Source organism: Lactuca serriola, chromosome 1 (assembly GCF_051521515.1).
Source record: "Lactuca serriola cultivar US96UC23 chromosome 1, Lser_US96UC23_V15, whole genome shotgun sequence".
In the NCBI taxonomy this organism is placed as follows: domain Eukaryota; kingdom Viridiplantae; phylum Streptophyta; class Magnoliopsida; order Asterales; family Asteraceae; genus Lactuca; species Lactuca serriola.
The window spans coordinates 80,107,934-80,179,786 of NC_136408.1; the positions used below are offsets into that span (position 1 = coordinate 80,107,934).

General features: G+C 40.0%; 6 protein-coding genes and 1 long non-coding RNA gene across 8 annotated transcripts; 1 reads left to right on the forward strand and 6 right to left on the reverse strand.

Annotated features, from left to right (window-relative positions):
- Positions 1-2,061: 2,061 nt before the first annotated feature.
- LOC145057653 (uncharacterized) lies at positions 2,062-2,559 on the reverse strand. The gene has a single exon (XM_079005523.1). The coding sequence runs from the start codon at positions 2,557-2,559 to the stop codon at positions 2,062-2,064; it is 498 nt and encodes a 165-aa protein (XP_078861649.1).
- A 7,569-nt stretch (positions 2,560-10,128) lies between these two features.
- On the reverse strand, positions 10,129-10,593 carry LOC145057671 (uncharacterized). Its single transcript, XM_079005543.1, has one exon. It carries the CDS (start codon positions 10,591-10,593, stop codon positions 10,129-10,131), a length of 465 nt encoding a protein of 154 aa, XP_078861669.1.
- Positions 10,594-18,164: 7,571 nt separating this feature from the next.
- Positions 18,165-18,629, reverse strand: LOC145057688 (uncharacterized). The gene has a single exon (XM_079005565.1). The coding sequence runs from the start codon at positions 18,627-18,629 to the stop codon at positions 18,165-18,167; it is 465 nt and encodes a 154-aa protein (XP_078861691.1).
- Positions 18,630-25,020: 6,391 nt separating this feature from the next.
- LOC145093322 (high-affinity nitrate transporter 2.1-like) lies at positions 25,021-27,076 on the reverse strand. Its single transcript, XM_079031428.1, has 3 exons — positions 26,208-27,076; positions 26,019-26,134; positions 25,021-25,928 (listed from the first exon to the last, which is right to left on the reverse strand). Exons 1-3 carry the CDS (start codon positions 27,015-27,017, stop codon positions 25,262-25,264), a joined length of 1,593 nt encoding a protein of 530 aa, XP_078887554.1. The 5' UTR covers positions 27,018-27,076; the 3' UTR covers positions 25,021-25,261.
- Positions 27,077-28,272: 1,196 nt separating this feature from the next.
- On the forward strand, positions 28,273-31,310 carry LOC145057707 (uncharacterized). Its single transcript, XM_079005585.1, has 5 exons — positions 28,273-28,497; positions 28,561-29,220; positions 30,180-30,430; positions 30,525-30,813; positions 30,900-31,310. The coding sequence occupies exons 1-5, from the start codon at positions 28,273-28,275 to the stop codon at positions 31,308-31,310; spliced, it is 1,836 nt and encodes a 611-aa protein (XP_078861711.1).
- A 1,558-nt stretch (positions 31,311-32,868) lies between these two features.
- Positions 32,869-34,325, reverse strand: LOC145069613 (uncharacterized). Of its 2 annotated transcripts, XR_013689577.1 has the most exons (4): positions 34,152-34,322; positions 33,576-33,718; positions 33,297-33,377; positions 32,869-33,159 (listed from the first exon to the last, which is right to left on the reverse strand). It is a non-coding gene; the product is annotated as an uncharacterized LOC145069613 (long non-coding RNA). The 2 variants fall into 2 exon arrangements; XR_013689575.1 differs by having other exon boundaries at positions 33,297-33,718; positions 34,152-34,325.
- Positions 34,326-42,369: 8,044 nt separating this feature from the next.
- Positions 42,370-44,284, reverse strand: LOC145093330 (high-affinity nitrate transporter 2.1-like). Its single transcript, XM_079031437.1, has 3 exons — positions 43,421-44,284; positions 43,214-43,329; positions 42,370-43,123 (listed from the first exon to the last, which is right to left on the reverse strand). Exons 1-3 carry the CDS (start codon positions 44,228-44,230, stop codon positions 42,457-42,459), a joined length of 1,593 nt encoding a protein of 530 aa, XP_078887563.1. The 5' UTR covers positions 44,231-44,284; the 3' UTR covers positions 42,370-42,456.
- Between the last annotated feature and the right edge of the window lie 27,569 nt (positions 44,285-71,853).

The window sequence follows — 71,853 nt, forward strand, 5'->3', positions numbered from 1 at the left end:
TCCTTGTCGGGCAGATCGTCCCAACACTCCTACTCCTTCAGTCCCTCCAGCGGGCTCGTCGGCGCCTGGGGGAGATCCGTTGTTTGCCCGCCCAATTTCCTCTGTTATGCCAACGGGCGGTGTTTCTTCCTCTTCCCCGGAGGACTATGAGGACAGCAAAAAGGGTATTATTGTTGACGTTCGGCGGGTGCAGGCGAAACGGAAGGCTATGCAGGCGATGGGTGAGCCGGTGACTGGCGCTCCTCCTGCCCCCAAGAGGGTGCATACTAGGCGCAACTTTTCTCGCCTGCTGAGTTCGATGAGTTCCACGCCAATAAACTCCACCTCTGCTGGCGTGGCGGTGATTCCCGATGATGACGTGCAACAGTCTGAGGGGGTCAATAGGGCGACTGAACAGCCCGTTATTCCGGATTTCTCTTCCATTCCTTCTCCAACTATTCTGTGTGCTCCATCCAAGCTTTCCTCGGCGAAGGAATTCGGCCCTCCTGGGCTGGTTACGGCTTCCAATGACAGTGGACCTGGTGGCGATGTTTCTGAGCCTACAGTCTTTGTGCCATCTTGGAATCTTCATGATGGTTCTCGTTTGTCTGTTCGTGCCAACGCTCTGGAATTCTCGCGTCATGCCTTCCCCCCAGCTGCTGTTGAGGATATGGGAGCGATGGGTAATCCTGCCCTTGCTTCCAATATGGCTTATGCTGCTGCACAGGCGATGTTTTATCTTGTTGCAGGTTCTCAGCGTATCCACACCTTGGGTGAGGTGGAGACTACACATGCCACCTGTAGATCACGTGTGGCAAGCTTGGAGCGCCGTCTGAATGAGCTTGGTGATGATCTTTGCTCCTCCGAAAAGAAATGTGAATTGCTGGCGTCTGAGAAGAATGTTCTTGATGAGGCTAGGGCTGCATTAGAGGCCAAGGTTGATTCTCTCACTCAAACGAATGAAGGCTTAATGATCCAGGTTGAAAGTCTCGAGCGTGACGTCATTGACCGTGACAAGCTTGTGTCGTCGCTGCAAGCAGATGTGTGAGCTGTTCGTCGAGATTTGGATTGGCTGCTGCAAATTGGTGTTGTGCGTATTGTTGATAAGCTGATAGAGCATCCTAACTTTACCAATGCTATCAGTCTTATCCGCCATGCTGCATATGTGGCCGGGGTTGAATCTGCCCAGAAGGCTTTAAGTGGCGGTGAAAGTGGGGAGGTGGGTGCTAGTTCGTTGTCTGTCGGGCTTGTGGTTAGCGTAAGTGATGCTCTCTTATCCTTTGCTAGTATGGATCACGCAGGTCTGTTGGGTCTGGGAGAGATGGGTATTGATGGTTTGCAAGAGTTGTGTTCTTTTGGTTCAGAGGGCACTCCTGAGGATGCTGCGAGTCGTGAAATGGTGCTTGTGAATGACATTGGTGTGGGAGGAAATGGTAAGGATTGTGGTGCTAGTGGTGATGGTCGAGCAGGTGCTGGAGGTGGCGATGTTGATGAGGTGGCAGATGATAGGGAAGTTTCTGATGGGTTGGCTGGGAAAGTGAGTGTGGATGATGTTGTGGTTGGTGATAAGTTTGCTGGTGATGGTTCGAAGCCGTAATATTTCCTTGTTTTGTTTGGTCTATGTGCTTTGCTTTTAATGGTTGGATTGCCCAGAACAATGTTTTTTCTTTTATGTGTATGTGTTTGATATGCACTAAGCATTATCTATTATCTCCTTTTGTGTTTTGTGCTTGGCTTATTCGTTTATTGTCTATTGCTCAAGATGTGCCAAATATTTTGCTTTGTTTGTTATTATTGACATGCTAAGTGTTCACATTGAGTGCACTTAGCACTCATCATTTAGTCGTTGGATATCATTACACTAAGTATGAGAAATCATCAATTGCATTACTATTTAACCGCGGGTTTTTTTAAATACACTGAGTATTAAGCTCATGTTGCTTATGCATGAAATTTTATATATGTCGAGTACTAAACTCATGCCTTTAAATATAGGAATACACTTAGTATCAATTCTCATGTCACTTAGCATGGATAAATGTACTCTAAGTACCTCTAAGGTGCAACATATTCAATGGGATATCAACCAACTAGGGTTACATCATTCCTCTTCCTTAAAAAGAAATATTTCTTTAGGTTCCTAGCATTCCATGTTCTTGGAATGGGTCTTCCTTCCATCGTCTCTAATACATATGCCCCGTTCCTGTTTGCCTCTGTGACCCTATATGGGCCTTCCCATGTTGGGCCTAGCTTTCCCTGGGGCTGTGCCCGACTGGCCTCATTTTTCCTCAAAACATACTCGCCCACTTTGAAGGCATTCTCCTTTACCCTTTGGTTGTAATACCTTTCTGTTGCATGTTTATATTCAGCTTGGCGTAATCCCGACTCTTCGCGCTTTTCCTCTAGGATATCTAAGTTTATCCTCAGGCCTTGTACGTTGCTTTCCTCATCTTGGTTGGCCACCCTTAGCGTATTCACTGCCACTTCCATGGGGAGCATGGCTTCAGTCCCATATGTCAAGCTGAAAGGGGTTTCCCTTGTGCTTTTCCGTGGTGTAGTCCTGTATGACCATAGCACCATTGGTATCTCCTCTGCCCAATTCCCTTTTGCTTTGCCCAACCTCTTTTTGATCCCATTGACAATGGTTCGGTTGGACACCTCTGTTTGACCGTTCGCTTAGGGGTGTGCCACCGATGTGAAGCGCTGGCTTATCCCTTTGGCAGTGCACCATTCTCTGAATGGGTTCTCAGCGAATTGCAAACCATTGTCACTGATGAGAACCTTAGGTGTTCCAAATCTTGTCATGATGTTTTTCCACACAAATATCATGTGCCTCCCAGATATGCATGCCAATGGCTCAGCTTCAATCCACTTTATGAAGTAATCCACGACTACCACCATATACTTCAGCTTCCCTGGTGCTTCTGGGAATGGACCCACTATGTCTATGCCCCATTGGTAGAAAGACCACGGGCTGGATATGTTGCTTAGCGGCGCCGGGGGTTCCGCCTGGACTGGGGCGTAAGATTGACACTCCCCACATTTCTTGGTTACTTCTACTGCGTCTTGATGTATCGTTGGCCAGTATACCCCCATTCGTAGCACCTTTCCTGTCAAAGCCCTCGCTCCTTCGTGTGCGCCTACCTGCCCTGAGTGTGCTTCCTGCAATGTCTCTCTTCCCTTGGCTTGATCTAAACATTTTAGCCATGGAGACGTGAACCCCTTCTTGTACAACTCCCCGTTCACCATTGCGTATGAGGGCGCCTTTATACGTATTTTTCTGGCTTCGTCATGGTCGTCCGACAACACCCCTCTCTGGAGGTATTCCCGGAACGGTGTCATCCATGTGGGTCCTACGGGGGTCAGGATATTCACCTGCTGTTCATTAATGCTTCTCTCCCGGAGCACCTCCACTAAAGCTTTCTTTGACAGGTGGTCGAAACAAGTGGACGCTAGCTTGCTCAAGGCGTCTGCCCTCTTATTCTCACTTCTAGGTATCTGCTTGATTGTGAATTGGCCTAATGATTCTACCAGTTGCTTTACCATCTTTACATACCTTCCCATTCTTTGGTCTCTCACCTCAAAACTCCCATTTACTTGGTTCGCTGCTAACCTTGAGTCGGTTAGCGCTGTTACAGCTTTCGCACTCATCTGTTTGGCAAGTCGCAATCCTGCGAGCAGTGCCTCATATTCTGCCTCGTTGTTCGATGTATGGAAGTTGAAACGGAGGGCGTAGGTTACCTCTTCTCCTTCTGGGCTAGTCAGGATCAGACCCGCCCCTGAGCCCTCCCTGCTGGACGCTCCGTCCGTGTACAGGGTCCATGAACCATCGCCGGTAGGGGCCTCTTCAACTACCCACACCTTTTCTTATGACGGATTCCCCCCGTCAGGAATTTCTAGTAAGAAATCAGCCAATGCCTGTCCTTTGATACTTGTTCTTGGGCGGTAGTTTATGTCGTGCTCTCCCAGCTCAATTGCCCACTTGGCCAGCCGACCCGACGTCTCCGGCTTAAGAAAGATCTGTTTAATGGGGTAGCTTGTGAGTACCTCGATTTGATGTGCCTGGAAGTATCGCCTTAATCGTCTCGCAGCGTAGATGAGTGCTAGCACCAATTTTTCCAGCGTGGGATAATTGAGTTCTGGTCCTTGCAGTGCTCTGCTAACAAAGTATATTGGTCTCTGCTCTCCTTCCCTTTCCACAGCCAATATCGATGATATCGCTTCACCTGACGTCGATAGATACACTTGTAATGTTTCTCCCGGGATGGGGGTTGCCAGGGTCGGCAGCTTGTGCAGTGCCTCCTTGATTCTCTGGAGCGCCTTCTCAGGCTCATTCGTCCATTGGAAATTGTTTTTTCGATGCATCCCTTTAAGGTGTGGAACAGTGGCATAACCTTGTCAGCAGATTTTGAGATGAACCTACTTAGAGCTGTGAGCTTCCCGTTCAGACCTTGTGCATCTCTAAGAGAATTTGGGGTTGGCATCTCGATGAACTCGTCGACCTTGGTCGGGCTGGGCTGGACGCCTTGTCTAGTAACATAGTAACCCAAGAATTGCCCCTCTTCCACTCCAAACGTGCATTTGGCTGGGTTTAGTTTCATCTTGGTTACCTCTAATGTTTTGAAAATCTCTTCGATGTCTTGCAGCATTTTTTCTTCATTTGGGCTCTTGATCACCATATCGTCTACATATACCTCAATATTCCTTCCAATCTGCTTGGCGAATATCGAGTCAACTAGTCATTAGTATGTCACCCCTGCGTTCTTTAACCCGAAAGGCATCTTGGTGTAGCAGAACGTGTCATTGTCTATATAGAAGGCTGTTTTCTCTTCGTCTTCTTTGCTCATCAATATCTGGTGATACCCTTTGTATGCGTCCAAGAAGCATTTTAGCTTGTATCCCTGTAGCGACTCTACCTTCTGATCGATTTCCAGGAGTGGGTAGCAGTCTTTAGGGCATGTCTTGTTTAGATCAGAAAAGTCGATGCACATGCGCCACGACCCGTCCTGCTTACGGACCATAACTGGGTTTGCGATCCATGTTGGGAACGTCGCCTCCCTTACTATTCCGTCCTCCGTCAACTTAGCCACTTCTGCATTGATTTCCCCGTTACGGTCTCCTCCTTGTACCCTTTTCTTCTGCTTAACCTCTTTTACCCCTGGTTTGATCATCAGCTTATGTTCGATGACCTTCCTTTCTACCCCCACCATATCCGTGGGGGTCCAAGCAAATACATGTTTGTAGCGTTTGAGCAGGTCAACCAGTGCTCTTCTTGTGTGGCTTGGGAGGTCGCTTCCAACATCGATCGGTTGATCGGGATATCCCTCATTGATTACCTCCTTTCCTTTTGCCAGACTACCCCTGGGCCTCTTGGGCCCTTTGGTTATTTCTGTTGGCTCCATAATCGTATAGCACCGCAATTCTCTGGGCAGAGTGGCTAGAATCGTGGCTTCGCCCTTTAGAGTGTCGAATTTCATGATCTCATGCATGGTTGAAGGTACGGCCCCTAGCTTCAGGAGGGCGGTCCTTCCCAATATGATGTTGTGTTCCGCCGAGTGCCGAATGACCACAAAGTCTATCAGGGCAGTTTTCTTTTGCTGCTTGTCGTGGCTAGTGATTGTTAAGGGGAGGTGAATCGTGCCCAACGGCCACAGGCTGTGGCCGGTGAAGCCCACCAGCCTGCCCATCGTAGGTCGCAAATTGTCTTTCCAGCGATCCGGGAGGAGCCGGAAACAATGCTCATATATGATGTCTGCTGAGCTCCCGGTGTCGACATAGACCCTATGGATAGTCACGTCCTTGATGGATGCCTGTATTATCAGTGGGTTGTCGCCCTTCCAACCGTCTGGCCGAGGATCCTGTATGGAGAACATGAGCGCGCGTGCTGGCGGTTTAACAATGATTTGCTCTCCCCGCTGTTCCCCCTACTTCTTTTGCTGCGTATCATGAATATCTCCTTGGGCTGAACTCCTTCGCGGGATGGACCCTTGGCGTTCTCAGCATCGAATTTGGCGCGTAGGCTTCGCGCCACCTCCACTAGGTCTCCCTTAAGTTGTTTCTCCTCCATCTCCTTCTTTAGCACCGAACAGCTAGCTGTATCATGGGTTTTGCTTTTGTGGTATTCACAGTACCGACTCTTGGGAGAATTGGCTGGCTGCTGTTTCTCGGACACTGCATATACTTCTGGGCGGCAACCCCGTCTGTCGTCTTTAATAAATGGTCGAAAACGTGGTGATGGTCTTCTTGCTTAGCCATAGTGTCTTCCTCCCCCTCGGAAGTCCGTGTGGGTCGGGTGGCGATGTCTAGTCACCATAGCCTTCAAGTAGGCCTGCTTGGCTGCCTCAGCCTCTTTCTTCCGTAGGTATCGCTCCACTCCTTCTTTCAACTCAGCTCATGTTAGAGGCTTCTTTCCCATGAGTTTTTGCGAGAGGGGCCTAGGCAGGAGTCCCCATGTGAAAGCACCAGCAATGAGCCCTTCGTCATGCCCCGGTACATCCAGCGTAGCGTTTATGAACCTTGTAAAATATTCTCGAACAGTCTCCCCCTCCCTTTGTTTGCAGCCTATAATTGAATGGGAATCGCCTTTGTATTTACGTAGCTACATGAAGTTGGTGAGGAAGAGGTATTTGAGCTGAGCGAAGTTTGAAATGCTGCCCGGGTGTAGCGTTTTGAACCATGTGCCGGCGTTGCCATCGAGCGTCGTCGGGAAGTATGTGCACCAAAACTTCTCGTTAAGTTTTAACGACGTCATCGTCCATTCATACGTATCAATGTGGCTATCTGGGTCGGTGGTTCCATTGTACATTTTAAGCGTTGGGAGCTTCGCGGTGTTTGGTATTTCGTAATCCAGCAGCTCTTTAACGAACGGAGATGTTACACTCCGGGAAAAACCATCCTGGTTTAGAGCAGTTGACGTCCCTTGCTGGTACTGCGAACTCATTCCATGCTGTAGGGGCGTAAGGTAGGTTGGGCTTGGTCCATAAAAAGGGGTATGGTTGGAATGGTAACTGAAGGGGATGGCTAGTGGAGAGAGGGTGCATGGATGTAACAGGGTTGAACATTATCGGCTGTTTTAAGCTGTTGTTCGGGTGAATAGTCGGTCCAGTCCATGCTCCTACTGTTGGGTACACGGGTGGTGAGTTGTTCATCATGATTTGCGCCAATGGTGGTAATAGCGTTGCAGAATTCTGTCCACCATTCGTCTGGAACGATGTGGGTGTTACGAACGACGGTGAAAGGCTGAAAATGTGGCTCGATGGAGGTGCAGTTGAGTGGACTGTCCGCGTCTGTTGCAGCGGCGGCGCAAAGAACGATGGCGTCTGAAGCTGTGTGGGCGAAAGTAGCTCCACCGGAGTTGCTCTTTGCTGAGAAGACAGCGGTTGCAAAATATTTCCGGCGGCTGTTGTAGAACTTCCTTCGCCCAAAACTGGCCTATTGGTCGCTATAGGCGGTGGCGTTTCGTCCAACGTCGCCATGGGATGTATGGGACTAACTGGTCGTCCCTTGCTACCGTTGGACGCCATTGATGCTTGATTTCGTGCTTTTGTTTGTGTTTTTCGTCTCACAAACGTATGGCGCCAAATGATGGAACCTTGCTCTTGATGAGACCTCGCTTCTAACTCTAAGGTGGGACTCTCTTGGTTGCCTGGGTGTATCTGCAAAGTCACAAAGAACAAGGGTTGTCAGCCGCTTCTCGGGAGGAGTTCCCGGGAGAACGCTCCGATGGTCAAGTTAGGATGGCTCTAGGGTTTGTTTTGTTCTCTTTAGATCGGTTGGGGAGCTTACCTCGCTAGTATGAGAATGCGTCCTTTTATACCTAGCGCTCTTGCCTGGTCTGTACCAGACATGATCGCTTTTTGGGGAGACAGGATCAGAGGGGCTGATTGGAGGGTCATGCGCCTTCCACTGTCAGAGCACTCTCATTGGCTTTGACGGTAATGCTCTGATCCCACTTTTTGTCTCCTGGCCGTACTTTTGTCTTGGAACGAAGAGTGTCATTTGGCGGGCGCGAGCCTTTCGCCTGGGCGTTCCGCTCCCGGGGGCGCCAGCGGGCGCTGAGCCTGCTGGGCTGGATCTAGCTGGTGTGCCCGGCTCTAGGGCTTGGATGCAACTCTGCTGTGCTGCCCTAGCCACGTATATATATATATATATATATATATATATATATATATATATATATATATATATATATATATATATATATATATATATAGGACGGTTCCCTTGAGATTAAAAAAATTAGAGATCTTGAGATTAAACCTCAGCCACGTATTTCTTACTTACCGCTCTAACGTTTCAGCGTACCGGCAGCAACGGACTATGCCTAATCATAAATGATTATATGGCAGAGAGGTATAATCATATATGATTATACATGTTTATACATATATGTTTAATCATAAATGATTATACATATATGTCTGTTCACAGACTGAGTAATCATATATGATTACGACAGTTGGTGGCAGAAATAGTGGTTGTGACAGAGATAGCGGTGGTATAAGTAACGGAGGTGACAGTGGTGGAGTCGGCTGGTGTCATAGGTGGTGGCGGTGGCGGTTATGGTGGTGGGGATGGTGGCGGAGGATAAAGGAATGGGCGGCGCTGTGCCATCTTGGAATCTTCATGATGGTTCTCGTTTGTCTGTTCGTGCCAACGCTCTGGAATTCTCGCGTCATGCCTTCCCCCCAGCTGCTGTTTAGGATATGGGAGCGATGGGTAATCCTGCCCTTGCTTCCAATATGGCTTATGCTGCTGCACAGGCGATGTTTTATCTTGTTGCAGGTTCTCAGCGTATCCACACCTTGGGTGAGGTGGAGACTACACATGCCACCTGTAGATCACGTGTGGCAAGCTTGGAGCGCCGTCTGAATGAGCTTGGTGATGATCTTTGCTCCTCCGAAAAGAAATGTGAATTGCTGGCGTCTGAGAAGAATGTTCTTGATGAGGCTAGGGCTGCATTAGAGGCCAAGGTTGATTCTCTCACTCAAACGAATGAAGGCTTAATGATCCAGGTTGAAAGTCTCGAGCGTGACGTCATTGACCGTGACAAGCTTGTGTCGTCGCTGCAAGCAGATGTGTGAGCTGTTCGTCGAGATTTGGATTGGCTGCTGCAAATTGGTGTTGTGCGTATCGTTGATAAGCTGATAGAGCATCCTGACTTTACCAATGCTATCAGTCTTATCCGCCATGCTGCATATGTGGCCGGGGTTGAATCTGCCCAGAAGGCTTTAAGTGGCGGTGAAAGTGGGGAGGTGGGTGCTAGTTCGTTGTCTGTCGGGCCTGTGGTTAGCGTAAGTGATGCTCTCTTATCCTTTGCTAGTATGGATCACGCAGGTCTGTTGGGTCTGGGAGAGATGGGTATTGATGGTTTGCAAGAGTTGTGTTCTTTTGGTTCAGAGGGCACTCCTGAGGATGCTGCGAGTCGTGAAATGGTGCTTGTGAATGACATTGGTGTGGGAGGAAATGGTAAGGATTGTGGTGCTAGTGGTGATGGTCGAGCAGGTGCTGGAGGTGGCGATGTTGATGAGGTGGCAGATGATAGGGAAGTTTCTGATGGGTTGGCTGGGAAAGTGAGTGTGGATGATGTTGTGGTTGGTGATAAGTTTGCTGGTGATGGTTCGAAGCCGTAATATTTCCTTGTTTTGTTTGGTCTATGTGCTTTGCTTTTAATGGTTGGATTGCCCAGAACAATGTTTTTTCTTTTATGTGTATGTGTTTGATATGCACTAAGCATTATCTATTATCTCCTTTTGTGTTTTGTGCTTGGCTTATTCGTTTATTGTCTATTGCTCAAGATGTGCCAAATATTTTGCTTTGTTTGTTATTATTGACATGCTAAGTGTTCACATTGAGTGCACTTAGCACTCATCATTTAATCGTTGGATATCATTACACTAAGTATGAGAAATCATCAATTGCATTACTATTTAACCGCGAGTTTTTTTAAATACACTGAGTATTAAGCTCATGTTGCTTATGCATGAAATTTTATATATGTCGAGTACTAAACTCATGCCTTTAAATATAGGAATACACTTAGTATCAATTCTCATGTCACTTAGCATGGATAAATGTACTCTAAGTACCTCTAAGGTGCAACATATTCAATGGGATATCAACCAACTAGGGTTACATCTTTCCTCTTCCTTAAAAGAAATATTTCTTTAGGTTCCTAGCATTCCATGTTCTTGGAATGGGTCTTCCTTCCATCGTCTCTAATACATATGCCTCGTTCCTGTTTGCCTCTGTGACCCTATATGGGCCTTCCCATGTTGGGCCTAGCTTTCCCTGGGGCTGTGCCCGACTGGCCTCATTTTTCCTCAAAACATACTCGCCCACTTTGAAGGCATTCTCCTTTACCCTTTGGTTGTAATACCTTTCTGTTGCATGTTTATATTCAGCTTGGCGTAATCCCGACTCTTCGCGCTTTTCCTCTAGGATATCTAAGTTTATCCTCAGGCCTTGTACGTTGCTTTCCTCATCTTGGTTGGCCACCCTTAGCGTATTCACTGCCACTTCCATGGGGAGCATGGCTTCAGTCCCATATGTCAAGCTGAAAGGGGTTTCCCTTGTGCTTTTCCGTGGTGTAGTCCTGTATGACCATAGCACCATTGGTATCTCCTCTGCCCAATTCCCTTTTGCTTTGCCCAACCTCTTTTTGATCCCATTGACAATGGTTCGGTTGGACACCTCTGTTTGACCGTTCGCTTAGGGGTGTGCCACCGATGTGAAGCGCTGGCTTATCCCTTTGGCAGTGCACCATTCTCTGAATGGGTTCTCAGCGAATTGCAAACCATTGTCACTGATGAGAACCTTAGGTGTTCCAAATCTTGTCATGATGTTTTTCCACACAAATATCATGTGCCTCCCAGATATGCATGCCAATGGCTCAGCTTCAATCCACTTTATGAAGTAATCCACGACTACCACCATATACTTCAGCTTCCCTGGTGCTTCTGGGAATGGACCCACTATGTCTATGCCCCATTGGTAGAAAGACCACGGGCTGGATATGTTGCTTAGCGGCGCCGGGGGTTCCGCCTGGACTGGGGCGTAAGATTGACACTCCCCACATTTCTTGGTTACTTCTACTGCGTCTTGATGTATCGTTGGCCAGTATACCCCCATTCGTAGCACCTTTCCTGTCAAAGCCCTCGCTCCTTCGTGTGCGCCTACCTGCCCTGAGTGTGCTTCCTGCAATGTCTCTCTTCCCTTGGCTTGATCTAAACATTTTAGCCATGGAGACGTGAACCCCTTCTTGTACAACTCCCCGTTCACCATTGCGTATGAGGGCGCCTTTATACGTATTTTTCTGGCTTCGTCATGGTCGTCCGACAACACCCCTCTCTGGAGGTATTCCCGGAACGGTGTCATCCATGTGGGTCCTACGGGGGTCAGGATATTCACCTGCTGTTCATTAATGCTTCTCTCCCGGAGCACCTCCACTAAAGCTTTCTTTGACAGGTGGTCGAAACAAGTGGACGCTAGCTTGCTCAAGGCGTCTGCCCTCTTATTCTCACTTCTAGGTATCTGCTTGATTGTGAATTGGCCTAATGATTCTACCAGTTGCTTTACCATCTTTACATACCTTCCCATTCTTTGGTCTCTCACCTCAAAACTCCCATTTACTTGGTTCGCTGCTAACCTTGAGTCGGTTAGCGCTGTTACAGCTTTCGCACTCATCTGTTTGGCAAGTCGCAATCCTGCGAGCAGTGCCTCATATTCTGCCTCGTTGTTCGATGTATGGAAGTTGAAACGGAGGGCGTAGGTTACCTCTTCTCCTTTTGGGCTAGTCAGGATCAGACCCGCCCCTGAGCCCTCCCTGCTGGACGCTCCGTCCGTGTACAGGGTCCATGAACCATCGCCGGTAGGGGCCTCTTCAACTACCCACACCTTTTCTTATGACGGATTCCCCCCGTCAGGAATTTCTAGTAAGAAATCAGCCAATGCCTGTCCTTTGATACTTGTTCTTGGGCGGTAGTTTATGTCGTGCTCTCCCAGCTCAATTGCCCACTTGGCCAGCCGACCCGACGTCTCCGGCTTAAGAAAGATCTGTTTAATGGGGTAGCTTGTGAGTACCTCGATTTGATGTGCCTGGAAGTATCGCCTTAATCGTCTCGCAGCGTAGATGAGTGCTAGCACCAATTTTTCCAGCGTGGGATAATTGAGTTCTGGTCCTTGCAGTGCTCTGCTAACAAAGTATATTGGTCTCTGCTCTCCTTCCCTTTCCACAGCCAATATCGATGATATCGCTTCACCTGACGTCGATAGATACACTTGTAATGTTTCTCCCGGGATGGGGGTTGCCAGGGTCGGCAGCTTGTGCAGTGCCTCCTTGATTCTCTGGAGCGCCTTCTCAGGCTCATTCGTCCATTGGAAATTGTTTTTTCGATGCATCCCTTTAAGGTGTGGAACAGTGGCATAACCTTGTCAGCAGATTTTGAGATGAACCTACTTAGAGCTGTGAGCTTCCCGTTCAGACCTTGTGCATCTCTAAGAGAATTTGGGGTTGGCATCTCGATGAACTCGTCGACCTTGGTCGGGCTGGGCTGGACGCCTTGTCTAGTAACATAGTAACCCAAGAATTGCCCCTCTTCCACTCCAAACGTGCATTTGGCTGGGTTTAGTTTCATCTTGGTTACCTCTAATGTTTTGAAAATCTCTTCGATGTCTTGCAGCATTTTTTCTTCATTTGGGCTCTTGATCACCATATCGTCTACATATACCTCAATATTCCTTCCAATCTGCTTGGCGAATATCGAGTCAACTAGTCATTAGTATGTCACCCCTGCGTTCTTTAACCCGAAAGGCATCTTGGTGTAGCAGAACGTGTCATTGTCTGTATAGAAGGCTGTTTTCTCTTCGTCTTCTTTGCTCATCAATATCTGGTGATACCCTTTGTATGCGTCCAAGAAGCATTTTAGCTTGTATCCCTGTAGCGACTCTACCTTCTGATCGATTTCCGGGAGTGGGTAGCAGTCTTTAGGGCATGTCTTGTTTAGATCAGAAAGGTCGATGCACATGCGCCACGACCCGTCCTGCTTACGGACCATAACTGGGTTTGCGATCCATGTTGGGAACGTCGCCTCCCTTACTATTCCGTCCTCCGTCAACTTAGCCACTTCTGCATTGATTGCCCCGTTACGGTCTCCTCCTTGTACCCTTTTCTTCTGCTTAACCTCTTTTACCCTTGGTTTGATCATCAGCTTATGTTCGATGACCTTCCTTTCTACCCCCACCATATCCGTGGGGGTCCAAGCAAATACATGTTTGTAGCGTTTGAGCAGGTCAACCAGTGCTCTTCTTGTGTGGCTTGGGAGGTCGCTTCCAACATCGATCGGCTGATCGGGATATCCCTCATTGATTACCTCCTTTCCTTTTGCCAGACTACCCCTGGGCCTCTTGGGCCCTTTGGTTATTTCTGTTGGCTCCATAATCGTATAGCACCGCAATTCTCTGGGCAGAGTGGCTAGAATCGTGGCTTCGCCCTTTAGAGTGTCGAATTTCATGATCTCATGCATGGTTGAAGGTACGGCCCCTAGCTTCAGGAGGGCGGTCCTTCCCAATATGATGTTGTGTTCCGCCGAGTGCCGAATGACCACAAAGTCTATCAGGGCAGTTTTCTTTTGCTGCTTGTCGTGGCTAGTGATTGTTAAGGGGAGGTGAATCGTGCCCAACGGCCACAGGCTGTGGCCGGTGAATCCCACCAGCCTACCCATCGTAGGTCGCAAATTGTCTTTCCAGCGATCCGGGAGGAGCCGGAAACAATGCTCATATATGATGTCTGCTGAGCTCCCGGTGTCGACATAGACCCTATGGATAGTCACGTCCTTGATGGATGCCTGTATTATCAGTGGGTTGTCGCCCTTCCAACCGTCTGGCCGAGGATCCTGTATGGAGAACATGAGCGCGCGTGCTGGCGGTTTAACAATGATTTGCTCTCCCCGCTGTCCCCCCTACTTCTTTTGCTGCGTATCATGAATATCTCCTTGGGCTGAACTCCTTCGCGGGATGGACCCTTGGCGTTCTCAGCATCGAATTTGGCGCGTAGGCTTCGCGCCACCTCCACTAGGTCTCCCTTAAGTTGTTTCTCCTCCATCTCCTTCTTTAGCACCGAACAGCTAGCTGTATCATGGGTTTTGCTTTTGTGGTATTCACAGTACCGACTCTTGGGCGAATTGGCTGGCTGCTGTTTCTCGGACACTGCATATACTTCTGGGCGGCAACCCCGTCTGTCGTCTTTAATAAATGGTCGAAAACGTGGTGATGGTCTTCTTGCTTAGCCATAGTGTCTTCCTCCCCCTCGGAAGTCCGTGTGGGTCGGGTGGCGATGTCTAGTCACCATAGCCTTCAAGTAGGCCTGCTTGGCTGCCTCAGCCTCTTTCTTCCGTAGGTATCGCTCCACTCCTTCTTTCAACTCAGCTCATGTTAGAGGCTTCTTTCCCATGAGTTTTTGCGAGAGGGGCCTAGGCAGGAGTCCCCATGTGAAAGCACCAGCAATGAGCCCTTCGTCATGCCCCGGTACATCCAGCGTAGCGTTTATGAACCTTGTAAAATATTCTCGAACAGTCTCCCCCTCCCTTTGTTTGCAGCCTATAATTGAATGGGAATCGCCTTTGTATTTACCTAGCTACATGAAGTTGGTGAGGAAGAGGTATTTGAGCTGAGCGAAGTTTGAAATGCTGCCCGGGTGTAGCGTTTTGAACCATGTGCCGGCGTTGCCATCGAGCGTCGTCGGGAAGTATGTGCACCAAAACTTCTCGTTAAGTTTTAACGACGTCATCGTCCATTCATACGTATCAATGTGGCTATCTGGGTCGGTGGTTCCATTGTACATTTTAAGCGTTGGGAGCTTCGCGGTGTTTGGTATTTCGTAATCCAGCAGCTCTTTAACGAACGGAGATGTTACACTCCGGGAAAAACCATCCTGGTTTAGAGCAGTTGACGTCCCTTGCTGGTACTGCGAACTCATTCCATGCTGTAGGGGCGTAAGGTAGGTTGGGCTTGGTCCATAAAAAGGGGTATGGTTGGAATGGTAACTGAAGGGGATGGCTAGTGGAGAGAGGGTGCATGGATGTAACAGGGTTGAACATTATCGGCTGTTTTAAGCTGTTGTTCGGGTGAATAGTCGGTCCAGTCCATGCTCCTACTGTTGGGTACACGGGTGGTGAGTTGTTCATCATGATTTGCGCCAATGGTGGTAATAGCGTTGCAGAATTCTGTCCACCATTCGTCTGGAACGATGTGGGTGTTACGAACGACGGTGAAAGGCTGAAAATGTGGCTCGATGGAGGTGCAGTTGAGTGGACTGTCCGCGTCTGTTGCAGCGGCGGCGCAAAGAACGATGGCGTCTGAAGCTGTGTGGGCGAAAGTAGCTCCACCGGAGTTGCTCTTTGCTGAGAAGACAGCGGTTGCAAAATATTTCCGGCGGCTGTTGTAGAACTTCCTTCGCCCAAAACTGGCCTATTGGTCGCTATAGGCGGTGGCGTTTCGTCCAACGTCGCCATGGGATGTATGGGACTAACTGGTCGTCCCTTGCTACCGTTGGACGCCATTGATGCTTGATTTCGTGCTTTTGTTTGTGTTTTTCGTCTCACAAACGTATGGCGCCAAATGATGGAACCTTGCTCTTGATGAGACCTCGCTTCTAACTCTAAGGTGGGACTCTCTTGGTTGCCTGGGTGTATCTGCAAAGTCACAAAGAACAAGGGTTGTCAGCCGCTTCTCGGGAGGAGTTCCCGGGAGAACGCTCCGATGGTCAAGTTAGGATGGCTCTAGGGTTTGTTTTGTTCTCTTTAGATCGGTTGGGGAGCTTACCTCGCTAGTATGAGAATGCGTCCTTTTATACCTAGCGCTCTTGCCTGGTCTGTACCAGACATGATCGCTTTTTGGGGAGACAGGATCAGAGGGGCTGATTGGAGGGTCATGCGCCTTCCACTGTCAGAGCACTCTCATTGGCTTTGACGGTAATGCTCTGATCCCACTTTTTGTCTCCTGGCCGTACTTTTGTCTTGGAACGAAGAGTGTCATTTGGCGGGCGCGAGCCTTTCGCCTGGGCGTTCCGCTCCCGGGGGCGCCAGCGGGCGCTGAGCCTGCTGGGCTGGATCTAGCTGGTGTGCCCGGCTCTAGGGCTTGGATGCAACTCTGCTGTGCTGCCCTAGCCACGTATATATATATATATATATATATATATATATATATATATATATATATATATATATATATATATATATATATATATATATAGGACGGTTCCCTTGAGATTAAAAAAATTAGAGATCTTGAGATTAAACCTCAGCCACGTATTTCTTACTTACCGCTCTAACGTTTCAGCGTACCGGCAGCAACGGACTATGCCTAATCATAAATGATTATATGGCAGAGAGGTATAATCATATATGATTATACATGTTTATACATATATGTTTAATCATAAATGATTATACATATATGTCTGTTCACAGACTGAGTAATCATATATGATTACGACAGTTGGTGGCAGAAATAGTGGTTGTGACAGAGATAGCGGTGGTATAAGTAACGGAGGTGACAGTGGTGGAGTCGGCTGGTGTCATAGGTGGTGGCGGTGGCGGTTATGGTGGTGGGGATGGTGGCGGAGGATAAAGGAATGGGCGGCGCTGTGCCATCTTGGAATCTTCATGATGGTTCTCGTTTGTCTGTTCGTGCCAACGCTCTGGAATTCTCGCGTCATGCCTTCCCCCCAGCTGCTGTTTAGGATATGGGAGCGATGGGTAATCCTGCCCTTGCTTCCAATATGGCTTATGCTGCTGCACAGGCGATGTTTTATCTTGTTGCAGGTTCTCAGCGTATCCACACCTTGGGTGAGGTGGAGACTACACATGCCACCTGTAGATCACGTGTGGCAAGCTTGGAGCGCCGTCTGAATGAGCTTGGTGATGATCTTTGCTCCTCCGAAAAGAAATGTGAATTGCTGGCGTCTGAGAAGAATGTTCTTGATGAGGCTAGGGCTGCATTAGAGGCCAAGGTTGATTCTCTCACTCAAACGAATGAAGGCTTAATGATCCAGGTTGAAAGTCTCGAGCGTGACGTCATTGACCGTGACAAGCTTGTGTCGTCGCTGCAAGCAGATGTGTGAGCTGTTCGTCGAGATTTGGATTGGCTGCTGCAAATTGGTGTTGTGCGTATCGTTGATAAGCTGACAGAGCATCCTGACTTTACCAATGCTATCAGTCTTATCCGCCATGCTGCATATGTGGCCGGGGTTGAATCTGCCCAGAAGGCTTTAAGTGGCGGTGAAAGTGGGGAGGTGGGTGCTAGTTCGTTGTCTGTCGGGCCTGTGGTTAGCGTAAGTGATGCTCTCTTATCCTTTGCTAGTATGGATCACGCAGGTCTGTTGGGTCTGGGAGAGATGGGTATTGATGGTTTGCAAGAGTTGTGTTCTTTTGGTTCAGAGGGCACTCCTGAGGATGCTGCGAGTCGTGAAATGGTGCTTGTGAATGACATTGGTGTGGGAGGAAATGGTAAGGATTGTGGTGCTAGTGGTGATGGTCGAGCAGGTGCTGGAGGTGGCGATGTTGATGAGGTGGCAGATGATAGGGAAGTTTCTGATGGGTTGGCTGGGAAAGTGAGTGTGGATGATGTTGTGGTTGGTGATAAGTTTGCTGGTGATGGTTCGAAGCCGTAATATTTCCTTGTTTTGTTTGGTCTATGTGCTTTGCTTTTAATGGTTGGATTGCCCAGAACAATGTTTTTTCTTTTATGTGTATGTGTTTGATATGCACTAAGCATTATCTATTAGCTCCTTTTGTGTTTTGTGCTTGGCTTATTCGTTTATTGTCTATTGCTCAAGATGTGCCAAATATTTTGCTTTGTTTGTTATTATTGACATGCTAAGTGTTCACATTGAGTGCACTTAGCACTCATCATTTAATCGTTGGATATCATTACACTAAGTATGAGAAATCATCAATTGCATTACTATTTAACCGCGAGTTTTTTTCAATACACTGAGTATTAAGCTCATGTTGCTTATGCATGAAATTTTATATATGTCGAGTACTAAACTCATGCCTTTAAATATAGGAATACACTTAGTATCAATTCTCATGTCACTTAGCATGGATAAATGTACTCTAAGTACCTCTAAGGTGCAACATATTCAATGGGATATCAACCAACTAGGGTTACATCTTTCCTCTTCCTTAAAAGAAATATTTCTTTAGGTTCCTAGCATTCCATGTTCTTGGAATGGGTCTTCCTTCCATCGTCTCTAATACATATGCCTCGTTCCTGTTTGCCTCTGTGACCCTATATGGGCCTTCCCATGTTGGGCCTAGCTTTCCCTGGGGCTGTGCCCGACTGGCCTCATTTTTCCTCAAAACATACTCGCCCACTTTGAAGGCATTCTCCTTTACCCTTTGGTTGTAATACCTTTCTGTTGCATGTTTATATTCAGCTTGGCGTAATCCCGACTCTTCGCGCTTTTCCTCTAGGATATCTAAGTTTATCCTCAGGCCTTGTACGTTGCTTTCCTCATCTTGGTTGGCCACCCTTAGCGTATTCACTGCCACTTCCATGGGGAGCATGGCTTCAGTCCCATATGTCAAGCTGAAAGGGGTTTCCCTTGTGCTTTTCCGTGGTGTAGTCCTGTATGACCATAGCACCATTGGTATCTCCTCTGCCCAATTCCCTTTTGCTTTACCCAACCTCTTTTTGATCCCATTGACAATGGTTCGGTTGGACACCTCTGTTTGACCGTTCGCTTAGGGGTGTGCCACCGATGTGAAGCGCTGGCTTATCCCTTTGGCAGTGCACCATTCTCTGAATGGGTTCTCAGCGAATTGCAAACCATTGTCACTGATGAGAACCTTAGGTGTTCCAAATCTTGTCATGATGTTTTTCCACACAAATATCATGTGCCTCCCAGATATGCATGCCAATGGCTCAGCTTCAATCCACTTTATGAAGTAATCCACGACTACCACCATATACTTCAGCTTCCCTGGTGCTTCTGGGAATGGACCCACTATGTCTATGCCCCATTGGTAGAAAGACCACGGGCTGGATATGTTGCTTAGCGGCGCCGGGGGTTCCGCCTGGACTGGGGCGTAAGATTGACACTCCCCACATTTCTTGGTTACTTCTACTGCGTCTTGATGTATCGTTGGCCAGTATACCCCCATTCGTAGCACCTTTCCTGTCAAAGCCCTCGCTCCTTCGTGTGCGCCTACCTGCCCTGAGTGTGCTTCCTGCAATGTCTCTCTTCCCTTGGCTTGATCTAAACATTTTAGCCATGGAGACGTGAACCCCTTCTTGTACAACTCCCCGTTCACCATTGCGTATGAGGGCGCCTTTATACGTATTTTTCTGGCTTCGTCATGGTCGTCCGACAACACCCCTCTCTGGAGGTATTCCCGGAACGGTGTCATCCATGTGGGTCCTACGGGGGTCAGGATATTCACCTGCTGTTCATTAATGCTTCTCTCCCGGAGCACCTCCACTAAAGCTTTCTTTGACAGGTGGTCGAAACAAGTGGACGCTAGCTTGCTCAAGGCGTCTGCCCTCTTATTCTCACTTCTAGGTATCTGCTTGATTGTGAATTGGCCTAATGATTCTACCAGTTGCTTTACCATCTTTACATACCTTCCCATTCTTTGGTCTCTCACCTCAAAACTCCCATTTACTTGGTTCGCTGCTAACCTTGAGTCGGTTAGCGCTGTTACAGCTTTCGCACTCATCTGTTTGGCAAGTCGCAATCCTGCGAGCAGTGCCTCATATTCTGCCTCGTTGTTCGATGTATGGAAGTTGAAACGGAGGGCGTAGGTTACCTCTTCTCCTTTTGGGCTAGTCAGGATCAGACCCGCCCCTGAGCCCTCCCTGCTGGACGCTCCGTCCGTGTACAGGGTCCATGAACCATCGCCGGTAGGGGCCTCTTCAACTACCCACACCTTTTCTTATGACGGATTCCCCCCGTCAGGAATTTCTAGTAAGAAATCAGCCAATGCCTGTCCTTTGATACTTGTTCTTGGGCGGTAGTTTATGTCGTGCTCTCCCAGCTCAATTGCCCACTTGGCCAGCCGACCCGACGTCTCCGGCTTAAGAAAGATCTGTTTAATGGGGTAGCTTGTGAGTACCTCGATTTGATGTGCCTGGAAGTATCGCCTTAATCGTCTCGCAGCGTAGATGAGTGCTAGCACCAATTTTTCCAGCGTGGGATAATTGAGTTCTGGTCCTTGCAGTGCTCTGCTAACAAAGTATATTGGTCTCTGCTCTCCTTCCCTTTCCACAGCCAATATCGATGATATCGCTTCACCTGACGTCGATAGATACACTTGTAATGTTTCTCCCGGGATGGGGGTTGCCAGGGTCGGCAGCTTGTGCAGTGCCTCCTTGATTCTCTGGAGCGCCTTCTCAGGCTCATTCGTCCATTGGAAATTGTTTTTTCGATGCATCCCTTTAAGGTGTGGAACAGTGGCATAACCTTGTCAGCAGATTTTGAGATGAACCTACTTAGAGCTGTGAGCTTCCCGTTCAGACCTTGTGCATCTCTAAGAGAATTTGGGGTTGGCATCTCGATGAACTCGTCGACCTTGGTCGGGCTGGGCTGGACGCCTTGTCTAGTAACATAGTAACCCAAGAATTGCCCCTCTTCCACTCCAAACGTGCATTTGGCTGGGTTTAGTTTCATCTTGGTTACCTCTAATGTTTTGAAAATCTCTTCGATGTCTTGCAGCATTTTTTCTTCATTTGGGCTCTTGATCACCATATCGTCTACATATACCTCAATATTCCTTCCAATCTGCTTGGCGAATATCGAGTCAACTAGTCATTAGTATGTCATCCCTGCGTTCTTTAACCCGAAAGGCATCTTGGTGTAGCAGAACGTGTCATTGTCTGTATAGAAGGCTGTTTTCTCTTCGTCTTCTTTGCTCATCAATATCTGGTGATACCCTTTGTATGCGTCCAAGAAGCATTTTAGCTTGTATCCCTGTAGCGACTCTACCTTCTGATCGATTTCCGGGAGTGGGTAGCAGTCTTTAGGGCATGTCTTGTTTAGATCAGAAAGGTCGATGCACATGCGCCACGACCCGTCCTGCTTACGGACCATAACTGGGTTTGCGATCCATGTTGGGAACGTCGCCTCCCTTACTATTCCGTCCTCCGTCAACTTAGCCACTTCTGCATTGATTGCCCCGTTACGGTCTCCTCCTTGTACCCTTTTCTTCTGCTTAACCTCTTTTACCCTTGGTTTGATCATCAGCTTATGTTCGATGACCTTCCTTTCTACCCCCACCATATCCGTGGGGGTCCAAGCAAATACATGTTTGTAGCGTTTGAGCAGGTCAACCAGTGCTCTTCTTGTGTGGCTTGGGAGGTCGCTTCCAACATCGATCGGCTGATCGGGATATCCCTCATTGATTACCTCCTTTCCTTTTGCCAGACTACCCCTGGGCCTCTTGGGCCCTTTGGTTATTTCTGTTGGCTCCATAATCGTATAGCACCGCAATTCTCTGGGCAGAGTGGCTAGAATCGTGGCTTCGCCCTTTAGAGTGTCGAATTTCATGATCTCATGCATGGTTGAAGGTACGGCCCCTAGCTTCAGGAGGGCGGTCCTTCCCAATATGATGTTGTGTTCCGCCGAGTGCCGAATGACCACAAAGTCTATCAGGGCAGTTTTCTTTTGCTGCTTGTCGTGGCTAGTGATTGTTAAGGGGAGGTGAATCGTGCCCAACGGCCACAGGCTGTGGCCGGTGAATCCCACCAGCCTACCCATCGTAGGTCGCAAATTGTCTTTCCAGCGATCCGGGAGGAGCCGGAAACAATGCTCATATATGATGTCTGCTGAGCTCCCGGTGTCGACATAGACCCTATGGATAGTCACGTCCTTGATGGATGCCTGTATTATCAGTGGGTTGTCACCCTTCCAACCGTCTGGCCGAGGATCCTGTATGGAGAACATGAGCGCGCGTGCTGGCGGTTTAACAATGATTTGCTCTCCCCGCTGTTCCCCCTACTTCTTTTGCTGCGTATCATGAATATCTCCTTGGGCTGAACTCCTTCGCGGGATGGACCCTTGGCGTTCTCAGCATCGAATTTGGCGCGTAGGCTTCGCGCCACCTCCACTAGGTCTCCCTTAAGTTGTTTCTCCTCCATCTCCTTCTTTAGCACCGAACAGCTAGCTGTATCATGGGTTTTGCTTTTGTGGTATTCACAGTACCGACTCTTGGGCGAATTGGCTGGCTGCTGTTTCTCGGACACTGCATATACTTCTGGGCGGCAACCCCGTCTGTCGTCTTTAATAAATGGTCGAAAACGTGGTGATGGTCTTCTTGCTTAGCCATAGTGTCTTCCTCCCCCTCGGAAGTCCGTGTGGGTCGGGTGGCGATGTCTAGTCACCATAGCCTTCAAGTAGGCCTGCTTGGCTGCCTCAGCCTCTTTCTTCCGTAGGTATCGCTCCACTCCTTCTTTCAACTCAGCTCATGTTAGAGGCTTCTTTCCCATGAGTTTTTGCGAGAGGGGCCTAGGCAGGAGTCCCCATGTGAAAGCACCAGCAATGAGCCCTTCGTCATGCCCCGGTACATCCAGCGTAGCGTTTATGAACCTTGTAAAATATTCTCGAACAGTCTCCCCCTCCCTTTGTTTGCAGCCTATAATTGAATGGGAATCGCCTTTGTATTTACGTAGCTACATGAAGTTGGTGAGGAAGAGGTATTTGAGCTGAGCGAAGTTTGAAATGCTGCCCGGGTGTAGCGTTTTGAACCATGTGCCGGCATTGCCATCGAGCGTCGTCGGGAAGTATGTGCACCAAAACTTCTCGTTAAGTTTTAACGACGTCATCGTCCATTCATACGTATCAATGTGGCTATCTGGGTCGGTGGTTCCATTGTACATTTTAAGCGTTGGGAGCTTCGCGGTGTTTGGTATTTCGTAATCCAGCAGCTCTTTAACGAACGGAGATGTTACACTCCGGGAAAAACCATCCTGGTTTAGAGCAGTTGACGTCCCTTGCTGGTACTGCGAACTCATTCCATGCTGTAGGGGCGTAAGGTAGGTTGGGCTTGGTCCATAAAAGGGGTATGGTTGGAATGGTAACTGAAGGGGATGGCTAGTGGAGAGAGGGTGCATGGATGTAACAGGGTTGAACATTATCGGCTGTTTTAAGCTGTTGTTCGGGTGAATAGTCGGTCCAGTCCATGCTCCTACTGTTGGGTACACGGGTGGTGAGTTGTTCATCATGATTTGCGCCAATGGTGGTAATAGCGTTGCAGAATTCTGTCCACCATTCGTCTGGAACGATGTGGGTGTTACGAACGACGGTGAAAGGCTGAAAATGTGGCTCGATGGAGGTGCAGTTGAGTGGACTGTCCGCGTCTGTTGCAGCGGCGGCGCAAAGAACGATGGCGTCTGAAGCTGTGTGGGCGAAAGTAGCTCCACCGGAGTTGCTCTTTGCTGAGAAGACAGCGGTTGCAAAATATTTCCGGCGGCTGTTGTAGAACTTCCTTCGCCCAAAACTGGCCTATTGGTCGCTATAGGCGGTGGCGTTTCGTCCAACGTCGCCATGGGATGTATGGGACTAACTGGTCGTCCCTTGCTACCGTTGGACGCCATTGATGCTTGATTTCGTGCTTTTGTTTGTGTTTTTCGTCTCACAAACGTATGGCGCCAAATGATGGAACCTTGCTCTTGATGAGACCTCGCTTCTAACTCTAAGGTGGGACTCTCTTGGTTGCCTGGGTGTATCTGCAAAGTCACAAAGAACAAGGGTTGTCAGCCGCTTCTCGGGAGGAGTTCCCGGGAGAACGCTCCGATGGTCAAGTTAGGATGGCTCTAGGGTTTGTTTTGTTCTCTTTAGATCGGTTGGGGAGCTTACCTCGCTAGTATGAGAATGCGTCCTTTTATACCTAGCGCTCTTGCCTGGTCTGTACCAGACATGATCGCTTTTTGGGGAGACAGGATCAGAGGGGCTGATTGGAGGGTCATGCGCCTTCCACTGTCAGAGCACTCTCATTGGCTTTGACGGTAATGCTCTGATCCCACTTTTTGTCTCCTGGCCGTACTTTTGTCTTGGAACGAAGAGTGTCATTTGGCGGGCGCGAGCCTTTCGCCTGGGCGTTCCGCTCCCGGGGGCGCCAGCGGGCGCTGAGCCTGCTGGGCTGGATCTAGCTGGTGTGCCCGGCTCTAGGGCTTGGATGCAACTCTGCTGTGCTGCCCTAGCCACGTATATATATATATATATATATATATATATATATATATATATATATATATATATAGGACGGTTCCCTTGAGATTAAAAAAAAATTAGAGATCTTGAGATTAAACCTCAGCCACGTATTTCTTACTTACCGCTGTAACGTTTCAGCGTACCGGCAGCAACGGACTATGCCTAATCATAAATGATTATATGGCAGAGAGGTATAATCATATATGATTATACATGTTTATACATATATGTTTAATCATAAATGATTATACATATATGTCTGTTCACAGACTGAGTAATCATATATGATTACGACAGTTGGTGGCAGAAATAGTGGTGATGACAGAGATAGCGGTGGTATAAGTAACGGAGGTGACAGTGGTGGAGTCGGCTGGTGTCATAGGTGGTGGTAGGGGTTGTGGCGGTGGCGGTTATGGTGGTGGGGATGGTGGCGGAGGATAAAGGAATGGGCGGCGCTGTGTAATCGTTTATGATTATTCCAGACCTGCTGCGCCGGTACGACGGAAGGTTATTGCGGCATATGTGAAATACGTGACTGAGGTTGAATTTCGAGATCTCTATTTTATTTTTAATCTCAACGGAACCTACCTCTCTCTCTCTCTCTCTCTCTCTCTCTATATATATATATATATATATATATATATATATATATATATATATATATATATATATATATATATATATATATATTTCTTTTTTCGTTCAAAAAATTTATTCATTTTGTAGCACATAGTCAATAAAAGATAATTTTGGGAGAAGGAGATAATTTTAATTTGTATTGAGAAACAAGCTCTTAAAAATAAAATGCACACCTCAATCTTCCAGTTAATAACCAAAAGAAATAAACTTTCACAAATAATCCCAAAATTAAATTTGCAAGAAAATCCCGACAATTGGAATGTTGCATGCATCGTCGAGGAGATTATATGTAGTCAATAACACTGAGAATGTAGTCTCGAAATTAACGTAGAATTACCAATCGGAGAAAACGTAGAAAATTTTCTTTTGTTCGTTGCACCATATACATGCAATTATTTAGATAAAAGAAATCTATAAATCAAAGCAATCAAAGTATCAAACATAATTGGGGGTGGCGTTGGGTGGTGTTGGAGCCGAAGCCACCTTCCCTCCACGCTCCGAGCGACTGTTCTCAGCAAACTTAAGACTTGCTTGGTGCATACCTTTCTGCTTCTCCTCCTCCGTCCATTCGGCAACATAATAATTCTCTTCACTACCTTTGACGATGTCTTGACTGGCCGGAAAAAACATGCTTCCCCATTGTGGGAAGTGAACAAAACTTACAGGAAGTGTACAAACGATGATCATGATACCCATGTAAGACAACCCTTTCGCAGTCGATATTGAAGCAGACGCAAAGAATATCAATTGGGTTAGTCCTGATCCAAAGTTCCCTCCGGCACCGGTCATACCAGAGATGATACCCATTGACCGCCGGGAAATGAAGGGAACGATGCCGAAGGTGGCTCCGCATGCTGCCTGTGCACCGATGGAGAAGAGCATCATAAAGGTGATGGCTAATGGTAGCGAGTTTACTAGGCCTAGGAAGACACAAAAAACACCGCCAGCTGTTTGGAGTAGCCATAAGTTCCAGAGTCGACCTCTCATTCCAAATCGTTTGGCCATGTAATCCGATGTGAACCCACCAAATGGACGAGCTAGGAGGTTTGCCATTCCGAAGCAGGCCGCAATGATTCCGGCAAGGTGAAGCTGTAGATCAAATCTGTAGATAATTCATCGGAAAACAAACGTTTACTTTAATTTGCACATATAACTAAACTTTTGTGTAGAGTAAAAAAAAAACAACTCAAACCTGTCATAGAAGTATTCTGCGATCACATTGTCAATGGTCAACTCTACACCCATGGAATAACCGTAGAGAAGTACGAAGATCCATGTTCGATAGTTTGTCACAGCATACCACAATACCTACAAAACGAGAAACAAATTAGAGTTAAAGAACATACCATAAATGAATGGTTAATGCAATATTAAGGTTTACCTTGCCGAATTTATCTTTGGCAACATCACCCTTCTTCTGAAGAGCACCGAGATTACCATCAGGCAAATCTTGACCAAGAGTCAACACAAATATCCCCATGATTGCGTTAAGCCACCCTGGTACGAAAAACGCTATCCTCCAAGCCGTGAACGGTGTTGCCCCGGCCTTCTTGATGATCTCAAACAACACCGGCATCAGGAGTTGCGTGGCTCCACCACCCATGTTCCCCCACCCAGCCGCCGTCCCGTTCACCAGCCCGATGATCTTGCTGTTAAACATGGTGCTCATCCAATATTGGCACGACACAAACGTAGCCAAAGAAAATCCGATCATGAATCTGACAGCTATGTAGCCACTAGCGTCAGCAACGAAAGACATGCAGAAGACGGTGGGTGCTGACATCATTATGAGGAAAGCACAGCCGTAGCGAGGCCCCAACAAGTCACATACCGCACCCATAACCAGCCTCGAGAAGATACTACCGGAAACTGAGGCAACGCCGGCGTTCCCAATGTCAGCTTTTGTGAGATCAAGGTTGTCTCGTATGATGGGGACCAACGGAGCAGCAGCGAAGGTGGAGACGAAAGTAGTGAAGAACGAGATCCATGAAAGGTGGAAGGTTCTCATGTGAGGGTTTGCAAATGAAAAGAGCTTAAAGACTTTTGCCTTGTGTTCAGAGTCCACAGGGAGGTCAAATTTCGCTGTGGTATCAGTGGCCACCATAGGAGACGCCACAGAGAACGCCAGAACTGGCTCCCGGCCGGTGACTCCATGCATGGAGGTTCCCGGAGAACCTTCAATTGCAGGCATTGTATTATCAGTTCTTTTACTTCTGTCGAATGTGATATACGATTTATATTTTTGTGTTGCTGATGTCTTTATGGAATCGATGATTTATATAGGCTTCCGGAGACAAAGAAACATGAAAGTATGACTTATTCAGAAGGGTTCATATTCCTAAATATGGTTAGTTAATGGGGTTGACAAATGAGAAGGGTTAAGATAGATAGCTAGTGGGGATTACCAAAAGGTTGTGATCAGTTATATGTTTTCTAAAGGAACCCGTTCGCCGCATCCTGTGTAAAGGAACAGTGTTTAGGCTCACCAGATATCCCAAAAGATGCTTATTACCCCTCACGATACAAGTTACAATTTAACTGAGTGTCATCGTCATTTATCAAGCTGTATTTTTAATTAAAAAAAAAACATCAATTTGTTTTTTATCTATTCAAAAAAAACCCAACCAACTTAATATCTTATCTTAAAATAGTCCAACAAAATTTCTAAACTATTAAAAAAAACGTCACTACTACAAAAAGATTCATATGTCCCAGTTAATTCAATTAAATAACCCGGTTTTGAACCGGGTCTTATGCCGTGCGAGTCCTATGTGAAAAAGTAAATAACAACCGGTTTCAAAACCGGCTCCTATTAGTATAAAAAGGACGCGACTTTTTGCAAAAAACAGGATATATAACCAAATTAGAATTGAATTAACCGGGTCTTCACAAACCATGTTTGCCTGCATCAAAATCTGACCATCATGAAACCTACAACATGTGTAGTTTGTCAGCATATAATTGTTATGGAAAAGAAATGCAAATATGTTTATATTTTAACATTTAATCACCCCTCATGTGAAGTGACTCACAGGTAGCACAAAAGTAAATACACCTTTCATTTTGATATTCACTTCATTTTCTAAGGAACCAAATAATGAAACAAAATTTACTATAAAAGCATATTGAAACTAATGATATGATGTAATAGAAGAAAACACATAAGTACGTGAACATGCTTGAAATGGAATCAAAAACCAAAGCTTTTGTGGACGAGAGGACTATAAAACTAGATAAGATTGTGGTATTAATTATCATATATTGTACTTCCTATAGTATAGGAGGTTGTTATTGTTTCCTTTTTGTGGATTTTGTATCCCTATATATGTATACCCTCTGTAATCTTAATAAATATATGAAGCCTTCATATGAATCTTTTTGCTTACATGGTATCAGAGCATACAAAACATATTTTCTCTCAAATCTAAATCACCCATCGAATCACAATGACAGACAAAGATTCCTCTGTTCCTCAAGAACCCTGTTTCGTCGTCCAGGATCCTCCCTTTCCAACTGGGATTATCCTAGATGATACCAATTATCAGTTGTGGTCTCAACTAATGGAGATGAGGATTGGAGCACAAAATAAACTAGGATTCCTAACGGGATCCTCCACGAAACCAGAATCTGGTGAAAAACAAATCGAAACTTGGCTCATGGATAACAATCGGGTCAAGAGTTGGCTCATAGATTCGATGAGCCCAACTTTGATCCCCAGATTCATCTGATTGAAGACGGTGAAAGAGATCTGGGACGCGGTGGCTAAAACATTCTATGATGAGACAGACGAGACGGAACTATTCGAATTGAACCGGAGGTCGTTCAGTACAAGGCAAAACGGACGGCCACTCGCAACATACTACAATGAACTGCTAGGGATCTTCCAGGAAATAGATACCTGGCTGATTGTTCATGAAGATGATGAAGATGATGTAAGTAAGGTGGTTTCACTGAATAAAATATTGGGACGTCTTAGGGTACATATTTTTCTTGCTGGGCTAGATGCGAAATTCAATCAGGCACGTGGAGAAATCCTAAGGAAAGATCCACCCTTAGATCTTAAGGCATGCTATGCATTTGTGCGGAAAGATCAGTCTCAGCAGACCACCATGGAAGATGTAAAAAACGAATCAGACAGCCTTGTTCATCTCACAACCTGGAATCGGCCTTCAAAAGAAAAAAACTCGAATGACAAGAAAAATACATTTGTTTGCACTCATTGCGGAGAAGAAGGACACTCAAAACAAAGGTGTTACGAGATAATAGGTCACCCCGAATGGTGGGATTTTTCAAAAAAAAACCTCGAAGGAAGTTGGGACAAACCTCCATGGCTACGTCAAAAAATGATGACGTTACCCCCATTGCGGCTCATGCAGAATCTAGTGACGATTACGGTATGTCAAATACAACTAAGTCTGTTATGAGTAACTGGATTATTGACACAGGGTCGACGGATCATATGACAAATGATCCGTCCAAACTTACGTTAAAAGTCAAACCAAAACAAAATGTGGTGAAAACTGCAAATGGGAGTGTGCCTAAAGTAACCTGTGCAGGATCGGCTAAGTTGTCGAACTCTATGAATCTTGATACAGTCCTTGTGGTTCCATCTTTGTCATCAAACCTACTATCTATCAGTCAAATTATAGACCAACTTAATTGTTATGTAACGTTTTGACCGAACAATTGTGTTTTTCAAGACATCGTGACAGATCGGATTCTTGGCTATGGTATTAGGAAGGGCAAGTTGTACTATCTCGAGGAAGAAGCATCGGTTGAAGCAAATAACACAGAAGGAAGAAACTCTTTGCCTTGGTTATGGCATCGAAGATTAGGACATTTGTCTTTTGGATATTTAAAAAAACTGAAACCTGAAATTTTTTTGAGTAATAAACCTTTTGATACTAGTTGTGATGTGTGTGAGATGGCTAAAAGTCATCGGGTTTCATACTACCCAAGTGAAAATAAAACCACATTTCCACTCATGAAAATCCACTATGACGTATGGGGGCCAGCAAAAATAGCAACTTCATGTGGTTATCGTTTTTTTGTTACTTTTATTGATGAATTTTCACGAATGATTTGGATCTCCCCGCTTAAACATAAAAGTGACGTGACACATGCTTTTAATGAACTTTACTTACACATTAAAACTCAATACAAAAGTGAGATTAAAGTCCTCCAATCCGATAATGGAGGAGAATATGTCAATCATGACATGGAGGTGTTTTGCAGGGAGAACTTGATTAGACACCAGACTTCGTGTACGAACACACCACAATAAAATGGGCACGCGGAAAGAAGAAACAAGAAAATTCTAGAAATTGTACGAGCCTCTTTGTTTGATATGAAGATGCCACACAAATATCGGGGAGAAGTGGTACGAAATGCTGCGTATTTGATGAATCAGACACCATCACGAGTTATTGAATTTAAAACTCCACTACAACTCGTACACGAAAAACTTGGACTTCCAATCGGGTCCAATCTTGAGCCACGAGTATTTGGGTGCGTCACATATGTACATCATAATGTGGGAAAGCTAGAGCCAAGGGCGATAAGATGTATTTTTATGGGGTATGCAGACTTCAAGAAAGGGCAAAGGTGTTATGAACCAAAAGAAAATAAAATGTACGTCACTCGAGATGTTAGTTTTCACGAAAACATCTCTTATTTTTCACATGAATATTTCTCTCAGGAGGGAGAGGATGTATGAGGGTAACTTGCATGAGAAAAATAATAGGCTTGGTGAGATAGTAGATGGACTCGATGGTAATGAAGATGGGCAAGAAATAACTTGTGGGCAAGAGAATTATGACTCAGGGGGAGACCATGAAAGCCCAGAGGTGCAGTTCGAAAGCCCAAAGATGCAGCCCGAGTCGGATAGTACAATGAGTCCAAACCAAACTAATACCCAGCCGGATCCGACGTTGTCACAAGGTATGCAAATTAACGATTTTACTAATGGTTCTCCTGAGGTCGTTGATGTACATGTACCATCAGTGGCCCGAGTCGGATAGTACAATGAGTCCAAACCAAACTAATACCCAGCCGGATCTGACGTTGTCACAAGGTATGCAAATTAAGAGGAGTTCCAAGGAAACATTACCAGCCGGACCTAAAGTCAAAATCAAAGTATCCGATTAATTATTACGTTTCCACTGAAAGATTGGTGGAACCACAACAACGTATGGTGGAAGAATTAGCTTCTGTAGTTATTCCTAAAACTATTCACGAAGCTATGGAAGATCCAAAGTTGAGGAAAGCCGTATTCGAAGAATTAGATGCGTTGAAACAGAATCATACATGGGACGAAGTCGTACTCCCTTCCGGAAAGAAAACTGTGCGATGTAGATGGGTCTTCACAGTGAAGCTGGATTCGAATGGAAAGATTGATAGATACAAGGCGAGAATAGTCGCGAAAGGCTACACACAAAAATATGGCATAGACTACGAAGATACTTTGCACCAGTGGCAAAGATAAATACTATCTGAATTCTTGTTTCGATCGTTGCGAATAAGGATTGGCCGTTAAGACAATTTGGCGTTATAAACACGTTCTTAAATGGTTATTTGGAAGAAGTGTTTATGGAACCTCCTCCCGGAATGGATTATGGTGACAACGTATGTAAGTTAAAAAAAGGCGTTGTATGGACTAAAGCAATCTCCGGGGGCGTGGTTTGGAAGGTTTTCAAAGTTCATGAGGAAGATTGGATACAAGCAATCCGATGCAAATCATACGCTATTTGTGAAGAATAGTGGAGAAAAAATTACTGCCCTTATAGTATATGTACATGACATGGTGGTGACTGGCAATGATTCCGACGAAATAAAAAAGGTTACAGGACATACTTGGTAATGACTTTGAGTTAAAAGATCTTGGAAATCTAAGGTATTTCTTGGGTATTGAAGTAGCAAGGTCTAAACATGGAATTATAATGAATCAACGGAAATATGTATTAGATCTTCTCGCCGAAACCGGTATGTTGGATTGTCAGCCAATAGATACACCTATTGAGGTTAATCACGATTTGACTATTCTGTCAGGTCAAGTACCAACTAACAAGGAGAGGTATCAAAAGTTGGTTGGAAAACTGATATATTTATCACACACTCGCCCAGATATTGCCTATGCAGTTAGTGTAGTGAGCAGATTTATGCATGCACCTAATGAAAATCATACGAAAGTCGTGTATAGAATTCTTCGATATTTAAAGTCATCACCGGGCAAGGGTCTATTTTTTGCAAAAAATGAAAACCTTGAAGTAGAAGGGCATACCGATGCAGATTGGGTCGGGGATAAGTCCGATGGTAAGTCAACATCGGGATATTTTACGTTTGTGGGAGGAAATTTGGTGACTAGCTTGGAGAAGTAAAAAAAAATTGGTGTCACGTTCAAGTGCGGATGCAGAATTTAGGGGAATGGTTCATGGAGTGTTCAAATTATTATGGGTGAAACGAGTGTTGAGAGATCTTGGCTTTAGTGTGAATAAAACAATGAATTTGTATTGTGACAATCAAGCGGCGGTAAAGATTGCGAACAACCCGGTTCAACATGATAAGACCAAAGATGTCGAAGTAGATCATTATTTTATCAAAGACCACCTCGAGAAGAAAACTATTAAGTTACCATTTGTGAATTCGAAGGAACAACTAGCCGACATGCTAACAAAGGCTGTACATGCAAGAGTATTCAATGGTTGTCTGGACAAGTTGAGAATGATGGACATTCATTCACCATCTTGAGGGGGAGTGTGGACGAGAGCACTCTAAAACTAGATAAGATTGTGGTATTAATTATCATATATTGTATTTCAATTCCTATAGTATATGACGTTGTTATTGTTTCCTTTTTGTGAATGTTGTATCCCTATATATGTATACCCTCTGTAACCTTAATGAATATATGAAGCCTTCATACCAATCTTTTTTCTTACAACTTTCATAACTCATTTCTTTATCATAGTGAAGGACTTGGTAAATATAATGGTAAGAATGAAGAAAATAAAAAGAATTGTCATGTGCAATGTTGATCTATTAGCTTTTAAAAGAAAAATAAATAAATAAATAAAAGATATTTAATGTTGATCCGCATAAAGTCATCACTCAAAGGCAACTTACACATCCTTGGTTTTGCAGAAAGTTCTCATTCATCCTGCGTAGACCACCATCCATAGTTGACTTAGAATTGATCTAGTTTTTAAAAAGGTTTTTAAACAACAATGTATGGAACTACTATGAGTGCTTCGTTGTTGTTCCTACTCGACCAATTAAGAACTATTATCAGTCCATAGATGGAAAAGATACTTCATACATTCTGAAAATTGTCCATGCTGAAAAAAAATGTGTGAAACTATAAGAAAACAAAGAAAGCAATGTACATAAACAATTGCCATAAAAGAAGCAAAAATTTCTTAAAGATTAATCAACCAAAAAAAAGAGGGACAGGAGAGAAGAGGCAAAAACATACCTGATTCAATGGAGAAAGGAAATATGCATATGATGATGAGGATAAGAAAAAGGGATCTCTCAGTTAACCAAAACATGTACACTGATCCAAAGAATCAAGAAATGAGCTTCATTATAACAAATATGCAAACTTATAAATATGATTTCTATAAACTTTTTGTGGCAAATAAACACTGTTTGTTAAAAAAATTCCAAAAAAACTAAAAGATTCTTGTAAATTATAAAGTTTCCTTCCACATTTTCGAGAGAGCACAATCATGTTATAATGAAAAAAAAGTACAGATTATCAAGCAGCTTCTCGTCAAGAGTCAAAACTCGACATGAAAATATCCATGTCAACTCCAGTTCTACTGTATTGTAATGTAGCAATCGTGCATCATTTTGACCAAATTTGTCTCGATATTCCTCAACATTGGTTTATAGCTGAAAATTATTAACAAAAAAATGAGAAAATGTATAACTAGAAGTAACTTGCAAAGATAGTAAAACTAAAACCGGGAATGATGATGAATTAAATAGAGGGAGGGAGCGTACGTTCGAGACAAATATACTCAGATTGCAGAAAAGAAAACAATTAGAAATTAAACTATATACTTTGCAAGCTTAATCCCCATAAATCCATATACACTCGTTACCCCAACGAGATCTGCAAACGTTTTCCTCAATTACTTAATTACTTACCAAGGTGTGTTTGTATGTTTGTAGAATGTATGCTTTTATTTTATCTTGAAATTGTGGTTGTTTTTCCTCTAAAATTATTGTAGAAATCAAGATCATCGTTCCACATAGTTGTTCTACTACCAACTGTGTAAACCAATATAGTAATTGAAGATAAGAAGAAAATCGATTAGCTTACAGCAAATGCGAGGTATCAGACGGAGAGGACGGTGGAATAAGATAAGGCTATGGTGGTGGTGCTCCGTTGTAGGGTTTCCAGTTCTCTGTTTATATCTCATGCCCATGTTTTCACTTTTCATAGTGTGAAATGGTGGGAGTAAGAAAATGGGCTTTATTTTTCAATTTTTTGGCGTATAAAATGACGGGGTGTGAAATATTGGCCTAAGGCACTTTTCATCCTAAACAAACTTATCGTTACATGTAAAGCTTATATATATATATATATATATATATATATATATATATATATATATATATATATATATATATATATATATATATACACTAGCCGTTTATCCGCGTCAAGTGACGGGTGTGAATAGTTTCTTTTGACATTTAGTTTATTTTCGGCGGAAAATGATTAGTTTCAATTCAGTAATTAGTTTGTTTTAGGAAACATGTCATCTTAAAACGAAGACACAATGTATTGGCAAGTATGACTAAGCATTAGTTTCGATTCAATGATTCGTTTTGCCTTGTGCCACCTCTATACCATTATTTCTCCTTCGAGTCATTTCCTTGTAACGTGGTTTCATTGAATTGTCGATGGTATCTAAAACGACATCTCTTTTGCTCATTCTTCATCCAAGGACGCTCACTGTTTAAGCTACCACATGGACCAACTTGTGTTGATGTTTTGTCCAACTTAAATGTGTTATCGCCTTACATTCTTAATTATATCAAAGTTAATGTAATTTCAGTCAAGCTTAGAAATTACAAAACTTGTATTAATTTGTTTTGATGTATAATTTTTTTGGAAGTTAGTTTCCTTACGAAAATATATGATATTTGAAAAATATAATGAGTGGACAAATATCATGAACCATTAAAAATATATCTAAAATTTAGTTTGTTGTTTATGGAAAAAATAAAAGTCTAACGTTATATGTGTTTAAAAGAAATATCGTTGTTTTATGGGTTAAAATTAAAAGTATGTTTTGTTAAAGTAAAAAAAAGTAAAAATAAAAATAATTTGTTCTTCTGATAAAAAAAAGTAAAATCTTTTATTTTGACTTGAAAATAAATTTTGCGATTTTGTTTTGGGTCAAAATTGAAACAATATTGTTTTTAACAACATTCGGATTAAAAAACAAAGCTTACTCACTGTTAAACATAAAATTGTCTCTTAAGAACAATAATTTTGAAATTAATTTTACAAAATATACCTTCCTAAATATAAGAATATTAGAAAGGAAACCATCATATTTTATTGATAATTCTAAACAAAATAATACTACGTACACAACGGTTTAATAAAAAAAATATAATATATAACAAAATTTTGAATTCAAATCCAATATTTGTTATTGTTTCAAATTTATTCAATGTCAATGTTTAATTTCGATTTTAATAACTACTTCATTTACTATGACTATTTTACGTTTATATTACATACTTTTTTGTATTTTTTTTATATTACATAACATTGAATCGGATTAACTCTACCCCTTTAACCCCCACCACAAATTTGTTAAAAAAAAATAAAAGATAATTTCATTAAAAAAAAACCTTGACGCTCTTTCCATCTTTCCAATAATCAATCAAAGTCGTAACACAATTCCCACTATTATAATAAATCTCAACATATGCTTTCAAAATGATTTTTCAAGTAATTATAGAATAAAATGTACATAAAAATGAAAATAAGATAACATATAACATCGATTACATGTTATATGTTACATACTTCACTTAAATAAAAAATGAAAAGGTTTGTGGTAACCAGAACTAGTTTTACTCTATAATCAACTCACCGCCCCCATTGAATAATCAAACACTTGAATGATGGTCCGTGTTTACACACCCTTTTAAGCAAAATATGAACACATGTACACCTTGTAGGAAAAAAAGTTGTCATATACATTATTCTAACTTTTTTTCAATCAAAATGAAGTGTAAAGATGATGGATGAAGGGGAAGGCCCATGGAGTTAAGCATGAAGTTTTTCTTTGTAATTCTTTTTAAAGACTCTGATAGCTTGTAAACTTGTTCTTTCCAGTTTTGTACTAATAAGAGCACACATAGAACCATAAGCTTCAAACTATTATAATCCATGAAAAATTCAGTTAGCATTAAGGTTTCTTCTAGTAAAACTAAAGCAATAACCGGTCAAAAAACTACAACAAATGATAGTAAAAACAAAACAATAGTAGGTCAAGAAAATCTTTTTTTGGATTTGTCTTCAAAAACCGAAAGGAAAAACCCCAAAAGTGAACATGGTGACATTTTTATGAAGAAAAATGGCATACCTTATATTCGTGATGCATAAACTTGGTTAAGAGATGTGGAGAACAAATAATTAGCAGTCTTGACTTCTAATTAAGCTTCGATTCTAGAACATAAAATTTGTAGAGATGCTTGTAGGAATAATCACAGGTGTTGCATCAGCCAACCTTGCCAATTCAGGGTAACTTACCTAAAATGTAGCTGGAATTATTATCCGAAAATCAAGAAACATTATGAAATAATCCCACAAATCTATTTACAAAAATCATAAAAACACATATATATTTGAAAATTCAGGTTACCTTTATTGATGGTTATTGATTCATAAACACTCTCAAAGATCGAGAACTCGATAGCAACTCTACCAATTTGGTTAAATTTTATGTAAATCAAGAAATACAACAATTACCAACTCATGAAACAGCCTTTCCTGAGACTCAAGGACATAATTGTAATTTTTTGTGGGACCATTACTAAAATATTTCACACAATTTCTGAGAACTCAATAGCAACTCCGCACCTTTTCAACACCTTCATCCTGCCAAGCATGAAACTTTGAAAAAATAAAATTCAAATAATTTGTGACAAAAGGATCACTCATGTTAAAGGCTGACCTATAGCAGTTGAAGTGAATGGATTCTAGTATAAGAGCATGGATATATTTTAAGAATTACAATAACCACAATAAAATATTCAGAATTTCCTCTAGGGCTGCCCTTTATGCACCTTAATATATCTATCTTGGAAATCAATAAAGATATGGCCTAAAATTTGTATCTTTATTTAAACAAAAAATACGTTAGTATGATAAATTAAACAATAAAAAGTGTTTGAATTCAAATTACCTTATATCAAGGCACTCCGTTACTCCAAAAACAAAACCAACCAACTAAATACATGTCAAATGGTAAGGTTTTCAACCTTTTATAACCAAAAAAGGAAACGGTACTTGATTTTATAGTTTAAAGATAAATGGTCACAGGTAAACTTTGACATCATGGTCAGATCATAAGTCAGAGGAATAAGTTACCGGATTTTGAACTGATACTATCTTTTATTCATGATTTCTTCTAAGAAGCCACATTTACTGTCAAGTAAATGTTATACATCATAGTAGTAGTGCTTAAGACCCACTCAGGAATGTATTTTGACCTTATCTTCATGATAGATGCCCAAAGATTCCTAGACATGCCTCAAGCGCATAAAAGTCATAAAGTTGAATAGAGCCCTTAATGAAACCACATATTCCACTGATCTTGAGAAACAGACCTCCAAATCCTAACAATATTATGGTGACAAAAGAAGCAGTTGTGTAAATGTGAAGAAGGAATCATTTGAAAAGTAAGTGCTTTTCAATAATAAGAAGTTAATCTGACAAAAATATATAGTCAATCGATCAAAAATAAGAAGATATTTGTATAGAATATATGGAACTGAAAAAGAAACCATAAATACAGCCAATTAATACGAACCTCTTAGAAAGTGAATGCACATCTAATGTCCAATTATGGACCTGTAAACACAGACACATATAAATGTTAGGGATTTTCTAAGATAATAAGAGAGAAGGGCATTGCTTGTTGTGGTGGATGAAGGGTACTACATACCTGAAATCAAGCAGATGTAGAATGAAATCTGCAAAATCGAGAGAAACATGTTAGACAGCTTTTGGAGAGAGTGTGATATATAAGCTTTCGGTAGGATTTCAAAAACACAGAATTCAAATTGAAATACAATTGAATGGTGGGTGGTGGATAGTGGTCATCGTTAGGTTAGATTTGGGGAGTTTTGGCGGTAGCGATGATCAACTAAGGTTAAGGGTCATTCCAGTGGTGTTCTTTTGAATATGTAGCTTGAAACTCAAAGTTGTGGAGGCTTTAATTGTGTTGGATGTTGTGGATGAAGGGACAAAGATGCAGAAAGCATGAAGTATCAAATAAGAAGATTGAAACTGTGAGGCGGTGATTAAATGATGGCGCTGACAACGACGATATAAATAAGTAGTTAGAAAAATCAGAAACAATATCTAATTTGTAAGTTCATTTTGTACTTCTTAATCGTTTGTTTATTGCGATTTACGGGTATATGTACCTTACATGTTTTCCGGGATGTGCTTGTTTTAAGATTTTTGTCCGACGTATATTGTTGTTATCATGTGGTAATGTAATATTCGATATTTTGAGGTATTAATTTCTTTTATTCAAAATTTAATTGTAATGAATTCTACCATACGTTAGGCGTAGGATAGTCCTCTACGTGGAGTGTAAGAGGGAGATTAGACACGGTGATTAAGTGACCTACGTTGGGTGTAGGCTAGGCTACGTCGAGCGTAGGGGTGCATAACCAAAACCCTAATATGTGGGGTTGTGAGCCCTATTTTAAGGCTCTAACCCCTTGAGGACCTCTCCGTTCCATTCTCATACTCCACCCCTCAAACGGCCTCCTTGGACACTCTAATCACTATTTGTGAGTTTTGAGCCTTTGGAGTGCTTTGTGTTCATTTTTGAAGGAATAAGAGTATTCTGGAACCACTTAGGAGCTTAAATCATTGTAGATTCGGAATTTGCATCCACTTATCCATCTCCATATGGTGTAAAATTTCTACCGTGATGATGTTTCATGTTAGATCTAGTTATTCTTAAGTATTCCATGCTTTTGTCCCCATAACCTTAATTTATATGAGTATGAGTTATTCCGTACCATTTGAGTATCATTTCCAAACATTTTTAGGATTTATAAGTCATAAAAATGAGAGTTTGGTCACTCTCATTCATCTATGCATAAGTTCTTCAACAATATATAACTATAAGGACCTAAGTTTAGCTTTTGTGCTCATTATGACTATGCAAATGTATAATGTCAAAGACTTTATCCATTAAGACGTCCATATGGTTAGATCTGAAGATATCATGAGTTGATCTTTTGTTTTAGGGTCATTGTGACCATGCAAATGTATAAAGTCAAAGACTTTATCCATTAAGATGTCCATACGGTTAGATATGAAGATATCATTAGTTGATCTTTTGTTTTAGGGACATAATAATTAAGTTGGTCATCAAGTGGATACACTAGGGGTTATCTGCCTTACGTTGGGCGTAACCCTAATTTTGCCCGATTTGTTGCTTTGAGCTCTACATTAGGCATAAAGTTGCCTGCTACGCTGCACGTAGGATGGTTGGAGTTGATCTTTAACTTTTGAGCGTTGAACGTTGACTTTTACCAGATTTTACTTTAGGTCAATTTGAGGATTATGGATTGTACGTTGAGACTTATCCTCTGTTTGTTGCATAGGTGATCCGTAGAGACGGTTATTAGATCCCTGATCAATCCGATTATCTTGTAGACTTTAAAGTGTGTTTTCTCACTATACTTGTGGGTCACAAGCACCAATGTCGGCGCACTAGATTTTGTTATATTGGTAGATATGTATGATTACCTTTACTTGATAGTCATGGATTATGGTTTGCATATGTCGAGATAGTGTGGTTGGGTTAAGGCAATATTGCTTTGTGTTGTAAGCCAACAAACTCGGGAGCAATCCAGTCATAAGTCGAGGGTCGGTAAGGCAATCCAATCTGTAGTTGTGGGCTCAAGAGCAATCCAATTATAAGTTCATGGTCAGGAGGGTAATCCAGTCTTATAGTGTGGGCCCGGTGTGCATACATTGTGTGTGTGTGTCTATATATATATATATATATATATATATATATATATATATATATATATATATATATATATATATATATATATATATATATATATATGGGAAAAGTAAATATACCCTTAAGGGTATATAAACTTAGGTATCCAAACTTACCATATTACGTCGTTTTGTATCATATATGCACATTGTAATCGTCCAATGTTCTTGTAATTCAACTTCGAACTTAATTTATTTCCAAGATTTTTATAAAATTTGCATTTATCTTCCTCTTACTTAATTTTCATTTTTAACTATAATATATATGGCCTATTAGGTGTTCGACATAAAGATGTGATGTAAGAGGAAGATAATATTGAAATTTTGAAAATCTTGAAATTAAATCATGTTAAAGGTTGGATTTTAAGAACATTATAATGAATATATCAAACAAAACGACGTATTATGGTGGGTTTGGGTACCTAAGCTTATATACCCTTAAAGGTATATTCACTTTTCCTTATATATATATATATATATATATATATATATATATATATATATTGTGGTGTGGGTCTATTTCACCCCAAAGTATGTTTCAACTCATATGTAAACTCTGATAGGTTTTGAGCATTCTAACGCCCCAAAAGAAATGGGCTCGGCCTAATAAGGTTACACGAAAGAGTTTTCGGCCCAATAGGGCCCATTAGGAGGTTTTCGGCCTAAGGATTGACCCATTAGAGATTTTGGCCCAATATAAGTTCCAATAGCAATTTGCGGCCCATAATGATCTAGGAAAAGTGCCCACGGTCCAATAATGCCAAATAAAAGTCTTATGGCCCAAAACAGTGTTGCATAATTAATTTCGGCCCAACATGGGCCCAAATATGGGTTCTCGGCCCAAAAGAACCAAGTTGAGAGGTTATCGGCCCATTAGGGCCAATGAAGTTAGGACACTTAGTCTCATCACCACTGTCAAAACAAACTAACATAAACTGTGAACGTAAGTACAAAAAATATGAACATAGAAAGAATGTTCAGAATTACAAGAGAAAACATTACAACAAACTCGAAAAAATATTTTGCATATGAACTTAAATACAATATTACAAAATACGAATCCTAACAGGTATGATTCATTAAGGTAATGTTGTCACCTTTTCGGGTGTCATTTTCCCCTTGTGAATTATATTACTCTTGATCATACACGTTCTCTTATATATGCATTCTCTCCAAATATATCACAATACATCATCTTTGTATCCTAGCTTATACATTAGAGAGTATTGTTAGGAACATCATGATACATTCTCTGTTTTACCCTTAAGTGTGACACCCTACCAACCAAAGTGATATCATGCCATAAGCTTAGTGGAGACAAAATAGTGGTGTAACTCAGTCAAACAAGTAGTGAGATACATGGGGTCCACTTGAAAACTATTTAGAATCAAGTTGGTTGAAGTAGATTTGAGCTAGATCTAGCTACTTGAGTATATTATCGATATGGACTCGAGTATTGGAATACTCGAAAGTGTTTCAATGTTGAGCCAAACATGTCGATGAGTATTGTGTTAAAAATATTTTGTGAAAGGGTGGAATAAATCCAACCTTTAATAACAACATCTACCTTTTTTCCATTGAAGATCGGTTAGATAAGGAGTCGGAGGATCATACAAGCCATCAATATGATCGATGGCATCATAGGCTTCACAGTTGGTGGTGACTAATTTTTCGCCAAGAATAAGAGGCACATGAGTCTTGATATTAGCAACACAAAAAAACTTTATGTGATGGAGGTGTGGGAGTCGACATAATGACAGAAGGTAGGAGCAAGAAGCAGGAAAAAATTTGGGTTTTGAATAGGGAAGATGATAGCTAACCGCTTAAGGAGGGAAAGAAAGGAATGGCAAAATTTTTACCAAAAAACTTGTGATACAAGATATAGAATATAATTTAAAATTCTCTCTTGCCTCTATCATACATACACAATTAATATATACATAACACATGCACATTGGTCGTGTACACAACACACATTACAATGGGCTATGATACAAGTACATTAACACTAATGACATTTTGTTAAAAGTCTTGTTAAAAGTCCTGTCATTTGAAGTCACTTGATTTACTTATTTGCTGATTCTAAAACCCTTTAAAAGTCATTGAACATTGATGTTCAAACAAACAATTAACCAATTACTGATTATATGACACACTGTGGGTGGTCTTCAAACCCTTGCAGCTATACATTTTCACATATCCTCTTTATAAACAGCGGTTCATAAAATTGTCCACACTACTTCATAAAAGCATTTTCATAAAATGCTCAATGATACAAGAATATTGTTGTTTAACCAACCAATCATTGTATTAGTTTAATAACAGGAAACAAATAGTATCAAACATAATTGGGGGTGGCGTTGGGTGGTGTTGGAGCCGAAGCCACCTTCCCTCCACGCTCCGAGCGACTGTTCTCAGCAAACTTAAGACTTGCTTGGTGCATACCTTTCTGCTTCTCCTCCTCCGTCCATTCGGCAACATAATAATTCTCTTCACTACCTTTGACGATGTCTTGACTGGCCGGAAAAAACATGCTTCCCCATTGTGGGAAGTGAACAAAACTTACAGGAAGTGTACAAACGATGATCATGATACCCATGTAAGACAACCCTTTCGCAGTCGATATTGAAGCAGACGCAAAGAATATCAATTGGGTTAGTCCTGATCCAAAGTTCCCTCCGGCACCGGTCATACCAGAGATGATACCCATTGACCGCCGGGAAATGAAGGGAACGATGCCGAAGGTGGCTCCGCATGCTGCCTGTGCACCGATGGAGAAGAGCATCATAAAGGTGATGGCTAATGGTAGCGAGTTTACTAGGCCTAGGAAGACACAAAAAACACCGCCAGCTGTTTGGAGTAGCCATAAGTTCCAGAGTCGACCTCTCATTCCAAATCGTTTGGCCATGTAATCCGATGTGAACCCACCAAATGGACGAGCTAGGAGGTTTGCCATTCCGAAGCAGGCCGCAATGATTCCGGCAAGGTGAAGCTGTAGATCAAATCTGTAGATAATTCATCGGAAAACAAACGTTTACTTTAATTTGCACATATAACTAAACTTTTGTGTAGAGTAAAAAAAAAACAACTCAAACCTGTCATAGAAGTATTCTGCGATCACATTGTCAATGGTCAACTCTACACCCATGGAATAACCGTAGAGAAGTACGAAGATCCATGTTCGATAGTTTGTCACAGCATACCACAATACCTACAAAACGAGAAACAAATTAGAGACAAAGAACATACCATAAATGAATGGTTAATGGTTAATGCAATATTAATTAGATATGAAGGTTTACCTTGCCGAATTTATCTTTGGCGACATCACCTTTCTTCTGAAGAGCACCGAGATTACCATCAGGCAAATCTTGACCAAGAGTCAACACAAATATCCCCATGATTGCGTTAAGCCACCCTGGTACGAAAAACGCTATCCTCCAAGCCGTGAACGGTGTTGCCCCGGCCTTCTTGATGATCTCAAACAACACCGGCATCAGGAGTTGCGTGGCTCCACCACCCATGTTCCCCCACCCAGCCGCCGTCCCGTTCACCAGCCCGATGATCTTGCTGTTAAACATGGTGCTCATCCAATATTGGCACGACACAAACGTAGCCAAAGAAAATCCGATCATGAATCGGACAGCTATGTAGCCACTAGCATCAGCAACGAAAGACATGCAGAAGACGGTGGGTGCTGACATCATTATGAGGAAAGCACAGCCGTAGCGAGGCCCCAACAAGTCACATACCGCACCCATAACCAGCCTCGAGAAGATACTACCGGAAACTGAGGCGACGCCGGCGTTCCCAATGTCAGCTTTGGTGAGATCGAGGTTGTCCCGGATGATGGGAACGAGTGGGGCCGCCGCAAAGGTGGAGACAAAAGTAGTAAAGAAAGAGATCCACGAGAGATGGAAGGTTCTCATGTGAGGGTTTGCAAATGAGAACAACTTAAAGACTTTTGCTTTATGTTCAGAGTCCACGGGGAGATCGAATTTCGCCGTGGTATCAGTGGGCACCATCGGAGAGGCAACAGAGAAGGCCAGCACTGGTTCCCGGCCGGTGACTCCATGCATGGAGGTTCCTGGAGAACCTTCGATCTCAGGCATTGTATTCTAGGTTCTTTTACTTGAATGTGATATAAGATTTATATTTTTATGTTGCTGATGTCTTAATGGAAGTGATGATAGAGGTAGAGTTTATATAGGCTTCCGGAGACAAAGAAACATGAATGTATGACTTATTCAGAAGGGTTCATATTCTTAAATATGGTTAGTTAATGGGGTTGACAAATGAGAAGGGTTAAGATAGATAGCTAGTGGAGATTATCAAAAGGTTGTGATCAGTTATATGTTTTCTAAAGGAACCCCGTTTGCCGCATCCTGTGTAAAGGAACAGTGTTTAGGCTCACCAGATATCCCAAAAGATGCTTATTACCCCTCACGATACAAGTTACAACTTAACTGAGTGTCATCGTCATTTATCAAGCTGTATTTTTAATTAAAAAAAAACCATCAATTTGTTTTTCATCTGTTCAAAAAAAACCCAACCAACTTAATATTCTATCTTAAAAAAGTCCAACAAAATTTCCAAATCATACTATTACAAAAAGACCCATATGTCTCGGTTAATTCAATTAAATAACCCGGTTTTAAACCGGGTCTTATGCCCTTTGAGTCCTATGTGAAAAAGTAAATAACAACCGGTTTCAAAACCAGCTCCTAGTAGTATAAAAAGGACGCTGTTTTTTTGCAAAAAACGGAACATATGACGACATCAGTATACAAGAAACCAGGCCACACAAGGTGATTAATTAAGCCATGGTTCTACAAAATAAAACCGGGTCATATAGTTAAAATAGAGCCGGTTCCAATTAAAAAAACGGGTTGTATAAGGTTTGTAAAATATTATTTATTTGCAAATAACTGGGACGGGACCTATAGTATTCATAAGAGCAGGTCCTTTTATACATATCAACCCCAATTTCTACACGTGTAACAATACCCTTTAGCGTACAAACTAGAATATAAATCCCAGTTTCAAGATAATTAACCAGGTTCTTTTTATTTGACTTTTAATAATTTTGTATTAAAATTACTTACAATTGTTACATCACTATTTTTTACATTTAAACTAGATAAAAAAGCTATTAGGCTAACTTTAGTGTAATCCTATATATCAACATCTATTAAAAGAAGATCTAACATGACCTCCTTATTAATAATTGCTAGTGTGACATCAATTAAACTTGTGGACTAGTGGATGTGTTGCCGCATATTCACATGACCTCTTTGGCACAATAGTTGCTGCAAAAGCCAATGACTTGTTTGATACACGCACTTTATAAAAATTTTCATGTTTTCCAACAAGCATGTGCCCGTTGCTCAGTTCTCCTTTGGTTGCATGACCACAAACATGATCAATAAGCTACACTATAGAGTGTATTTTTCCAATGGCGGTTATTAAGACGTTCTAATTTTCTTCACAAACCATATTTGTCTGCATCAAAATCTGACCATCATGAAACCTACAACATGCTCAATGCATGCTACGAAAGAAAGGGTCGAGTCTGATACATCAACCGTCTACTCAATATCCTTGTACGAGTCCACAATCACTACACGAGATGAACCTTTTGTCAGCATATAATTATTATGGAAAAGAAATGCAAATATGTTTATTTTTTAACATATAATCACCCCTCATGTGAAGTGACTCACAGGTAGCACAAAAGTAAATACACCTTTCATTTTGATATTCACTTCAATTTCTAAGGAACCAATAAGACAATCTCCAATGAAACAAAATTTACTATAAAAGCATATTGAAACTAAATGATATTATGTAATAGAAGAAAACACATGAGTATGTGAACATGTTTGAAATGGAATCACAAACCAAAGCTTTCATAACTCATTTCTTTGTCATAGTGAAGGACTTAGTCAATATAATGGTAAGAATGAAGAAAATAAAAAGAATTGTCATGTGCAATGTTAATCTGTTAGCTTTTAAAAGCAAAATAAATAAATAAATAAATAAATAAAAGATATTTACATGTGCCTCTATGTGTAAATAACTTCATAAAGTCCTCACTCAAAGGCAACTTCCACATCCTTGGTTTTGCAGAAAGTTCTCATTCATCCTGCATAGACCACCATCCATAGTTGACTTAGAATTGATCTAGTTTTCAAAAAAGGTTTTTAAACAACAATGTATGGAGCTACTATGAGTGCTTTGTTGTTGTTCCTACTCGACCAATTAAGAACTATTATCAATCCATAGATGGAAAAGATACTTCATACATTCTGAAAATTGTCCATGCTGAAAAAAAATTGTGTGAAACTATAAGAAAACAAAGCAAGCAATGTACATAAACAATTCCCATAAAAGAAACATAAATTTCTTAAAGATTAATCAACCAAAAAGAAGAGGGGCGGGAGAGAAGAGGCAAAAAAGTACTTGATTCAATGGAGAAAGGAAATATGCATCTGATGATGAGGATAAGAAAAAGGGCTCTCTGAGTTAACCAAAACATGTATACTGATCCAAAGAATCAAGAAATGAGCTTCAATATAACAAATATGCAATCTTATAAATATGATTTCTATAAACTTCTTGTGGCAAATAAACGCTGTTTGTTAAAAAAATTCCAAAAAAACTAAAACATTCTTGTAAATTATAAAGTTTGCTTCCACATTTTCGAGAGCCCACAATTAGGTTATAATGAAAAAAAAAAGAAAATACAGATTATCAAGCAACTTCTTGTCAAGAGTCAATACTCGACATGAAAATACTCATGTCAACTCCAGTTCTTTGATTTGTACATATTTTGTCACTGAGTTTATTTTTTGTTCACATTTATCCCTTCAACTTGTTAAACTGTACACACTCAGTCCATATGACCGGTTATTTCAGGTTAATCGGTAAAAATGTCTTAATAGGGTAATATATTTCTCATTTTGTACACATTTAGCCCTTAATATTTTTGTACACATTTAGTCCTTAATTTTTTTTGTTTTTTGTACTCATTCAATACTTATGAATGTTTTCTTTAAGTTTTTCTCACAACAACTTACATGGAATAACCATTAACGAGGTGTTTTAGGCTTTTGATGCTTATGTCTATCGCGATCTCGACTACTTTGTTGCTTAGGTCATGTGTTTTGAACGTCATAACTTTTTCATATTATCTCAGATTTCAACGATCCTTATATCTATGCGTTTGTATTTTAGTCTACTACAACATTCATTTACATTACTCCCGTTAAAAAGTAATATATATTTTAATTATGATCTTTATATCCATACGTTTTTTATGAATACATGTATGAATATTTTTTTATAAAATCGTAAGTAAAAACATATTATATTTTAACGAGAGTAATTTTAATGAAAGTTATAGTAGACTTAAAAAAACGAACACGTAGATATAAAAATCATTAAAATCAGATATCGTATGAAGAAGTTACGGCGTTCGGAATACAAAACCTAAGCCAAACCACAACACAAGCAAGCAGTAGAGGCCACGATGGACATAAGCATCAACAACCCCAAATACCTCATCAATCAGGGACGAACGCATGATTTGGTAGTAGGTGTTGTCAGTCCGTAGTAAGTGTTGCCGGTAAGTAGAAAAAAGAAAAAAATATCGAAAAATATCGAAAAATTTACACTGCGTACAGAAAAAGCAGAGGTTGTCGGTGCCACTACGGGCACCCAAAGAGAACCGTCTCTGTCATCAATGATAGTCTCATGTTAGATGTAGTGAGAAAAACCCTAAATAAATCATTCATAAGTATTGAATTAGTACAAAAACAAAAAATGACTTATTTCGAAACAAAAATAAATATTAAGGACTAAATGTGTACAAAAATATTAAGGACTAAATGTGTATAAAATGAGAAATATATTACCCTAATAAGTCATTTTTCGCGGCTAACCTGTAGTAACCGGTCATAAGGACAGGATGTGTACAGTTTAACAAGTTGAAGGGGTAAATGTGGACGAAAAAAAAAACTCAGTAACCAAATGTGTACAAATCAAAAAATATATTGCCCTTATATATATATATATATATATATATATATATATATATATATATATATATATATATATATATATATATATATATATATATATACTAGCCGTTTCCCCACGCCAAGTGACGGGTGCAAATAGTTTCTTTTGACATTTATTTTATTTTCAGCGGAAAATGATTAGTTTCAATTCAGTAATTAGTTTGTTTTAGGAAACATGTTATCTTAAAACGAAGACACAATGTATTGGCAAGTATGACTAAGCATTAGTTTCGATTCAATGATTCGTTTTGCCTTGTGCCACCTCTATACCATTGTTTCTCCTTCGAGTCATTTCCTTGTAACATGGTTTCATTGAATTGTCGATGGTATCTAAAACGACATCTCTTTTGCTCATTCTTCATCCAAGGAGGCTCACTGTTTAAGCTACCACAAGGACCAACTTGTGTCGATGTTTTGTCCAACTTAAATGTGTTATCGCCTTACATTCTTAATTATATCAAAGTTAATGTAATTTCGGTCAAGCTTAGAAATTACAAAACTTGCATTAATTTGTTTCGATGTATAATTTTTTTTGGAGATTAGTTTCCTTACGGAAATATATGATATTTGAAAAATATAATGAGTGGAGAAATATCATGAACCATTAAAAATATATCTAAAATTTAGTTTGTTGTTTATGGAAAAAATAAAAGTCCAACGTTATATGTATTTAAAAGAAATATCGTTGTTTTATGGGTTAAAATTAAAAGTATGTTTTGTTAGAGTAAGAAAAAGTAAAAATAAAAATAATTTGTTCTTCTGATAAAAAAAAGTAAAATCTTTTATTTTGACTTGAAAATAAATTTTACGATTTTGTTTTGGGTAAAAATTGAAACAATATTGTTTTTAACAACATTCGGATTAAAGAACAAAGCTTACTCACTATTAAACATAAAATTGTCTCTTAAGAACAATAATTTTGAAATTAATTTTACAAAATATACCTTCCTAAATATAGGAATATTAGAAAGGAAACCATTATATTTTATTGATAATTCTAAACACAATAATACTACGTACATAACGGTTTAATAAAAAAAATATAATATAGAACAAAATTTTGAATTCAAATCTAATATTTTATTATTGTTTCAAATTTATTCAATGTCGATGTTTAGTTTCTATTTTAGTAACTACTTCATTTACTATGATTTTTTTACGTTTATATTACATACTTTTTTGTATTTTTTTTTTTTATATTATATAACATTGAATCGGATTAACCCTATCTCTTTAACCCCCACCACAAATCTGTTTAACAAAAAAAGATAATTCATTCAAAAAAGCTTTGACGCTCTTTCCATCTTTCCAATAATCAATCAAAGCCGTAATACAATTCCCACTATTATAATAAATCTCAACATATGCTTTCAAAATGAATTTTCAAGTAATTATAGAATACAATGTACATAAAAATGAAAATAAGATAACGTATAACATCTATTACATGTTATATGTTATATACTTCACTTAGATCAAAAATGAAAATGTTTGTGGTAACCAGAACTAGTTTTACTCTATAATCAACTCACCGCCCCTATTGAATAATCAAACGCTTGAATGATGGTCTGTGTTTACACACTCTTTTAAGCAAAATATGAACACATGTACACCCTATAGGAAAAAAAGTTGTCATACACATTATTCAAACTTTTTTTTCAATCAAAATGAAGTGTAAAGATGTTGGATGATGGGGAAGACCCATGGAGTTAAGTAGGGATGGCAATGGGGCAGGGATTACCATCCCTGTCCCCGTCCCCGAGTCCGTAACATCATCCCCATCCCCATCCCCATCCCCAACGGATGCGGGGAATTTAATCCCCTCCCCGTTAAATTTTGGGCTTATCCCCGGCCCATCCCCGGTTCATCCCCGTTTTATGTTCAAATCAACTTACACGAAAAATAACTTCAACTTAAGTAAGATATCAAAACCAGATGTCATAATTAGATTGTGTTTACATCAATCATAAAGTCTGACAACCATCAAAATGAGAATATGATTACACAAAAGAAATTTCAATCTTTGGTTCTATTTGTTTGCTTGAAAAATTACTCAACATCATCATCATATGCAACCGTCTGATCAAAAGCCTTTGGTTCTCCTTGCTTTTTACCTGAAACATATAAAACTTATTTTTAGAAAAACTAATATTTTATGCACATGTATGATATAACAATTGATATATTTATTAAAACATTACCTTGAAGTTCCTTCCGTAACCAACTTTGGCTACACATTAATGCCCCGACTGTTTCCGGTTTGAGTCGGTTACGTTGTTTCGTCACCTTATTCCCGCTCATGCTAAAAGCTGATTCTAAAGCAACTGTAGAAATTGGAATCGCTAAGATATCTCTAACAATCTTCTGTAATATAGGAAACTTGGAACCATTGCACTTCCACCATATTAATATATCAAAACCTTCCTCATTTGGTAATAACTTCTCAGCTAAATAATCATCCAACTCAATTTTTTCAAATCCATCATCCTCAGAAAGCATATTCTTGAAATCCAACTCCCATGTTGATTTGCTTAAAGTAGAACCTCCTCCCTCAGAGACGTTTGTTGCACGTTGTCGTTTCCAAGAATCTCCACGTTTATCATCATGTTTCTTTTTATACTCTTGAAATAACTCAGTAATTATGTTACGTATTTGCATAATCTCACTTCTTGCTTCTTCCCCATATAACTTTGGAAAGAAATAATTGATCAACTTTAACTTATACCTAGGATCCAAGACAATTGCTACACTCATAACATTATGTATTACATCCCAATACTTCTCAAATTTGATCAACATAGTTGATGCCATAGACTTAATAACACTATTATGAGATACTTTCCAACTCAACAATGATAGTTTCATATCACAAATCAAAGGGAAGAAAATGTTTGACGTGGGATATTTGGTACCAGAAAATTTTTCAGTCACTTGATAGAACAATTTCAATTTTTCACAAACATTCGATGTCATATTCCATTCATCTTCACTAGGCAAGCAAACATAATGTTTATCTTTTTTGCTCAAACGATTAAAAACTTCTCTATACTCCAAAGCAACACTCAACATCATATAAATGGAATTCCACCTTGTTTTGCAATCAAGAAGTAACTCCTTTTGGCAATTAACACCTACTTGCCAAGCAAAAAGTCTAAAATCTTTTATTCTTTTAGGAGAACTTGTCCAAAAGGAGACACTATTCCTAACATTCTCAATTGCATTGGCAATCACAGAAAATCCATCTTGTACAATAAGATTAATTATGTGTGCACAACATCGCATATGAAATATTCTCCCTTTCAAAATTAGCGATGAAGTAGTAAGCGCACCTAGAAGCTTTTCGACGATGGCATCATTTGTTGAACAATTGTCAAGTGTTAATGTTGACAACTTGTTGTCAATGTTCCACTCCAAAAACATTCCATCATAGCTTGTGATAATGCATCAGCAGTGTGTGGAGATGGCACATGTATAAAGCTGCATTGAACAAAATATAACACTTCAAAACTTCATCCAATATAAATTACAAATAATAACATTACTTAGAGTAAATACCTCATAATTTGATTTTGTAACTTCCAGTTGCCATCTATATAATGTGCTGTGATTGCCATGTAACCTTTTTTTTTTTGGTTACTTGCAGTCCACATATCAGACGTGAGAGCAATCCTACTATCATTCTCTTCAAAACATTTCAAGATATGAATTTTTTATCCTCGTATACCTTCATTATATCGCCCTTGACTGTATTACGACAAGGCACCTTAAATAAAGGTTGAAGACTTTCAGTATACTTTCGAAAACCATAATGCTCAACAATGGAGAGTGGATAGTCATGAATTATAATCATCTTTGCTAGTTCATCTCTAGATACTTCATCATCAAAGGAATACTTACTCATATAAGCTTTACCATCAATAGTTTTTTGCCCTTGAACTAATATATGTTGCCTAATGTCCCTTGTATTTTTCCTAAGACATATCCTGTAATGATCTTTCAAATGTGTTGTTCCATCATTAGATCTGCCAGTCAACTGTTTTTTGCAGTATTTGCACTTTGCCCATCTGCGAACACCATCAATATAAATGGGAATAAAATGGCTCCAAGCAGGGGATTTCAACCTTTTATTTGGATGCTCTGTAGCCGTATTGTTTTCTACAGGTCCCGGTTCATTATCATCTTCATGTTCATCATTCATGCCCGGTTGTTTATCATTTTCTGAAGTAGCCATCTATAACTACAAAAAAAAAAAAAAGTAAAACGCAATTCGTATTAGTGCATCACTTTATCAAACAAAACATAATTGTTTGAATGGGCTGTTGTCATTATATATTCTATACCCATATTCAATAAATATTCAAACAAAAAAAACACAATCTAAATAACTCTCCGTTATATATAAAAAAAGGTATTCGATAACTAGTTAGTTAACCACATTCATGATTGATTAAATGATGATAGGAGAAGTAAACAAGAATTTATATGGGATAATGACGTTTTTCAATTTTTTTTCCAATAATATGATATTTATGTCTAAATATTCACTGTAGCCTAGTAGGTTTGATTAATTATTCGAAATAATCACGAGAATTTGATAAAAGTCATGCATTAAATACTAATCATAATAATCACAAGAAAATACCACTATAATAATCAATATTGTTCAAAAGAAACACAGAAAGAATACCTACTTGGGAGTCGCTGATAGGGCTGCACGACGACAAGAGTGAGACGGAGGCAGAAAACGAGAAACGAGGTGAAATAGCAGCCAAATTGGAGTTGGGAAATTAGGATTAGAACATTAATTAGAATGGACAATTACTTATCAATAATGGACTCTATATGGACTATGGATCGTAACACTTTGACGAATGAAATTATGGGCTACTTTATAATCAATTACCAATATATATATATATATATATATATATATATATATATATATATATATATATATATATAAAATCAAAGCGGGTGCGTGGCGGGTTGGGGATTGATATATCCAAACCCGGCCCCTTCCCCGGTTTTAGTCTAGCGGGGATCCCCGGCCCCATACCCGAGACCCGTTTTTGCGGGGAATACCCATCCCCAATCGGGGCGGGTCAACCGGGTTCCCCACCGGGTCAGGCCAAATTGCCATCCCTAGAGTTAAGCATGAAGTTTTTCTTTGTAATTCTTTTTAAAGACTCTGATAGCTTGTAAACTTATTCTTTCCAGTTTGCTACTAATAAGAGCACACATAGAACCATAAGCTTCAAACTATTATAATCCATTACAAATTCAGTTAGCATCAAGGTTTCTTCTAGTAAAACTAAAGCAATAACCGGTCAAAAAACTACAACAAATGATAGTAATAACAAAGCAATAGCAAGTCAAGAAAATCTTTTTTTGGATTTGTCTTCAAAAACTGAAAGGAAAAACCCCAAAAGTGGACATGGTGACACTTTTATGAAGAAAAATGACATAACTTATATTTGTGATGCATAAACTTGGTTAACAGATGTGGAGAACAAATAATTAGCAGTCTTGACTTCTAATTAAGCTTCGATTCTAGAACATAAAATTTGCAGAGATGCTTGTAGGAATAATCATAGGTGTTGCATCAGCCAACCTTGCCAATTCAGGTTAACTTACCTATAATGTAGCTGGAATTATTATCCGAAAATCAAGAAACATTATGAAATAATCCCACAAACCTATTTACAAAAATCATAAAAACACATATATATATTTGAAAATTAAGGTTAACTTTAGTGATGGTTATTGATTCATAAACACTCTCAAAGATCGAGAACTCGATAGCAACTCTACCAATCTGGTTAAATTTTCTGCAAATAAAGAAATACAACAATTTCCAACTCATGAAACAACCTTTCCTGAGACTCAAGGATATAATTGTAATTTTTTCGGGGACCATTACTAAAATATTTCACACAATTTCTAAGAACTCAATAGCAACTCCACACCTTTTCAACACCTTCATCCTGCCAAGAATGAAACTTTGAAAAAATAAAATTCAAATAATTTGTGACAAAAGGATCAATCATGTTAAAGGCTGACCTATAGCAGTTGAATTGAATGGATTCTAGTATAAGAGCATGGATATATTCAAAGAACTACAATAACCACAATCAAATATTCAGAATTTCCTCCAGGGCTGCCCTTTATGCACCTCAATATATATATATATATATATATATATATATATATATATATATATATATATATATCTTGGAAATCAATAAAGATATGGCCTAAAATTTGTATCTTTATTTAAACAAAAAACACATTAGTATGATAAATTAAACAATAAAAAGAGTTTGAATTCAAATTACCTTATATCATGGCACTCTGTTACTCCAAAAACAAAACCAACCAACTAAATACATGTAAATTGGTAAGGTTTTCAACCTTTTATGACCAAAAAAGGAAATGGTACTTGATTTTATAGTTTAAAGATAAACGGTCACAGGTAAACTTTGACATCATGGTCAGATCATAAGACAGAGGAATAAGTTACCGGATTTTGATCTGATACTATATTTTACTCATGATTTCTTCTAAGAAGCCACATTTACTGTCAAGTAAATGTTATACATCATAGTAGTAGTGCTTAAGACCCACTCAGGAATGTATTTTGACCTTATCTTCATGATAGATGCCCAAAGATTCCTAGACATGCCTCAAGCGCATAAAAGTCATAAAGTTGAATAGAGCCCTTAATGAAAGCACATATTCCACTGATCTTGAGAAACAGACCTCCAAATCCTAACAATATTATGGTGACAAAAGAAGCAGTTGTGTAAATGTGAAGAAGGAATCATCTGAAAAGTAAGTGCTTTTCAACAATAAGTTAATCCGAAAAAAATATATAGTCAACCGATCAAAAATAAGAAGACATTTGTATAGAATATATGGAACTGAAAAAGAAACCATAAATACAGCCAATTAATACGAACCTCTTAGAAAGTGAATGCTCATCTACTGTCCAATTCAGGACCTGTAAACACAGACACATATAAATGTTAAGGATTTTCTAAGATAATAAGATAGAAGGGCATTGCTCGTTGTGGTGGATGAGGGGTACTACATACCTGAAATCAAGCAGATGTAGAATGAAATCTGCAAAATTGAGAGAAATATGTTAGACAGCTTTTGGAGAGAGTGTGATATATAGGGTTTCGATAGGATTTCAAAAACACACAATTCAATTTTTGAAATACAATTGAATGGTGGGTGGTGGATAGTGGTCATCGTTAGGTTAGATTTAGGGAGTTTTGGCGGTAGCGATGATTAGCTAAGGTTAGGGGTCATTCCAGTGGTGTTCTTCTCAATATGTAGCTTGAAACTCAATGTTGTGGAGGCTTTAATTATGTTGGATGTTGTGGATGAAGGCACAAAGATGTAGAAAACATGAAGTATCAAATAAGAAGATTGAAACTGTGAGGCGGTGATTAAATGATGGCGCTGACAACGACGATCTAAATAAATAGTTAGAAAAATCAGAAACAATAACTAATTTGTAAGTTCATTTTGTACTTATTAATGGTTTGTTTATTGCGATTTGCGGGTATATGTACCTTACTTGTTTTCCGGGATGTGCTTGTTTTAAGATTTTTGTCTGACGTATATTGTTGTTATCATGTGGTAATGTAATATTCGATATTTTGAGGTATTAATTTCTTTTATTCAAAATTTAATTGTAATGAATCCTACCCTACGTTAGGTGTAGGATAGTCCCCTACATGGAGCGTAGGGGGATATTAGATGCGGTGATTAAGTGACCTACGTTAGGCGTAGGCTAGGCTACGTCGAGCGTAGGGGTGCATAACCAAAACCCTAATATGTGGGGTTGTGAGACCTATTTAAAGGCTCTAACCCCTTGAGGACCTCTCCGTTCCATTCTCATACTCCACCCCTCAAATGGCCTCCTTGGACACTCTAATCACTATTTGTGAGTTTTGAGCCTTTGGAGTGCTTTGTGTTCATTTTTGAAGGAATAAGAGTATTGTGGAACCACTTAGGAGCTTAAATCATTGTAGATTCGGAATTTGCATCCACTTATCCATCTCCATATGGTGTAAAATTTCTAACGTGATGATGTTTCATGTTAGATCTAGTTATTCTTAAGTATTCCATGCTTTTGTCCCCATAACCTTGATTTATATGAGTATAAGTTATTCCGTACCATTTGAGTATCATTTCCAAACATTTTTAGGATTTATAAGTCATAAAAATGAGAGTTTGGTCACTCTCATTCATCTATGCATATGTTCTTCAACAATATATAACTATAAGGACCTAAGTTTAGCTTTTGTGCTCATTATGACTATGCAAATGTATAATGTCAAAGACTTTATCCATTAAGACGTCCATACGGTTAGATCTGAAGATATCATGAGTTGATCTTTTGTTTTAGGGACATCATAATTAAGTTGGTCATCAAGTGGATACACTAGGGGTTATCTGCCTTACGTTGGGCGTAACCCTAATTTTGCCCGATTTGTTGCTTTGAGCTCTACATTAGGCATAAAGTTGCCTGCTACGCTGCACATAGGATGGTTGGAGTTGATCTTTAACTTTTGAGCGTTGAACGTTGACTTTTACCAGAATTTACTTTAGGTCAATTTGAGTATTATGGATTGTACGTTGAGACTTATCCTCTGTTTGTTGCATAGGTGATCCGTAGAGACGGTTATTAGATCCCTGATCAATCCGATTATCTTGTAGACTTTGAAGTGTGTTTTCTCACTGTACTTGTGGGTCACAAGCACCAATGTCGGTGCACTAGATTTTGTTATATCGGTAGATCTGTATGATTACCTTTACTTGATAGTCATGGATTATGGTTTGCATATGTCGACATAGTGTGGTTGGGTTAAGGCAATATTGCTTTGTGTTGTAAGCCAACAAACCCGGGAGCAATCTAGTCATAAGTCGAGGGTCGGTAAGGCAATCCAATCTTTAGTTGTGGGCTCAAGAGCAATCCAATTATAAGTTCATGGTCAGGAGGGTAATCCAGTCTTATAGTGTGGGCCCGGTGTGCATACATTGTGTGTGTGTGTCTATATATATATATATATATATATATATATATATATATATATATATATATATATATATATGGGAAAAGTGAATATAACCTTAAGGGTATATAAGCTTAGGTACCCAAACTCACCATATTACGTCGTTTTGTATCATATATGCACATTGTAATCGTCCAATGTTCTTCTAATTCATTTTCTAACTTAATTTATTTCCAAGATTTTTATAAAATCTGCATTTATCTTCCTCTTACTTAATTTTCATTTTTAACTATAATATAGATGGCCTAATAGGTGTTCGACATAAAGATGTGATGTAAGAGGAAGATAATATTCAAAATTTGAAAATCTTGAAATTAAATCAAGTTAAAGGTTGGATTTTAAGAACATTATAATGAATATATCAAACAAAACGACGTATGATGGTGGTTTTGGGTACCTAAGCTTATAAACCCTTAAGGGTATATTCACTTTTCCCTATATATATATATATATATATATATATATATATATATATATATATATATATATATATATATATATATATATATATATATATGTATGTATATAGGGAAGAGTTATATGGAAAATGAATGATTAGGGCAACACATATTTGAACCAATGAAAACATGACAACACATCACTTCCATAATAACTTCCACAATACATTACTTGTGAAGAAAGAAATGGGCACGTGTCATTTGATTATTGGTTCCAGTAGATGTTGCCCTAGTTATTTGTTTTCCATAGACTCAATCCTCTCTCTCTCTCTCTCTCTCTCTCTCTATATATATATATATATATATATATATATATATATATATTGTGGTGTGGGTCTATTTCACCCCAAAGTATGTTTCAACTCATGTGTAAACTCTGATAGGTTCTGAGCATTCTAACACCCCAAAAGAAATGGGCTCGGCCTAATAAGGTTACACGGAAGAGTTTTCGGCCCAATAGGGCCCATTAGGAGGTTTTTGGCCTGAGGGTTGGCCCATTAGAGATTTTGGCCCAATATAAGTTCCAATAGCAATTTGCAGCCCATAATGATCTAGGAAAAGTGCCCACGGTCCAATAAGGCCCAATAAAAGTCTTATGGCCCAAAACAGTGTTGCATAATTAATTCCGGCCCAACTAGGGCCCAAATGTGGGTTTTCGGCCCAAAAGAACCAAGTTGAGAGGTTATCGTCCCATTAGGGCCAATGAAGTTAGGACACCTAGTCTCATCACCACTATCAAAACAAACTAACATAAACTGTGAACGTAAGTACGAAAAATATGAACATAGAAAGAATGTTCACAATTACAAGAGAAAACATTACAACAAACTCGAAAAACTATTTTGCATATGAACTTAAATACAATATCACAAAATACGAATCCTAACAGGTATGATTCATTAAGGTAATGTTGTCACCTTGTCGGGTGTCATTTTCCCCTTGTGAATTATATTACTCTTGATCATACACGTTCTCTTATGCATTCTCTCCAAATATATCACAATACATCATCTTTGTATCCTAGCTTATACATTAGAGAGTATTTTTAGGAACATCATGATACATTCTCTGTTTTACCCTTAAGTGTGACACCTAACCAACCAAAGTGATATCATGCCATAAGCTTAGTGGAGACAAAATTGTGGTGTAACTCAGTCAAACAAGTCGTGAGATACATGGGGTCCACTTGAAAACTTTGTAGAATCAACTTGGTTGAAGTAGATTTGAGCTAGCTCTAGCTACTTGAGTATATTATCGATATGGACTCGAGTATTGCAATACTCGACTCGTGAATTGCGAGCTTAATTGAGAACAATTATAACTACACTTTTACCTTGATTTTATTCATAATTGAATATAATTTAGGCGAGTTTAGTTGAACTCACAAGCCTAAATCGTATTTCTATTGTAGTTTAATGTATTTTTTAATAGCTAATGGAGTCGAGTAATGTTAGGCTCGAAAGTATTGATTACTTTACCAAGCTTGAGCTTGAGCTGTAAAACTAAGACCCGAGTCAAGATCGAGTTAAGTTTCGAAGCTCTATGTTGATGTACATAAATACATATTAACAACTTATTGTCATAACCAATATCGAACCACTAAGCTTGCCACAACCATATCGAAACTTGGTTTCTACAAACTTTATGTTCGTGGTCAGTCCTCCTCCAACACAAGTAGTTGAAGCTCTATAACAAGCAATATATTTGTACATGAAAAAAGACAAAAAAAAAATAACAAAAGTCAATAACTCAAAATAGAGTAACAAAATATTATCATATTTGATAAGGGTACACCAATCATCACTCCTGCATATGCCGAAAAGGACGTTTAGATGCTATTTTCAAAAATTATTTTAAACCATCCTTGAGTATGTTTTTTCTTACGCGTTTAGTCCTTATTGACATGAAATGACTATTTTACCCTTAATAATTTCTTTTTTCATTTTGTTTTATATATTTATCATTTTTAAATTAAAAAAACAAAACAAAACAAATATTCCCACCCCTCCCCCTTTCATTTCCTGCAACAAGATTCTCCGGATCCACCACCACCTGTCACCGCGAGCTCTTCCGGCACCACCACCTATCATCGCCAACTCTTCCCTATTTAGCACCTTAACCACAACCCTAATCTCACATAAACGACCACCGATTTCACAGAAAACCACCATTATCGCCATTCACATCCACCAATCTCCATAAAAAACTACCATCAAGACCATCACCTACCTTACTTTATCTACTGATCTTTACATGGTCAAACTTGTAACTCAAAAGAAAGAAGAATGGTGAAGAGGAATCTCTAACTAAAGATAGAGTGGCGAAAGGTGGGGTGATAGAAAAACATATATCTAAGATCGATCCACCATCACCTTTACGCTAGATTGGAATGCAACTGTGGAGCTTGATGGTCTCCATATCTCTACCATGACGTAGGAAAAGATCGAAACCCTAGCCACCACCGATGGTAGTTGTGGAGCTCGATGCATATGTTGAAACCCTAGCCTCCGTCAAAGGGATCTGTCAAAACCCTAGTCGTGGAGAGTCGTGTTGATTTGGAGACGGAGACTGAATCGACACTGTCATCAGGCGGTGGTCATTGATTGGAGAATCGGAACCGGTGGGGAATGAGTACTAGATCATCAGTAGCTGGAAACAAAAAAAAGGAACTTCGTCTGCCGTTATCGATTCAAACGTAGACGGTGATGAAACGGTATCTCACAGACGACGAGAGGCTGGTCATCACAGAAGATAAGGTCGAGATTCCAGAATGAAATATTCATCAATGTCCTTCATGTGAAAATAGAGAAGAGAGTGAAACTGTGGGGGAGGAGGATGAGAGAGAGAGAGAGAGATGGTGGTGGTATTTTTCGATGTATGAGAGAGATAGAGATTAGAGAGACTTTTTTTATTTTCCTTTTTTGAAGTAATATAATAGTAGATTAATTAAAAATAAATTTCTAAGGGCATAATGGTCATTTAAATGTGGTTTGGACTACATTTGCAATAAAAACACATATCAAGGACGTGGCATGCAAGTTTTAAACAAATTATGGATGATCCAAGTTAATTTTTGAAAATAAAGACTAAACAAGCTTTCTGACTTGCAGACGATGGGTGCAATTTACCCTTTGATAAATAATATCATATTTAAAAATACAAAAAATTGTTTTATTTGGTATATGTAATAAAAAGTTAAAAAACTAAAATATTACTTTTCTTCCTAATGTTATCATTTTGATTTCCCTTCAAAACTAATGTGTCCTTCCCTCCGATTCCCGCGTGTGAAATTTCTATTCCTAAATCGATTTTGCATTCCCTCAAAATATCTATACACACATGAATCTTTTCTTATTCATCTAATGTTCTGATTTTACCCCATCCTCCTACTAATATCCATAACTAGTCTGTCACAAAGTAAGAAATGAATAAAAAAGGGTAAACACTATCAATTTGTCCTCTCTATCATAAAGATGTGTAGCTCCACGCACAAGTTAGAAAGATCATCGAAAGAGCAAGACTGATACTGGTTAGCTGCTATTAGGTATTTCACGTTTTTCATTTTGATTATCTGCAATTCAAATTTAGAAGTTAAAAAATTGAATAATTTCAATTGACGATAAAAGTAGGCATGTTTTAATTTTGTTAAATTAATCTTAGATTTTGCATTGCACTGTTTATTTATTTTTATTTTTATATTTATATATTTTTTTGACAAACATATCAATTATTGTTGCCATCGTTGTTATATATGTGTTTGCAACGGTGACGTTATGTAATCTTACTTTAGATTTCACATGGATTTGTTGAAAAGTAAGTATCAATGCTTTCAACTGCATTTAAAATTTTAAATATTTTTTTGGAGATGGGTGGTTATACATATAGTGAAATTGATAATTATAAAATTTTGAATTTTGAGGCTCAGGAACTTCTGTTTATGAAATTAGTTGATTCTTGAATGTTCGCCTTGATATGAATTTCTAACATGATTATTGAATTTCTGCCATGCTACGAATCATTGCACGCATTTGCTTCATGTTTGATTACACCACTTTGATTTTTTTGCCTTAGTTCTTGAATTGACGCTTGAAATTTGATTTTTGCAACACGTATTTGAATTTCTGGTTCTTTTAATACTTTGTCAAAGCACAATGGTGTAAGTGTATAATTAGATGAAATGAAATTAAGGATGGTCAAAATGTATGTTTTATCATCTTACAATTGTTTGTTTACATTTCGTAGTTTATATACGAGTAAAACTACATAGTTTTGTACTTTTGTATTTTTGTTGCTGCTGATATCTTCAAAAACAGTTCACACCAGAAGACATTGAGCTTGCTGGAGGTCTTAAACAAATAAAAGATAAGTTCGAAGTCTCATTAAAGCTTTTAGGTTTTGCTATTTTGTGCAAAGAATGTAATGCCTTTACAATCATACATGGCTTAGGTTTTTTTTATTAATGTAATCGACCAATCATAATTTTTACTGCATGTTATCTTTTTTTTTTTTTTTTTTTTTTTTTTTTTTTTCCCTTTGTAGGTTTTGTCAAGGAAAATCGAAAACCGATCTTTGCAGCGCAAATTTACTCTTTACTGTTATTGACTAACTTCACATTAACTTGAATGTAAAAAATTGTATTTTTGCATTTATTATTACATAATGGATGGAAACTTGAAACTCATGATTTCTTTAACTAGTTTAACTAAAAACTTTAAGGCTAGATTGAGTTTGAGCTTCTAGTTATTCTTTGAAGCCGAACTTCAGCTTGGGAGCATATCAAATTGATCGACATGATTACACACTTAAGCCAACAACTATGATGTTTCTATTATTCATGTCAAAAAAACGCCGGTTGTTGAAAAATGCCCCGTGGCCCACTGATATGCGCCATACTCATAAAACTCGGTTGTAAGTTAAAAGCCCCGGTTTTTCTATTGAAACCGGGGTATTTAAGCATATAATATAACCTGGTTTTTATTTTAAGCTGGTTCTTATCACACTTCGTATTATAAAACCTGGTTTTTACATAATATAACCCGTTTATTTAAGAAACCGGGTTTTATTTAGTGAGTCATATGTGCCTTTTTGTAGTAGTGAACGTTAGTCATATCTGTTCAAAATGTTAAGTTTGTTGAATTTTTTTGAACAAACAAAACATGATTAGAATTTTTTAGACGTTTTGGAAACTTCGATGGTCTTACAATTCGTTTTCCCAATATGGTAATAAGCCATGAACTGTTTCTTTTCTTTGACTTCAATAGAATTTAACAAAAGTATAACTTAGTTGAGCTTTTTTAGACAAAATGTTATGTTTGTTAGGTTTTTTCATCAAACAAAACATGATTGGGGTTATTGAACGTTTTGGAAACTTCATTGGGCTTGTAAGTCATTTTTCCCAAAAAAAAAACTGCTATTCATTTGATCTCAAATTTATTCGTTACGGGCCGAAGGTAGTTATGGAACGGTGAAAAAATGAAAAATATTCAGTTTGGCCTTTTGAGAAATCACAGAAGAAATTCTGTAACTGCTGAACAATATGACGATTATTTTGTAATAATTAAGTTTGCCTCAGGAAAAATGAATTCACTTGCATGGATCAAATTGAAAATATTACCAACGTATATTAATTTAGAACTACTTGGCATCATAATTAGACCCAAGGGTCGATGCAGGAATGATTTGTAACATCCAAATTTCTGTCGGTATTTAAATTTAATGTATTTTGGATTTCGGGTGGCACCACGTCATGGTGAAGGCATCCAACGACGTGGTGATGTATATCGCGGGTTTTAAATGACCGCCATAGTGTGACAGCCTATGACCCTGACGTGGCAGCTGTTTAATGAGAAACCCTATGGCGGGTTTCGGGTGGCACCACTTAAGCCAACCTTATTTTGGATTTAATGTATTTTGGATGTATATCGCGGGTTTTAAATTTAATGTATTTTGGATTTCGGGTGGCACCACTTAAGCCAACCTTATTTAAGGGAATGTAATAACAAGGGTTGCTCGCCCTCAACCTCTACCACAGTCACTCAGCCTCTAAGCAAACCCTAATATCCATTTTTGCCCTCTAAGCTTTTTGTGTTGATTTTTGGGGGATTAGAAGAAGAAGGAGGTGACTTCTAGACTTGGATTCAGGAAGCAAGTCTTCTTACTATCTTATTGTGCATCTTCTGGACTCTTATAAGTCCCCAAGTTCCAAGCTTTTTGGTTTGTTGTGCATGGATCTAGGTTTCTATGCCTTAATCTTTCTATCCTTAATTATTGGTTGGTGAGATCCCATAAAGTTTGCAACTTTATGAATCTTCATGTCATTTTGGGCCTTTGATGCTTTGGATCTGTGGTAATATTGAATTTTAGCATCATGCATGGAAGATTTGGCCAAAAACCCTCATTTTGACTAATAGAGTCCAAGACATGCATTGGACATACATGTCTAGAAAGTAAAGATTTTTATGTTGTTATTTGTGCTATAAACTTTCTAGAAATAGGGATCTAGTAGTCTTTAAGAGAAAGTGCTTAATGGGCTAAACCAACTTATGTTTTTGCCCTATTTAGATCTAGAAATGGGATCTCTATCTCTTAGAGAGTCTAAAGGGATAAAGTTGGAAACAATATTCACTTGGATCTTAGAATGCACCAGATCTGGATTTTGGAGCCCTTAAGATCAAGGAAATTTACTTAATCTATTAAGACGTTTGGAGCCTAGTGCCCATGGCATGGCCTAGGTCTTCATGGTATGGTGTCTAGACTGAGACTCGCTTGTTTTGTAATTTAGTGGCAACGGCGTGGCGACTTGTTGTAGTTGACTTTGACAATGACCTTTGACTTTGGAAAAGTTTGACCCAAGGGTATTTTACGTATTTTGAGTTGTATTTGAGATCGGTCACTATTTGATGAATAGGTGAAGGATAGAGTTTATATTCGGAGTAGAGACCTATTTAGCGATTTGTTCGGACTGAGAGGTGAGTTTTCATCACTGTACTTGTAGGTCGAAGGCACCAATACCGACCAACTAGGTTATGTATCTAGGTATATTGGATGATGTTATGCTGGTTATATGATAGATTAGTAGATCTATTTGATTACCGATATTTGTTGGATATGTGTTTTTTTATCTTTTGTATATGTCGTCATATTATGGTTGGGTTGAGGCAGTTATGCTTTGTGCTAAAGGTCAAGACACCTGAGGTGGTTCGGATAAGTTGTAGGCCCTGCGAGGTGATCCAGTCAGGCTGAAGGCCCCAGATAGGCTATAAGCCATGCGAGGTGGTCCAGTCAAGCTGAAGGCTCATATTTGCATGTTGTTGTTTGTTATGTTTTATGGTGGTACATTGGGGGAACTCACTAAGCTTTGGCTTACGATTTCAGTTTATTGTTTTAGGTACTTGTGAGGATCATCGGAAAGAGAAGCATGATCGTTCACGTCTTCCTATTTTTATGACATTGGATCTTGGGATACTCTTATTATGATTATACTTTTGAAACAATGGTCTTTTTGTAAACACTTTATGGTTCCTGAGTTGCTGGTTTTGAAAAATTTAAATTCCTATGATTTTTGGGATGTTACAAGTTGGTGTTAGAGCTCTGGTTTGAGAGAAATGAATGAGCATTCGTTTGAATCCAGACTCAAACTAAGGATCTGCAAAAGTTTTCAAAATAAATTACAAAATTGTTTTCAAACGCAACTAGAGAAGGACGCGATGTGTACGATCAGCCGGAGCAGAAAGTATACCTCAAGTTACCCACACTGTTATTTTTTTTTTATAATGATTATGATAGAACAACATGCTAGTTGTAGGGTAGGGATCTTCTAGAATTGCATGATAGAATTGTCTGATGTATGATGCCTTATTCCTATTGAGTTTTCTTGCTTATTATTTGTAGGACTCCTTCAGGTGTGAATTAGCTATTAATTGAATACCTTAAGTCACATACTACATGGATTAAATAACTTTAAAAAGAAGGATTTGGTACAATTACGCAGGTCTTGTCTGAATCCAACCGTTATGGGGTTGAATCTTTTAATATAAGGTTATTTAAGTTATGTTTCATGTGATTGTATTCATGAAGTAGTTAACTGACACCAATGAGGGTCGTTCGGCATTTGAGGGCAGGGTGGGGTGTGGATCCTAGGATAGCTTAGGAAGTATGTAGTACTCATGATGCGCTTTTTAGCGAGTGTTAGGAGTATCATTAAGATTGAATGTGGATGTAGCAGGCAGTTTTGGAATGATTAGTCGTTCTCGAGAAAGTGGGGATAGTATGGGGGAAGCCACGGGTTTGTTTGTCACAAGTTCAAATGCTATAAGTATGGAGAGAGAGAGAGAGGGCATGTCCATCGTGACTGTAAGAAGGATCGGTTATGTTTCCACTCTCACCAACCAAGTCATCTCAAACCCAACTGTCCTACATGGGGTAGCAGAGAAAGTGTAAGCCCAAATGCCCACCGTCCGACAGGAGGTTAAGGTTGAAACGCAAGAAATCAAATGTATGAAATTTCGATCCTCGGTTTAATTTTAAATGGATAGTCGTTCATGTAGTAGCTTGTGACAAATATTATGCTAGCCTCTGTAGGCCGTGATGGGTTAGGGATTCGGCTTACAGGGTACTTTGTGAATCATAGACTAGGAGGATAATTTGTGAAGGGATGGAAGTTGTAATGTTAGGAAGGTTTTTGAAATACCGATTTAGGGTTCGGGATTTCTTCGTGATTGTTGGATATTATTCGATATGTTTTCAGCATGGTGGTTACACGATGATTCGTGACTGGATCCGGGTCAAGATCAAGAGAGGGCGGACAGGAGGCGTTGGCAGCGCCCGAGACTATCGACCAGATGAGGCCAGACGAGATGGATGATAGGATCCGGGAGATCCTGCATGATAAGGTTGCTACTATTTTCCAAGCTTAGTTGCCAGAGATGTTTGGGTCTATCAAGACCGCTATGGTGGAGTATTTCGATGATCGCTATGCGGCCCTTACTAAGGCGATTGCCGCAACAACCACATCAGCTGTATTAATGGCAGGGTTGGGAACTGGCTGATCTTTTCAGTACCGAGACTTTGATAACACAAAGCCCCCGACATTTGATGGTACTCAGGATCCGATCGTAGTCATGAGGTGGCTATCTGATGTGGAGGGATGCTTCTTCACATGTTTATGCCCTGCTGACCAGAAGGTCAGGTGTTCTCTAAACCTGATGAGGTCCGAAGCAAAGGATTGGTGGAGGTTGATTATTGGTTCATATTCGGATGAGCAACGCGTTGTGGTTACTTGGGATCAATTTTGGGATATGTTTCGTACCCGTTACATCCCGTGGGTTGAGCGAGAGAGACTAGCGCAGGAGTTCTTGGATCTGCGACAGGATTCAGAGTCGATGACAAAGATCACCCACATGTTTACTGAGAGGGCGATGTTTTTGATGGGTTTTAGCCATAAGAACTTTCCTATGTGCGCGTGCAAAACCCTAATGCTTGGATCTAGGCTTTCTAATAAACATGCTTTGAATCCAAGACTTCTAATGACTAAATAGGTTAAATAATAACATTGAAACAGATCTAGAACCATACCTTTGAGTTCCATGTTGATCTTTTGGTCTTGGAGCTTCTAGAGTCACAAATGTCACTCCTCTAATGGGTTACAAACACCAATAGCAAGAAAGATGATTTAGGAGAGAGGAGAGGGGAGGAAATCGGCCAGGATTCTCTTGCTTTTGGAGAGGTGCCGATTTCCTTATGCCATGGGGTCTATTTATACTTGTAGACTCCTTAAGGGTTACAACCTAAACCCTAATTGGATAATCTTCTCTTAAGGCTATCCAAATCCTTTCCATAGATAAGTCATTGGACGATTTTGAAGCTATCCTAGCTTCTAGAATCCGTCCACTATATATCTATAAGGATTTATAGTCTAAAGCTTAACTATCAAACAATTGACAGTTTATACCCCTTTATTTAATTAATCTCTTTAAGTCACCAAATTAATTCTAATTAATTCTATGACTTATATTAATCAAATAACAATATATTATTATTATATTATTCTCATAATATATTAATAATATTTACTCTCTCTTAATAAATCATCCTATGAAGTTGCTATGGTGAAGGCAACCTAAAAGGACTATGCACAACCGGATCAAATACTTGCCTAATATAGTTGCAGCCTTAGACACTATTCCAACAGTTTTGCCATGAGTTTGCTTCGGAGCAAGCTCAGATGACACGATATCTGAGCATGCTCAAGACAGACATCAGACAGTTCGTGTCCACGCAAAGATGTGATACCTTGCTAGAGTTACAGGAGGCCGCTAGGATGCGTGAGCTTGAGATTGAGCTTTAGCTGAGAGAGCAGAGACAGGCCCCGACACAGTCACAGCCTGCGCCGAAGCGATTTAGGGCCGTTGACTACGAACAGGAGAGTCAGAGGGGTCGTACTTGTGGAAAGTGTGGCAGGGTACATGATGGGGTTTGCCGATATTCTTCAAGATGCCACAAGTGTGGCAAGGAGGATCACATCATGAAGGATTGCAGACAGTAGACTCCAGGGGTTGGTGTCATAATTTGTTACCATTGCGAGCAGGTGGGCCAAATGAAGGCCCAATGCCCCCTACTGGCTGTTAGGCCGGTGCAGGCCCCAACACCAGCTACCCCGAGGATTACTGGCGCGGGTCAGAGTAAAGCAGAGCCTCCAAAGGCTCAAGGACGTGCCTTTCATCTTACAGCCGAGGAGGCTAGGACAATACTAGATGTGGCGACTGGTATGTCTTTTCTCCTATCTATTTGTTTATGATTGTATTATGAGCTTTCGTTTCCTTTCTTCATTAGTTCTTAGGACATAGCAGATGCTAGGGAGAATTTATTGTCAGGGGATCGTAGATGCATTTGAAGATAAGAGATAGGATAGAGAATCGCCAGTCTAGGGCGAGCACTTGTAATTCAGAAATTCAGAGATCATCAGCGGGAATTCAGATTCTTTTGAAGTTCGTTACTTCATATTGGGACAATTAAGTCGCGTATCAGCTTCGTCACCAGTAGGTAGTGGTTGGTGCTCAAAGTGGGGGAGAATTTGGAATTCTCGGATGAGACGTTAGCTATGGGAGATGTTGTCTATTGCATTTCGGATAACGGTTTCCAGAGTGGTTGGGTTGAGGCGGTCCAAGCATGCTGAAGACTTTGTATGGGTTTTGTTAGTTATATGATCAGGTTCTGAGTATATATGTGTTATAGGGTAGCAACTTGTTCTACAAGTGGATAGTGTAGGGTGAGGTTTCAACACTGTGACACTTGTTGGTGTTGTGAAGGACATTGATTAGGCCTTCTTGGGCAATGGAGGAGGTGAGAATCTCCAGGATGGAGTATTGGGGCAACTGAAGTGACGACACCGGTGTCGATAGGTTATCAGGAGCATTCTAGTCATGAGCTGAGGGCTGAAGAGAGCATACCAGACTCATGTTGTGGGCTCAGAAGAAATCCAGACCTATGATGAGGACTATGTAAGGGTATTCCAGTCATATGATGTGGGCAAAGAGATTGTTTTAGTTATGTCCCTTGTAGGAGCACGTTCTGAATGGATGTTTTGTTGAGATTCGGGGTAGTTGTACTCGATTGTGATGAATCAGAGGATTATGGATGAGAAGCAAGGGTAGATCCTTGGATCACAAGTTATGAGTAGACCCGAGTTATGTTCATACAAGTATTCCAATCTAGGGTATTCCATCCTGAGGATGACCGGACCCTTATTTGATTGGACCTGATATGTTTGGTATTCCAACCCGAGGGTTGATTGGGCCAAACATGTGTGGGACACGAGGGTATTCCATCCTAGGGATGACTGGATCCGTCGTAGGCATGCCTGGTATTCCAGCCCGAGGTTGATATGGCTAGGCATGAGTGTTCATGTTTACTAGTGGGTGGATTTCAAATGAAATTCTGGGAGCTGAAGGATGCATTATCCTGTCAGCGCAAAAAGGGTTCGCTCCAGGAAGAGGAAAGGTTGAGTTTCTTATACTTTGGATCATTAGAGTTATTGTCAGGTTTGGCAATGTGAGGCATAGGTTAGACCTTCCAAAGAAGCTCAGTCAGATTTGCGACATTTTCACGTCCGACAACTGGGAGGGCACATATCGGATGAGTAGGTGGTTGTATCGTTGGGTGATGTTAAGTTTTGAGAGCACTTGAACTATGTAACGAGACTAGTGGCAGCATTGGAAAGGATCCGAAACTACTAGAAAAAAGGCCTTTTACGACGCTCATTGCGCGTCGTAAAACGCTCAGACGACGCGCAAATGCGTGTCAAGGAAGGCCCTGTCATAAAGAGAGACGACGCGCATTTACGACGCGCATTTATGACGCGCGGTTATGACACGCAATGCGTATCAAGGAAGGCCCTGTCATAAAGGAAGACGACACGCATTTGCGTGTCGTAAACTTACGACGCGCATGTTTATGACACGCAATGCGTATCAAGGAAGCCTCTGTCAAGAAAGGCCATGTCATAAATGAGGATGACACACATTTTTGCGTATCATAATTTTAAATGTTCTAAAAAAAATATTTACAATATCTAAATTTGATGTCATACAATTCATAATAGAAATAAAATATTATATACAAAAAATACAATCCATTGCATAAAATTTAATGTCATACAATTCTATTTTTTACAATATCTAAATTTGCATCTAATCTACTCTCTACATCAAATTCCAACTAAATAAAGTTGCATCTTGCCTTTCATAATTCTTTAAGACTAATGCTCCAAACAGCTGTTATATGGATAAGAAGTTGTACATTGGCCCATCTCACTCAAGAAAGACTTAGCCAAATTCAACTCCAAGTCTTTACTGCATCTTGCTGATAATGCTGCAAGATTTGAATCAAGTGGCTTCATATTCTTTTCTTCCACCAACTTTACCTGATGCACAAAATACACAGAAACAAAAAAACATTGTATAGGACAATCCAAAAACACATTATAAGCATAACAGTCAGTCCATGGACTTACTGTGGATCAATAATTGCAAACACCAAAGTTTGTTTGTGTGAACTTCACTTTTCTCATATAAAAACCTCTAATTCAGTTGATTGCATAGCCTTTGTGGACAACTGTTGGGGTTTCTCTTTGGGTTCTACTGAGGACTATGTCTGCAAAGTCTTTTCCAGTGGCTACCCTTGTGATTTTCTTGAAATTGTATTGCACCATGTTTGAATATTTAAGCAAAAACTGCATCAACACAAGTCATTATATCAGAAATCTACTGAATATTTGTTTCTTGGTATATATTGTTTTGAGTTTTGAGTGATTTCAGTGTTTACAAGACCAATGCCCTATGGGTTTTGAGTTAAATTTAATAAGATAATTGTGTTTATTTAGTTAAATGTAGTTGAAGAGACAAGAATAACATAGCTCTCGCTCTGTAGTCTATATAAGAACCGTTTATTTTGACATCCCACCATCAAAAAAGAAAATAACCCAATGACACCATACAAGAATTATAAGAAGCTTAACCTAAAACTTGGATTGCAAGTGTCGATTCATTACCATGGATGCAGATACATTAATAATAACCTCCTAAAGGGCTCAACTAATTAAGGTTAGAATAAGCCTAAAAATCAAGGAAAAGATACCTTTAGTCCCTGGTCGTTAAGGTCTTTCAAAGTATAATGAGTTGTTCCACTGAACTCACCGAGTCAACACAGTCCAAATCTGGAAATGTTTCTCGCCTTGGAAACACCTGGATATAAACAAAATGTATACAATTTAACCGCATTATTATAGAGAACAGTGTCCCCACTCTTGTACTAAAGAAGTTGCTTTCGGCTCATTAGTTGCCCATCACTTACACCATCCCTGCAAATAAAAAACGAAGTGAAGATTTAGTTTTTTTTTCTTTAATTGTACCACTTGAAATTATATTTATATATATACCTATAGAATATGATCCCCAGTGGTTTTTTGCCTGTTGCCTTCTCAAAAGATAGTAAAAGATCCCTGCATTTTCAAATATTTGAGTTACTACATTACCCAACTTATTAACATCCATAACATATACTATCTTTTGACCAGTCAACGAGACAAAATGCACCTTTGTTGATTTGCAAAAAA

Bases quoted from the DNA above. Each gene is read 5' to 3' on its own strand.
- LOC145057653 (XM_079005523.1), bottom strand. From the start codon at position 2,559: ATGGTGCTATGGTCATACAGGACTACACCACGGAAAAGCACAAGGGAA.
- LOC145057671 (XM_079005543.1), bottom strand. From the start codon at position 10,593: ATGGTGCTATGGTCATACAGGACTACACCACGGAAAAGCACAAGGGAA.
- LOC145057707 (XM_079005585.1), top strand. From the start codon at position 28,273: ATGACAGACAAAGATTCCTCTGTTCCTCAAGAACCCTGTTTCGTCGTC. The intron at 28,498-28,560 runs GTCAAGAGTTGG...ATCTGATTGAAG, and splicing joins GGCTCATGGATAACAATCGG to ACGGTGAAAGAGATCTGGGA. The intron at 30,431-30,524 runs GTGTTATGAACC...TATTTCTCTCAG, and splicing joins GACTTCAAGAAAGGGCAAAG to GAGGGAGAGGATGTATGAGG.
- LOC145093322 (XM_079031428.1), bottom strand. From the start codon at position 27,017: ATGCCTGCAATTGAAGGTTCTCCGGGAACCTCCATGCATGGAGTCACC. The intron at 26,135-26,207 runs GTAAACCTTAAT...CTCGTTTTGTAG, and splicing joins CCAAAGATAAATTCGGCAAG to GTATTGTGGTATGCTGTGAC. The intron at 25,929-26,018 runs GTTTGAGTTGTT...AATTATCTACAG, and splicing joins GCAGAATACTTCTATGACAG to ATTTGATCTACAGCTTCACC.
- LOC145057688 (XM_079005565.1), bottom strand. From the start codon at position 18,629: ATGGTGCTATGGTCATACAGGACTACACCACGGAAAAGCACAAGGGAA.
- LOC145093330 (XM_079031437.1), bottom strand. From the start codon at position 44,230: ATGCCTGAGATCGAAGGTTCTCCAGGAACCTCCATGCATGGAGTCACC. The intron at 43,330-43,420 runs GTAAACCTTCAT...CTCGTTTTGTAG, and splicing joins CCAAAGATAAATTCGGCAAG to GTATTGTGGTATGCTGTGAC. The intron at 43,124-43,213 runs GTTTGAGTTGTT...AATTATCTACAG, and splicing joins GCAGAATACTTCTATGACAG to ATTTGATCTACAGCTTCACC.